The sequence below is a fragment of the Acanthochromis polyacanthus genome, chromosome 6 (genome assembly GCF_021347895.1).
Source record: "Acanthochromis polyacanthus isolate Apoly-LR-REF ecotype Palm Island chromosome 6, KAUST_Apoly_ChrSc, whole genome shotgun sequence".
NCBI classification, from domain to species: domain Eukaryota; kingdom Metazoa; phylum Chordata; class Actinopteri; family Pomacentridae; genus Acanthochromis; species Acanthochromis polyacanthus.
This window is the reverse complement of record NC_067118.1, coordinates 35298932-35371020: the sequence shown is the minus strand read 5'-3', so window position 1 is coordinate 35371020 and position 72089 is coordinate 35298932. Positions and strand designations below refer to the sequence as shown.

Here is a 72089-nt window from a genome sequence, read left to right as displayed (position 1 = left end):
GTACTAGCCATGACTGTACTGCTCTCAGGGGCAAAGAGAAGTGGTAAAGTGGTGACCCAGTGTGACTGCTATTATGACAGACTAAAGACTGACTACAGCCCTGATCTCTCCATCCAATACTGAAGCTTGTTAGAGGAACACTTGTCTATTCATTGAGTTTAAGTTAAATCCAGTAACTACTACTTTTCTGGCAGATTGTTTTTAAATGAAACCATTTCCCATATAAAAATTTTAACAGTGCAACCACCCCTCTCCATTCATCCAACCAAACGGCTCTGACCAACCACAAAAGGGTTAGGGCAATTTTGCAGCAACTCAATGATTTTGTATTATTATGAAAACTGTACAGACGGTTTAAAAAACATGAGAAGGTGTTATATATAAATAATCTGTTTGTCTTAACTAGGCATGTGTTCTCAGCAAAGACAGCAGCTTATGTTGTTTTACTTGTAATTATTTTAACAGTTAAAAAGTCATAATTTAAGCAAATGTTTCAGGTGTTAGGTTAGGTGTCAGGTGTCTTTACTGATTATACTGTATAATAGTAATCACCTAAAATAAAAATAAAAAAAGACAACAGCCAAAAAACGCCATTTGCTCTCATTTACTTGTTAATTGCTAAATTAACAACAAAACCCAGATACATTGTGGGACCCATGTATGAGTCCTGGCTCCAATACCATAGTCTACAAGTCTAATATGCACAGTTTTCAAATTACTTCATTCATAGCCTCTTCTCTTGCTCGTGCGGATTCTGCAAATGAAATCCAATCGGAGTTCCATAACTATCTTTACATTTGGACTAATACAATACCTAAGCTTTTAGTTTTTCATGGATTTAGATATTGTTCATTTTCCTTGTCCGGTAAATCTCCTGCATTACTGAGAGAAATCAAAAGGGTTGTCTATTATAAAAGCTTGTATAAAGAAGACAAAACTCAACCATGCAAGCCACAGAAAAGATTAGAATAGAGACATACATCAAAATGTACCCAGTGGCATCAGGACTTTTACGGATTGCTAAAACAACCATTTCTCTGTTGGCCCACTGCTGCAGGGCTGCGCATGACCGTTAGCTAATAGACAATATCTGTCAATTTATACTGGTAAAAGAACAGAAAGCCCTCAGCTATTTATCCAGCTTTGGATATCAAAAGACACACTAGTTAGCTAATGTTAGCTAAGGTTTAGCTAGCCAACATTAATGAGACGTTCAGCTTATGTCAAGATTCACTTTTGGTGTATCTGAAATTGTATTACAAGTCGCTTCCATGAAAAAAAAACTAAGCAAAAAAACACTAATATATTGTAACATTCATGATTACAGGCAAGATAGGAAATGTTTTGAAATACTAACATCAACCCTATCAATAGATCTTATATTAATATAGATTTTTTAAAAATATAAGCCTTTATTTTTTTATTTTTTTTTTTAGATGACATGATTTAATGTTTTCATGTAGTAACTGCTGTAGTGTGATGCTGCCACCACTTCTGTTAACCCCTTGCAGTGTTCAGAAGCCAGGGAACAAACACCACACTGCCTGCTGATGAAGCCATTCTAAACTGTACTCATTATATCTGTAAACTCATCTGTCATTTGCACATTTCTGTATCACTCTTGTATATTCTGTTGTTTTTTGTCAACATATTTTCTAGATTTTTATCTTCTTTTAACTTCATTTTATACTCTAATATTCTGTGTGGTCTTATTGTTTATCCATTATTGAATATCCATGCTGCTGTAACAGCTTCATTTCCCTCTGGGGATTCATAAAGTCATTCAAGTCTAAGTCACAGGCAAGTCACAGTACAAAGACATATATGGCATTTCATTTAGTTCATTAAAAACAATGAGGGACCATTCAGGAACGACTACTATTAAGAAATTTCCTCTGGAAAACGGGCAGTGACTTCTGTTCCAAGTGTTCATACTGAACTGGGCAAAAAGTCTTATGTTTACTCTGCACCTTTTGCATGGAATATGGTGCAGAAAGACTGGAAATTAACTGAGTTAATCTCACTGAGAGCTATCAAATTAAAACTGTGAGTTCTTGAGGCTGATTCCACAACATGCACTTGTTTTTCATAACTGGCTTATAAATTATTTTTTTACATTGTTTTTTGTTCGTGTTTTAATTTTTTTAACTATGTAATTTTATAACTAAGTTTTGTATTTGATGCTACTTATCTTGGGGATGATCACAACAGGATTTCTCCTGTTTAAATAAATAAATTAAATTGAAATTAAATGACCCCACAGCCCAAACACATTGCACTACAAATCATAAAATCAACACCACTGGATACTGTACAGCCTCTGGGCTCAATTAGCAACGGCACAGCAACCTGGAGGGGCTGGTCCAAACTGTAGGTGGGCCAAAACCATTTGGATTCCTAAAGGGGCGTGAACGTTCCCTGTAATTAATTAGGATTCATAAAATTTAGTGCTTTTGGTGGACTTTATATTCTTAAAAGTACAATTTAGACAATTGATAAAAGACAATAAATACAAGGAAATATTACACGCAGATTTGACATGAAGATAAGAGTCACTTAGGTGGGACCGGACACCCCCCTGTGAGGTCTGAACATGGGGAGTCCCGGCAGACCAGGAAGCGCCGGTTGAATGAAGTTTTTGTTTGACAAAAGCCAATTCCAGCGTCATATTTCACTTTTGACAGCACGAAGTGGTGTAAAGCTGCAACGTTAAACACTAATAATACAGGCCAGAGACACAAATTAATTTACGTTCCTGCGTTATCTAAAGGAAGTTTGAACCCTCCCCAGCTAACACAGACAGAGCTCACCAGTTGGACTGTCTTAACGTTTGCTACCAGCACCCCAAGGCACCCAGCCTGGCCTTCAATCCGTCTCAACTTGTGTCCTCATGATCAGTGATCATTTTATCCTCCCGAGAGGTCCTCCCTGCCTGCTCACACAAGTGACTATCATCAGTAATTCACCCAGGTAAGAACTCACCTCCTCCACAATCAACACAACACATAAATGGAGATTGTCCAATTTTTACACACCTAAGTATTTTATTAAAAAGAGCAATAACATTAAAAAGTCAGATTTTTTTTAAATACATGTAATGCTTGCTTTGACTACTGGGTCAATATGTAATTGAGTGACTTTTGAAGTCCATGGGCTGTATCTTGCATACATTTTTGTTAAAAGTAAAAAAAATAAAAGGTTTTATGTTCATTATGATCACGCTTTAGAAATTCCACAATTATTTATTATGGGAACAATCACTTATTCATAAAAAAAGACTGGATATCGCTCAAAAGAATTTAATAACAGCCACCTTCTAATTAGCTAAACAAAAACAGAATTAGCTTATTAAAATGTTTTGACAATCATGACAGATATTTCTTTTTTGCCAATATATCAAATTTTGTGTGAAAAATAACAAAATTGCATCTGTGTCCGAGAAATTACTTTCAAGTAAGTTACCCATTACAGAAACACCTCTCGAGGAAGTGTGTTTATTCCAGACCACATGACCTGCTCCACATGATGTCATTTCCTCCTGAAGAAAAAACTGGCAAGACTCCAAAGCTTTCTGAGTTATTTAATATAAAGTAGTGTGTGAGTCAAGTGGGGATTTTTCACATGTCAACAGGTTTACTACAACCTCTTTATAAATAACTTTCAATTACAATTTTACTCAATTGTATATATAATATTTTAGAAGAATCTTTCTCTAAAAATGTCATGTGGTGTTTGGTTATAGGCGGCCATGTTGATTTTAGGCCTGAAAACAGCAAAAATGTCAACTACGTTACAAAACGTCCCACAATTATACGTATATCGACCCAACTGCATAAGCATTTCTATTTCAAGATGAGACCTTACTTGAATCAACACCTCTGTTTCACTTTATTTCCGTTGCTGTTACTCGCCCTTCGTGGTTTATTGCTAAGTCAGTCATGGTGACCAAAGTTGTGAAAATTATTACAATAACAATGACAAAGATAAGCCAATTTACTGTCATAGCAACACAAAGAAAATGCAGTTTAAGTGAGATGTCTGATGTGTAATTGTGCAACATCTTGATTTTCGCTCTAGAAATATCGAATTCTCACAATTGTTCTTCACATTAGCCCAAGTATAACTAAGTAAAAATGCCAAGCAACAACAAACAAAAGACAGGCGTTTCGTTAACTCAGGTGGTTTTTTGTATTGTAGATAGATACATTGTGACAGTATTATTAACAAATGAAGTTATTTAGAAATGCACACACAGAATTGTATAGATCTGGCCTCCTTTGCGTATGTTGTCATTTTTAATATTGTTTTGTTATATATGTACATGTGATTTTATTATTTAGTGTCGATATTTTCTAACTTAGTGCTTGTTATTATGCACCATCCAGCGGAAGCTATTTATATTTTCGTCATGCCATGTATGATGACAATAAGGCTATTCTATTCTATTCTATTCTATTCTATTCTGTCAGGGTGGCCCCTCTGTGTCACACAAACTCCCTCCAAATAACTCCTATCGTGTCCTCCGCTGTCTTCTGTCATCCCAGCGACTCCCCATATCTCTCACTCAGTTGTGGAACTTTCCATCAAAGCATCTCGTTAATGATGGAGCACTCTCATGCAACTTTAAGAACTTGACAGGGATCTTCCACTGTGCAATTTTAACCTCTCGATCACCCAAACTCACGCTCGCTTAATTTTTTATTTATTTTTTTGAAGAAAAGTCCACGGTAGCGGAGTTGCCACTTTATTTCCACTTGATTGATAAAAACCGCAGTGAAGAAAAGGCATCCTGACTTGACTGGATAGTAGATGCTGTAGGTATGCACTAAGGAGGAGCAGAATCAAATCTTATTTTGGCCTGGATCTGCATTAATACAATGTGTAAATGTGTGAAAATGAGCATTTTTTGTGGTTGCGTATGTTAGTTTATATGTATGTGTGCCTTTGGGAACCCAAAAAGTGCTAAAAGAAGATAAAATGAATACTTCTAAAACAGTTTTGAGAATGGGAACTACAGGAATCCTTAAAAAAGGGAAGAATTTTTTTTTTTTACGTCTGTAAAGTGCAAAAGCATACATGCACTATAGATTTTTTGTTGTTGTCCTACATTGAAAACACACTATATAATTTGTAAATTCAGACATAAATCCGTGTAAAACACCTCGTTTGTTTATACACCAAATGCGGAAAGTAATCTGGAAGTATCTATTACTGAGTTTGGGTAATCCCTTGGATTACGTTACCAATTACAATTTTAACGAGCTATCTAGTGACTGTAATGGAACACAATTTTAGTCACTCATTCCAACCTTGCCAAGGATTCCGCTGGATGTGGTTAGAACTCCACACTGCCATGAGAAAATGGGACACACACACACACACACACACACACACACACACACACACACATTCTGCATGAATAAACAGAAGGATTAATATGAAAAGCTGTTTCACTCCTCGTTGATTTGATAGACGATATTTAGATTTAGGATTGTAGATGGTATGTGACTCTGAATCCATGTGAATGATGAGGCTCAACTGTGTTTCGAGTCAAAATACAGCAGCTGTTGCGAGCTTAGAAACCTGAACCATCATCGCAGACACAGATGCTACCTTGGATAGAAAGCCCTACAATTCTAGCATTTCATTTAGCAGCCGCTTTTATCTAAAGCGACGTACATCTGAGAGTAGATGCAACACAAGCGAGGATCTAGTCAGGAGAACACAACCTGTAGAAGTGCCATCTGTTCATCTGTGTTAGTAAACAGTGAGAATTAAATCTGCCTGGATAGTTTTCTACTGTTTTTGAAAATACGGCAACAGAAACTGTCTATTTTGATGACAATCACAAGAACAAGGCTTTCAAAAGGAAGTTGTTTCGATACATTTCAGCTGTTTTTTCTCTGAAAGTTTCTGTTGTGCTGTGTGTTTGTTATTTTTGCACACTTTGGATTGGATTGTGTTTCTTGTCTAGAATCTGGCTTAGATTTTACTATGGCTTCAGCTGCTCTTGCTTTTTTCCAAATGAGTCAGATCCATAGAGGTTTTTCTCACATGAGTCATGTTGACTTGTCATAGCAGGAAAAGCATTAAGGATGACATCAATCATTGCAATGCAGTAATTAATGTGGCTCACTTGTGGCTAAAATACAAATTTTTCATATGCTGTATAGAATTTTGATGCTGAAATTGTGCCCAAATATAACCATAAATATGCATAATCAACCTCTGAGAACACGACTTTAAAGAGATATACAGACACTATATTCTTCATGCTACTAAATTGCATCTACAGATTTTCCCTACATTGTAATGTTTTAATTGACTAATTTCCTCCTGTGGCATATTGCCTGATAAAGCAGAGGCCATAAAATGCCGTCGGGTGTGGTCAGTGCATCTGAATTCTGGGATTTTATTAGTTAAAATATGATATTAATTCTCATTTTTAAGATCACACAAATGCTATTTTTTGCACTGAAGTGCAATAGTCTGCTTTCCGGTCTTTGTGTGTGTGTGAACATGCAGAGTTACAGTATGTGTGTGCCACAGATCTGTTTCACTTGTAACCTGTTTCCGCACCTGCTTGTAACCTATCTATGTGGCTGACAGTCCATGACCAGAATCCAGGTAGCGTGTGAACTCCCAGCTCCCGTCTCCTCCCAAGTGTCATTCACCCCTCCTTTCTCTCTTTTCATTTGCAGCTCTGTTTTCACTGAGCATTGTCCTTGGATGTCCCTCGTTTGCCACAGCAAATAATGTGGGTCATACATCCATCCAATTCAGGCCCCTGTTTAAGATTTTCCTGAGTTCATTCAGTTGACGTGGTGGAAACGCTTATTGTATTACTGATAACACAACACTTGTGATGTGACACAGAATAAGATTCAGCTCCATAGTTTCCTGCTTGTTTTAATCTACATTGCTAATTAGACAAATCAGAAGTTGTATGACAGTTTGATTGTATGTCAGCAAACACTCTGTAATTATCTGACAAATTTTTATCTACTGCATGAACCAAGACGCTCCATCATTTCTGGTATTTTAGGAATGTAGTCACATTTACTGTTTCTGTGCTTAGATTTAAGCATGTTTATGTGTCTCATAGTTACATGCATAGTTTCATAGGAACTGCTTTCTAAAGTGTATTGATTGGACCACAGCCCTTTGCATTATTTTAAATATTGGATTTTTTAAATCGGTTTTCATGATTTGCATGACATATTGGAAATATGCATGTCATTTATAGACATGTTTTAATGGTAAAGTAGCAGCAAAACTTTCACAAAAATTCATCCAAAGAAAAACATTTGATTATTACTTGTACCATATAAATATGGACAACATGAACATGTATAATATGTCTTTACAATAAGAAGCTATTCTCGTCATCTTGTTGAGCTTTAACAGCCCACTGGGAACCTATCATGAATATGCATTAAATATTTTTAAACTGTTCATTCAAAGAAAGGGATTAAGCTCTTTTTTTTTTTTTACACCATGATTGCGTTATACATGGAGGAAGCAAAGGCTTATTTTGGGATCCCGTTGGTGACTGTGACATATTTTTAGATGATAAAAAAATAGAGAGCAGATGTCTCAGAGTTCATAGATGCACAACAGTTATTGCATCCATCTATGCAGCTGGGAGTAGCCTTTGTCAGTCTGAGATGAAGTGTTGAGGTGAGTCCAGAGAGAAGGGTATCAAATGAAGCTCGCTAGCATTAACAGATAGCAGACTACTCCATGTCAACCAGAGACTGGCATCCTGTTGGTGTTTGAAAGACTTCCAGTGATACAGAACCGCACATGCTTTGTTGATGTGACCTTTATCTGTGTGTGTGTGTGTGTGTGTGTGTGTGTATGGCACTACAGTGAAAGCAGAGACAGGTTAATGAAAGTAATGACGAAATCTTATATAACACGGGGGATTTTCTTACCTGAAGGGGAACACCGATGGAATACAAGAATGCTAACTCCTTCTCTCTGTCTTCCACTGTCTGTTTCTCACAAACGGGCACACACACACACACACACACACACACACACACACACACACACACACACACACACACACACACACACACACACACTCTTTCCTATTAACACACAAGTGCAAAAAAAACATGACAACACATTATTTAAAATCCCAGAATGTATTGCATCTACGTCACAGTAAATCATATACTGAAATGTTATCATACATATAAATACAGTGCAATGGTCTTGTTGGTGTAATGATCTCGGGCCTGCTGTAGCCATGACGATACCGGTTAACTTGTTGTACAGTTGACCAATGACTTTACAGATGAAGGACTGGCTATATCAAAAACTGACATCAACTGTCATCATAACTGACATTATCGCCATAAAGCTGATGGTCAAACTGACAGAAAAACACATACAGAAATGTAGTGGCAAAAAAAAAAAACGAGTAAAACTTTTGGAATTGTCTGCATTTCTGCATATGTTTAATAGGGTAAGATTTTCCTTTAAATCACTGCCATGAATGAACACAATCTAGTAACACACCAATTATTGTATTATTCTTGTCCATATAGCACATTCAGTGAACCACTACTAGTGATGTCAACAAAAGCTCGCTGGAGTCAGAAATTAGTCAGTCGGGCCTGAATTTACTTTGCAGCTGCTGATGTGAGTCATGCATAAAATACAAGGGATCTCAGTCGACTTAAGATCAATAATTGCCCACAGTGAGAAAAGCTGTAATTACATGGAGACAATTTAATATGGTGGCAACTCTCCCTAGAAGTGGGCACACAATTAAGATGACCTTAAAGGCAAAACACAGAATGGTCAAGCTCAGTGAAGTAAAAAGAAGGAATCATTCGAGCTTTTTATGATCTTTGTTGAAGAGGCTACAATACATAATTGCATGGAGCTTTGTGTCCTTTCTGGCAACACAAAATGTTTTTTGCCTGTTACTCTCAATGCAGCACTGTTTTGCTGAAAACATGTATCCATGTATATGGCATAAACAGGATGTTCCCCACCAACATTAAAACATGATCCCAAAGGCGAAGCATGGTGGAGGCAGCATCATGATTTAGGGATGATTTTATACCATCATCAAGAGAAAAAAATAATCTCATCTGTCTGTTAAAGTTGCTTACTTTCTCCAACATCACTGGCTATGTCCAATTAGCATTTTTAGCAAAGACATAAAACATCATAATTGTTTCTGTGTTACTAGTTTAAACACATTGTGTTTGTGTTCACTTGTCACTGAAATAAAGAACAGATCACACTTTATGACCACTTATTGCAGAAAAACAGGTAATTCCAAAGATTTTGCATGTTTTTCTTGCCACTGTATGGTGTTAAGTTGGTGCTAAACCAGAAATGCAGACGCTACACAAGTCTAAATCTATTTTTGAGATAATACGAAATTCCCAGATCTGGATTGACATGTCACTTACATCCCAAACTTTCTTCTATAATAGGAAAACACTTTATAAAAGAAACACTCATAGAACATACCACCAGTATGTTACACTGATACAGCATAATTTACAATTATTTGTGAAAATAAGACGGATCATGTTATATGTTCCCCTAATGTCCCATGGCCCTATAGCAGTTTCTTACCTAAGCAGTTATTTTTGGCTTCCTGCTTTCTTTCTCTTTTAGTTTCTCATTGTTTTTCCAAAATTAATGGATGTATTTCTATGCATTGACAAAAATGAAGATGCCTGATCTTCATTTACAACTTAATATTTTAAAAAACAAATTAATATTTTAAAAACACTGACTCAATTTGTACCTCATAAATAGATAGGATATCTTACAATTTCGATATTTTAAATTGGGTTTCAGGTCAGAATAAATGTGATATTTGGTCATTATTTTAGGGGAAAAAATGTCAGAATGGGGACAGAATGGTTACAAACTTTTCACCCAAGCTGAAATCTAAATACTGCGCATACATATATGATAAACATAGGTATCATAGAACGACTATATATGGCAAATTTTATAGTATTTTAACATGACATAAATTAAGGCACTCCATTATAATACATGATGTGGAGTCAGTTAGACTGTGGAGAATTCTTACCTGCACTACTTGTTGGAGAGAGTAAATAAATAAATAAATACAGGAGAATCATGATACATTTTAAAATACATAAATACAGCAAGGCTACAATCTAGACACTATGCACAGGTTACTCAAGACCCTTGAGGAAAATTTTTTCTAACAACCTTGGTCTTATTTCTTTTGAACTGGCCATCATTCCTATCAGTTTCCCAACAATTTTTCATAGTTACTACACCATCTACTGGGAATCACAGCACATACACTCAAAGCAATTTTTTAAAAGTTGAAATAAGACATTACAGGAATGGTCCAATATCAGTGTCAGCTTTAGTGTTCTCTTTATACTGCACACACACACACACACACACACACACACACACACACACACACACACACATGGTGGGTTGCACAACTTTCCACAACCTTATAACTCATCTTAAAATCTGATGAATTCATAGTTTTCCAGCAGCAGAAAACTCATTACTAATAACGGAACCATGGAGTATCTATGCTAGTAGCTATTCTAATCATCTAAAATTAAAATAGTGAAACTAGTGAGCAAAATGTCATAAACAATAGGATTAATGGCCAAGGAAATGAAAGTAAGACCGAAGTTATAATAAAAAACAACTCCAGCATACAATAAGTAAGTAGAACTGTGTGCAATATCACTTCATTGTCAGATGATTCAGATTTGTATTACCTATGAATATTTGCATGGTGTCTAAGCAGGCATGTAGATTATTTTCTCTTACAGTCAGCATACTTCAGAAAGACTATATTGTAAATTTGGGCTCCAAAGTAGAAACTCAATGCAACCAAAATAGCACAACCTGTGAGGACTGACACCAAACTGAGTACACCTGTGGTTCCCAATTAGCATAATATTATGAGAATGGTTATAAAATAACCAGAATTTTCTCAACTTTCGACCTGTGGGTTGTGTCTATTTATATATCTGGGAAAGGCAATGTAAAGGAATTGCCAGAGGAATTGAAAAGTCTGATTGTGAGACGACACAAAGATGGAAAAGAATACACTAAGAAGGCTGACTAACTTAAAATAAGTGTAGAATGAGCCTTAGTACCACTAAGTGGCCATCCTCCTAAAAATTAGGTAGCATGGACACCGCACTACTTGCACAATTTAGTTCTGAAAACCAGATGGGCAAGTAAGTGCTTCAGACTTGTAGGAGTTATCAAAGGCCTTCAGAGCTTTTTCTGACAGCTCAGACAGTGTACAAAACTGTTCATAATACAAACCTGCATGGACAGTGCCTCAAAAAAACACCCCTTGATTGCTGTTCAGTGCCAAACTACGAGACTAAAATTTGCTGAAGGTCATCAAAAGAAACCTCATTAATACTGGGAGCTCATTCTATGGTTAGATGATATCAAGACACTTTTGTTCGGCTCAGATAGGGTCCAGCATGTTTGGCGTAAACCTGGCCAGGACTACCACAGTGACTGCATAGTCCTGACAGTGAAGCACAAGGAATATTGTTGCATGATAACAATCCCAAACGAACTGCCAAAATCAAAACCTTTGTGCCAACACCATGCAACAAAAACTCCACGAAGAGAAGGTTTGTGTCTGTCTTCAAAAATAAAAGTGGACATTTGAAATGTTGGAAAACAGAAAGCTCTTAATCTTAGTTATGAAAGGTAAAATTTTGTTGCATTGAGTTTCTACTGAGGGGCTTGCATTTTTGATATAGTGAAATCTAAACAACTAGTTTTAAATTCAACATATGAGCAACTATGTTACTGTTAAACTTAGGAGTAATGCAGTTAGTGTAAGGTGATACAACTTTGAACTATTTGACAGTTAGATGATATTGCAGATATTGTTGCATACTGTACATGTTGCTGAAGTATGACAATGACATATTTTGCTCTGTCTACATGCAAATAAAATGCCTGATATAAAGTAAACTTCAAATATGATGATATAAATTCCTGAACATGCTAAATTCTTCCACTTATTCTTCCACAGCTTTAGTGTCTTTTTAAAAATATACACAAAAGAGGTAAATGTGGTCCAACTGGTTATTCATTATAAAACATATTTTTCAAAAGGTACAGTGAATATCTTGATCCCATTAGATCACTTGCTGAGTGAAATCATAACAATAAAATATTGTCCATAGTATTTTTCTGCTGCATTCCTGCTTTGTGGCAAAGTTTATCCTTCTAGTCCTTTGTCCTAACAGTGCTCTTTTACAGTTATTTTCCATTGTCAGTCTGCCAGATGCCATTGGCTTTATTGAGTGATAGATTGCTACCCTGTTTGGTACTTGTCTCAGCTTGCATGGCTTGCTCAACAGCATCTGCCAGGGGCAACTTGTCCTCTGCTTCTGTTTCTCTGTGGTAGAAGTAGTTGAAATTGGAAACGATGACCGGGACAGGCAACGCAATGGTCAGCACACCTGCAATGGCACACAAAGTGCCCACCACCTTCCCCGCCATGGTAATGGGACACATGTCCCCATAGCCTACAGTGGTCATGGTAACCACAGCCCACCAAAAGCCATCGGGTATGCTGACAAACTGTGTGTTAGGCTCGTCTACCTCAGCAAAGTAGATAGCACTGGAGAAGAGGATGACTCCGATGAAGAGGAAAAAGATGAGCAAACCAAGCTCACGCATGCTGGCCTTCAGAGTCTGTCCCAGGATCTGCAGCCCCTTGGAGTGTCGCGAGAGTTTGAAAATACGAAACACCCTGACCAGGCGGATAATACGCAGAATGGCCAAAGACATGTTCTGTCCTGAGCTCTCCTCAGGGGTTGTGACCAGTTCTGTAACCACAGTAACAAAATAGGGGATGATGGATATAATGTCAATTATGTTCATGAGGTTGTTGAAAAACTCCTTTTTGCTAGGACAGACCACAAATCGTACACAAAGCTCAAAGAAGAACCAAGCGATGCAGGCAGTCTCAATGAAGAAGAAAGGATCAGAGAAAGTTGTGGGCTTTCCACTAGGTGGCATCACAGAAGTGTAGCCTCTAGTTTGATTCAATGGTTGTGCTGCAGTGGGCACAATTGAATCAGTGTCATCTCTGAATTCTGGCAGCGTTTCCATGCAGAAAATAATGATGGATATAACAATGACAAAGACAGATACCAGTGCTACACCTCGTGCTGCATTGGAGCTCTCTGGGTACTCAAACAGCAGCCAGAATTGCTTATACACATCATTGTTAGGGAGAGGAATCTCAACATCTTTTATGAATCCTTCCTCTTCTCTGAACTGCTCCATGGCCTCGCTTCCAAGCTCATAAAAAATAATTTCATCTGCAAACACATCAAGGGGAACATTTGCAGGTCGTCTGACCTTACCCCCTGACTGGTAGTAATACAAGATCCCATCAAAGCTTGGTCGGTTCCGATCAAAAAAGTATTCATTTCTCATTGGATCAAAGTAGTCCATCCTCTTGAAAGGGTCTCCCAGAAGTGTCTCAGGAAATTGGTCCAGTGTTTTGAGTTGTGTCTCAAAACGAAGACCTGCGATGTTGATGATGACTTTCTGGTCTCCATCATCCAGCCCCCGTTTGTCTACAAAGAGATCTTCACAGCACTCCTTAGCGAGCCGGTTGAAGATGGTCTCACTCTCTTTAGTGCCCTCACTGTTCAGCAGCAATTGCCAGTTAGAGATTATACTGGCACAGCTACCGTGCAGTTGTCTGCTTGGAGACAGCATCGTTGGGGACTGGGGTACTCGTAATGTCTCTGTGTGGGGAATAGGTGAAGATGATGTGGATTCCCACATACGGGAGGGCACAGGGCTGTACTGAGAGGGTGTGGAGGCTAGTTGAGGGGCTCGCAGAAGGTAGCTGCTGCCTGGGCTGTTGTGCTCTGGGGTTATGTCCACAGTGAGAGCTGTGGTCTCATCTGCATAGGTGTCCACCTCGTCCTCAAGGCTGCCATTAATGTCATCCAGACTCTCGAAGTCTACCAGTGCCACCTCCATGACTGTGGTTCAGCCAGTGCAAAGCCTCGGGACACCAGAATAAGACGGAGGGCTCAGCCAGCAGAATCAGCAGCAGTGTACTAGAACATGAAGTTTTCGGCAAACTCACAGCATGCACTGAAAGCCTCCACTACTGTTTTCCCCCTCCGATACCTGAAGAGTTAGAGCCAGAAAGATAAAGAGAGTCATTAATTTTCTGTTAATAGTTCAGAACTTCCTCTATTTATTAACAGTCATTGAGTCACAAGAATATTACATCAGAATGAACATATTCTGTCGTGGTTGCTTGTTTTTTAAATACCCATTACTTTGGACACAAGCAATGAGAGGGAAGACAGGGGAGGGAATATGCAAAACAGTTAAAAGATAAAATGAAGAGGAGATTATAACAGTACTGAAAGATGTGGGGTTTTTTCAAAGGAAAAACAAAGTAAAGTTAATGCAACTTCTTTCCACAGTCTGGTATTGTGGAGGCACTGCAATGAGTCATGTAACTGTGAAATAGGAAAACAGCAGACATAAAATACAACACAAATAGAGTGTTTTGATGCAAGTGCAGCAAGGATTTATTTGTTGCATGTTTAGATATCTCTAATCAGTAAAGCCACTTTGACATAAACAACAGACTCCTTCAACTCCTAAGCCATTGCACATGCACAGTACCACAGTAATTAATATACTTAGATACAACACATGCACTCATATTTGTATTTCTTCACACATAAACATAATCACAAACATAACACCCGCTCAAGGGAAGCGGAATCAAGGTGCACACCCTGTAATGACCCCAACACAGGTAGTAGGAGGCTAAAATAGTGCAGGGTAACTGGGACTGTGCATACATTAGTGCATAATTAACTGGCTGTGCAGTGATAGCATGGACCAAGCTTCTTTTAAATACCAAGGATCACATTTAAACTGCCCTGAGTCACATTATTGCTACTAGACGTGAGACTGAGCATCTTATCTGATCATTTTTCCCCATAGAATTAAAGTTACCTGACCTTGTGTGACTTTTTAACAGCACAGAGATCACATAAAATCGTAAGCTGATCTGTAAGAAGTGCATGTGTTCGAGCGTGTTGGTCTGAATGTGTATTGCTCTGTGTGTTCGTGTGCTCATACTGTACGTGTGTGTGTGTGTGTGTGTGTGACCGAGTGCTGACGCCTGCAGATGTTTAATTAAAGACTCTAGAGATGAGTCACCACCTAAAACTAGTGCCAGTGATATCAATCCTGCTGGGAGAGAGCGAGAGAGTGTGAGAGAGAGAGAGCGAACAAGAAGCATGACATGACAATTGCTGGGATGACGGATGTGGGTGGAAGGACTGGGTGGTATGAGGTCAGCACTGCAAAAGAAGGAAAGTGACAATACGACAGAAAGGGAGTTGATAGGTGGGTGGATGGATGGACAAGATGATGAGAGAGGACCCCTAATGAGGGAATAAGGAGAAGAAGTTGTCAAGAGGAGAAGAAACATGACGACGAAGGAATGAAAGAAAAAAGACTGTGACAGACTGTACAGGTGGAAGGTTCATTCCAAACTGAAAAAGGCACTTAATGGGAACAAGGTGAAAACAGAATAAACAAGACTAAACAAGCTTTCAAGTGGGATTACAAAACCTGCACAAAGGCTAAAAGTTAAAGAAATAAGGTCATGCCTAAGTAAGACAATGAATGAAATCAAAGTTTGGCTGCTCTCCTTTCCCCCCCTCACTTTCCCATGTTCCTAAAATAAAATAGAATTCACACACCAGAATCCACTGTCCAGACATTTGCACCTCGATCAATAGCTGGAAATCAGTGACACTGTTCTACCTAATCGACTCCTAATGCTTTTCCGATAATTCAATGTGCTATCAATTGTAATGTTGCTTATTGCAACAGAAAGAACTACCAACTCTTTAAAGGTTTGCCTCTGAAAGTAATGGAATGACATGACTTCTCTGACCCTCCACGAAGACAAATGCTTTCAAAAACAGATGGAGAAGGAAGTGCTGATGCAGGTATTTGCTTTTAATTACAGTCATGCCCAAGTTGTGTTACAAGCGACAGGCTTATATTGCCATTCTGCTTACTCTTAAAACAAAGTGAAATGTTGCTCAAGACATATTAAATGTGTCTCTGCCCTAATAATGCCATTTCAAAAGCTGCAATATCAAATTTGCTCCCTGGACTCTTTATGTTAAGGGAAAAAACAGCATAAACCTCCCAAACAGGCTATCAGACAGAATAATAAACAAGCCACACACACCTTACCTTACGCTGAACAAGGTTTTCAGACTATGTGTGTGTAATATGCTGCAACAAGGATAATTAGAAAAAGGCCCTCCACAACTTCTGCCACTGCTGCAGCTTTCTGCTACCTTCTCATTTGGGATTACAATGACCTATCTATCACGGACTACACTGGGTAACCTTATGCTGGAAACTAGAGCTGTGGCAAAGGCCACATGCGCAAACAAGCGTGCACACACACAAACACATGCAAACATGCACACGGGCCACTAAACAACAACGCAAAACAGTGGGGAGCAGTCTACTCCTACAGATGGTTAATTCTTTAGACGTGTGTGTGTGTGTGTGTGTGTGTGTGTGTGTGTGTGTGTGTGTGTGTGTGTGTGTGTGTGTGTGTGTGTGTGTGTTCTTGTACTTGCTACATTGTGAGGACCATTTTCTGCATTTAACTATCAAAGTGAGGACATTTTTACAAAGTGAGGACATTTTGGCCGGTCCTCACTTTGAAACAGCCATGTTTGAGGGTGAAGACTTGTTTTTAGAGAACAGGTATGAATTGAGGTTTGGTTAGGGTTAGGGTAAGGATTAAGTTTAGGCAATCAGTTGTGATAGTTAAGGTTAGGGTAAGACTCTAGGAAATGCATTACGCTTATGGATGTCCTCACTAAAATAGAAGTACAAACGTGTGTGTGTGTGTGTGTGTGTGTGTGTGTGTGTGTGACTGTCTAGCCAAGTGTGTCATAAGGTGTCTCTCTGTGACTTAAGTTGGGTACTCAATGTCTTCTAGACTGGAACGGTGTGATTAGATCCTCAGATTTCTCCATGCTTGACTTACTTACCCGACAAACGCAGACACGCACACATCCAGTTCGTATCCATATCTGACTTATTTACAGTATCACGATCAATAATTGATATTTAACAACTCCAATAACATGGTTAACACAGCGGGGTGGAAGGTCTGATGGGAGAGCGACATCGCCACAGATTTCTACCTTTCATTTTAAACTCTTTCTTTAACTGTAAGCCCTATCTGAGCTGCACACCTTAAGAATATCAATCTATAATAACTTTCAGACGACATTACTGTCTGACATGTTCCATCACTGAAGCAGAAAAAGTGGAACATTTACCCTCTTTAGGCGCCCCCAGACGTTTGTTAGCAACCAAAGAGATTAGAGATGATCTTATGTCAGATTCCACAAAGCGACACTCGGACACACTCGCCATTCCTCCCTGTCTGCACGCCGTAAAACATATTTGCACACATTGGTCTGTAAGGAAGCCACCACTCTATTTTTACAATTCCAAAAGTATGTGTGAACAGCTACCGTGGAGAGACTTGTCAACACTGTTTAATCAGCATTTGTTGTACTGTTTCCAATAGTATTTGTGTAATTGTGAGATAGAATAAGGCTTGCTTTACGATCTTGCATCTGACCCCAGCAAGAATATAAATTTGACTTTTTAATATCACCTAAATAGAATGCTACACCAAAAATTTAAAGAAATAAAAAATAACAGCCAAACTTTCAGAAACTTGCCATTATATTGCATTTAAATTCTGTTTCACTGCTGACTGTGTGTGTCTGTGCGTCAGAGATGGCAGCAATTACTTGTAAATTCTAAAACAAAAAAGTGGAAATAGCAATTATACAATAAAATATTAGTTTGGGGTTTTCTAGCAGCTAAAACTCCTGCACATTTTGCAACTGTTTGTCAATTGCAGGATACAAATGAACAAAAATATTCTTTTTGATTTGTTGCACACCCAGAAAATAAAGTGGAATGATGTTCATAAACCAAAGCACAAACCTTTCTGACTAATGAAATTGAAACTGATATAATATTACCATCTATATTCTGAAATTTAAGAAAGCTCTTTCCACTTATTTGCTAAAATCTGCTCTGTAATTACAGTGGCTTTCCACGTTAGAGGTGGAGGAAAGTTTGGACACTCTTTCTCATTCAAATGAATGACAAAGAGTGTCCAAACTTTTGACTGGTAGTGTATGTGCCAATGTTACAGAGCAGTGTGGACACAATGCAGTGTGACCTTCACTTGTGGCAGGACAGTGTAAAACAGAGGTGTCATATGGGGCCCATGCCAACCCATGGGGATGTAACTATTCTTGCCCTGCTATTAATACACAGGGAGTTATAGTGAGAAAAACCCATGAGATAACAACTCTTGCTACATGTGAAGCTCTAAGGCTCACAAACACAGCCTCGCACTGCACACAGCAGAGAGGGGAAAAAAACAATCTGGGACAATATAGGGATCTGCATCAGAAATATGGTAATGCATGCTGAACTGAGCTGTACATTTTAGTAATCTTTCCCCTCTGAGTTTATCATGTGTGTAAACACGGACAGATGTTCAGGCAGATCGAGCTTAAATGCAAGCCAATCCTTTGCTGGCTGGTTGGCAAGAAATACATGTATATATCCGATATTTCACTTAGAGAGCAAAATATTTAGTTGCATAACTTTCAGTGATTATTAACCTTTTCTGCTTTAATGCAATAGATGAGACGCTCTATTAGCCACCTTATACTGCTTTTACTGTCTTAACAGTGACTTTGGACCTTTTTAAACCATTAAAAGGTTAAAAGCAGAGGTCAACCTAAAGACAAAAGCTATTTATTACACTCTATATGTTTCTCTGACTCTTAGCTCTGACCTCAGCTAATCTGTTTCTATTGTTTTTGTTGCGTGTTTTTTTCCCTTGTATTCTTGTTCTCAATAGTAGTACTCAGGTGTGTATAAATTTCAGGTGATATTTAGCTTGCATCTGATGAGGAAATATTCCTTAGAGAAATAAAACTCTACACTGATGCAAGTTAAGGGGTCAAATTTTTTACTGTTGGTTCAAATGATGATGAAAAGAAAGTTACAGAAAGAACCAAGTGGGTTTTTTCATGATCAAATTAAAGAAAAAGTAATTTAAATAATTCAAAACAATGGGACAAAACCCCACTTTGGTCCATGGAAGTCATCAGGATTCAATTTACAGCTGAGCATGGCTATGCAGGCTCATGCAAGTGTGTAGGAATTATGGTAACCTTTTAATTCAGCATAGTGGATTACATTATAAGATATTCTAACTTTCAGATGTATAAGTGCTGCATAATTGACCTTGTATATCGGACTCCTTGTTGTGCTCCTGTAATGCCGTGTTGGTGGGTTTCTCAGGCTGTGTGAGGCCGTTGGTGGGTCGGTAGAGCTGGTATTTTTGGATCACTGTTTTGACCCTATTAAGCAGATTAATGCAGGCTGGGCAGCTCAGTGCTATAAGCCGAGGGATCTCTTCCGTCAGATCAACACAGATACTCGTGAGTCATAACAGATACGCACACAAACACAACAGACACAGATGTGCGCACAGAGTCACATATTTCAGTCTTTCAGCATTTCTAGATCCATCAGGCAGAATATACAGATGGAACGTGCAAAATTTTCATGTTTGTCATCTCACAGCTAGTATTTCCTCAGAATCTGGAAGCTAAAGTTTATTTATGGCACAGAGAACGTCGTGTTAGCAATGCACTCCAAAGTCACAGTCAGATCTGCAATGGAACATTTATATATATATATATATATATAAAGCTAAAAGTCAGTGCAGCAAATTCGGAGATATTGACCTTTTTTCTCCACGCCTTCCTCCTGCTTATCAAAATTCGACACCTACATTACCCACAATACAAACTGATCCCTGATGCTTAAGTTGGAGATCCAAGATTTTTTAATATAGCCTCAACCTGCTATCCTCAAGCAAAGATGAAATTCAGGCAACAAAGGTTTGCTAACCTCACTTTCTTTGCAATGGCACACCCACAAATGTTTTTTTTGTTTGTTTGTTTTCAAACTTGTGGTCTCCAGCTCCAATTGAAACCAATTTTTGCGAAACTCTTTCTGGAACCACACAAGACTTTACCAAAGGACTCTTCAACCTATAAACAGATTTATTTGTCAAATTGGTTGAGTTCCTTTCTACAGTTAAATAGACCACATTACAGGACGTTCATGGCTCAAAAATTAAGCAACAATGATTAGTTCATCAATGCAGTTTTTTGGCCTCCAGAACGCTAACTGCAGTCCATTTTCATGCAAAGTCCACCAACGTGTCCTGATTCCAACTTCTCAAATGTAAGGATTTGTCCCTTCTCTCATATCGCAAAGTAAACTGAATATATTTGAGTTTTGCACAGTTGGGCTGTGGGAAACTACAGTTTGCATTTTTTTAAATATATATTTTATGCCATTTAATAACCAAAACAATCAATTTATTGTGTGAATAACTGACATATAAATAAATATTGATTATTATCACATAACTCTGAAGGTCTACCTCACGTTTGATATTAAGTTTCCTTTCCTTAGTTTGTGCTGTGCTCTGTAAGTGTTACACTGCTTTGTGCAGTCACACAAAGTATTTGAGCGTAAAACTGATAATTCAGAAGTTGTTTATAAACATAATTCACACAAGACAAAGATATTTTTCAGTTACCCATTTTAAATCCTATTTTTTTACACAAAAGAAAACATTTTAAATCTCACACAAGCATCATAGTACATGTGAGAAGATAAATTCATGAAAACAATCACCGTCAAACACACATTCTGCTCACAGTGAGTGATTTCTATTAAGTACAAACAAGGCTTTTAAAAAAAAAACTCAGACAGTCACACAGATGGCAATTGAGAATGAATGTGTAATTACAAAACATCTATTTATCCAAATAACAGATTTTAAAAAATACCCTTAACCCTCTCTCTTGAGCTTTTAAATCACTTACCGAAATGTGAATTACAAATCTCTATTTGGTAATGCAGTTCTCATAACTCCAGCCAAATGCTGCCTCTCATTAATTGAGTTAAAAATAGATTCAAAGTGGACTCTCAGTGTTCGGCGTGTGACTATACTGTAAGTACTGTATCAGTGCGAGCATGTTTTGTGTGTGTGTGTTGTGAAAGCTTCAGTATACTTTGGCTTTATTGCTTGCTTTCTTTTTAGGATTTCTGATGACCAAACTGCAAATGCATCCTTAACTTGTGGGTCATTCCAAGAGAAGAGCGAGTAAAGGTGAGCACACACAATCAGAGGCATAAAAATATCAAGATTTATATGAAACCATTTAGTGTAGAAAAACCATGCCCAGCAAGGCAGGAAGCTGCAAATAAACCTATCATAAAGAAGCCAAAAGCATCAATTTCCTTTATGAATGATGACTGTTAGCGTACTGTTGTTTTTGCAACCTACCTCTGTTATTTATATTTACATATTTTATACCTTTTTTAGGACTTTTACCACATCACTATTATATATTATTCCACAGTTTCATTTTTATCTTTATTACTAAAGTAGAAATTTCATTATCACTTTCAATGTTGTAGTGTGACCCAGGTCAGTATATAAGAAGATGGACTAAAGAAGATTATTGCCAGAGAAACTGTAGCTTCAGCTCAGCCCTGCACACTGTGACCAGAGTGATTTAAACATCCGGAATTAAGAGAGTGATTGATTTACCTACTTACCAATCCATTATGTTGGATGACACACATGCATCACGTTAAATTAAAGACAGCTAATATGGCATGTTATGACCAACTGTTAGGAAACATCTAAATGTTATCTATACCCATGTAACCCATCCCTAGTTCATATGTGCGTCTGGAGCAGATTGGTCGTTTACGTGCAGCCTCCACGAGGCATTCATAAGATGTAAGCTGCTGATGCTGACATGGGTGTGTCTGCAGGCTCCAGGCTAAGTCCCAGTGCACAGCAGCTGGGACCAAAATCCTCCCCTGGCCATTTGACAAGACACACACACGCACACACACACACACACATTTACTCACAACAACAGCAAAGTACTGCCAAAATCACTTCCTAATAAATTAAACACTTCCTGTGGCGCATAACAGCACGTAGTAGGCAAAGCGTCTCTAGAAGCAATTATTACTGTCATTCCCTCAATAATTTAAGTGATTAAAAAGTCAAAGAGAGATCATGTGAGTCTGTGTTTTAAAGATCCAAAACTTGAAGCAAATTTTGGGTGTATTACCAGAATACTGCAGATTTCCTCTTCCTGCCTTTCAAACACTATGCAGAAGTTTGCATAAATGTCTACTACTGCTGACTGAACTATAGCGCTCTGCACAGAAACGCACATTGTTTCTTAATACATGTAAACATGGACAAACAGTAAATACTGCATGTCGGTGTCTGGGTGAAAAAACAAAAGGAATCAGCCAAGTCGACCCTTGTTGCTTTGACAGCACATCCTCAATTACTGGCACGGCGGTTGCCAAAAAGGCTGATGTGCCAGCTTGGGTCTGTTTGTTACACACCACCATACACTTGCAGAAATCCATCCAGAGACCAGCCAAAGCAGAGTCTGACATGGTGCAACACCATCTTCACGATAGTGTCAAATTTAGTCATGCGCGAAAGAAAACAACAACCATTAAGAAATCTTATTTGAAAGTCTTGCTTTTGTTTTTCTCCAAGACTATGACTTTTGTGCCATTCGACTACATTAATTGGAATTTGTCTGTATCCCCGACGTTAAAAACAATGGACAACTCTAAACCACATGAATTGTCCTGTAAAGTCCTCTGTGCGACACGTGTCACCCCTGCTTTACCTCACAAATTTCCTCTCCAGTGTTCAGTGTTTCTCACTGTCACGCTCTTGACATTCTTGTTCAAATCTTCATGACTATTTCCTACCGTGCAACAGCCATAGCTTATCTATTCCCTGCCCTAAAGCATCTAAAAAGTGAAATACTACCATTTTGTGTTACCTAAAAAGTAATAAAATCCACGCACCCTTAAAACCTCCCACAGCCATCTCCCACCCAGGTCACCCACCTCCTCCATCCGCTGGCATTCTTCCTCCACAGTGGGGATTAAGCCTGTCTCATTTACAGAAATATTGCGTTATTTTTTAGAAGCTTTTTTATGCCAGATCCAGACGGACGGGGGGGGAGAAAAAAAACTACGCCATCTGCTCTGACTCTCTATTACATACCACTAATCTCAGGTGGCGCACAGACAAGTAGCACATATGCACACACTGGAACACACACACACACACACACACACACACACACACACACACACACACACACACACACACACACACACACACACACAGAAATGCCAAAATGCACTGTGCATATTGAGTGAATCTCCACATCCGCTAATAAAATCACCATATGACGCATACTGTACCATTTTTTGACCTTTTAAGACTTCTCTATCAGCAAGAATAGCAGCTAAAATGGTCAATTATGGCTTTTGGCTGGTGGTAGTCACAATTTATTTATGCTGTCATAAAACTCATGACTCCAGGTGAAACTTAGAGGCAAAAAAATGTTTGTAAAAGAGCATGTGGGGAGATGTGTGATACCCTGCATGAGGAAGGGAATGCAAACAGGAAACAGAACAGTGCATAAAATGGAATTATTCAAGTGAGAGGTGTCTATATTTGGCACATTGTGGCAAGCATGGGAATAGTTACACAGTGGCCATGGGGTACTTGTGAATGAAGCTCCTCTGTTTCAAAGATAAATGTCACAGCTGGATGCAACAGATTTGTTTTTAGTCAAACAGCCATGGAGTTATGTGAGTTGCATGCAGATTTAAGACACTGTCTCTATTGTAAATACACGCATCCTTCCCCTGCTGCTCTTTCTGTGGTTTCTTCCTTGTCTTCTGTTCCTTATCCGAATCGATGGACTACAGATACCGAGCATCGTGTGCTGTGCAGATTTAGGTTTTTATGCAACTTGGCTCTAAATTAGAAAATCCGAAACGTCCACCCTGCTGTGATTTTCATGCCGTTCCAGCGACAGGAGACGCGCCGCTCATGCGTAAAAAAATGTGCAAGAACTAGTTGGAATTCCATTTTTTTTAAAAAGAAAAAAGACACCGTCATCGCCTCCAGTAACCTGTAGAACGTGTAGTAACAGTCTGTTGAGAGAGAAGGTGAAGTCGCCTACCTTCAGTGCCGTGACGATCCCGCAAACTTTGAAGCGCTGATGGTGAAGGAAGTTTGGTGCTCCGGGCCGTGCCGGAGGCATGGTTAGTGCGCACTGGATCGACTGACCATGGCCCGCTTCCTGTCACCCCCTGCTTGACCGCACCGACAGCAGGCACGGCCGAAGTGTCCCGGCCAATCACCCGGGGGCCAGATGTGAGAGTGACATAACAACAGCATGATTACGCTTAATTTGGCCAATTCCCTAACCTTTGTTTAAAAAAAAAAATCCCTGTTTTTCTTCGTCCTCCAACCAAAGCTGTCTCTTTATCTGGAGGGGAGGAGAGGCAGACAGAAAGATGGAGGGAGAGTGAGGGGTGGAGAGAGAGGGGGGATTAACAAGGTTGTGCCCTAACCTCATCCAGTCTGCTTTATGCGCTCTTGGCTGCACGATCATAACTTTCTAATTTTAATTTCTGATCATAGTGCCAAAGAAAGGAGCATTTCTATTTATTTCTGTCATAACAAATTGTGCCAAAATGATAGATTTCTGGGAATTAGCATTGTTCTCCTGTCATTGAATTCATATTGTGCTTTTTTTAAAATATGAAAAATAGTGAAGCAGAAACAGAGATGACCTCCTTTTGGTCAATATGTTCTTCACTGTTTGTTCTTTCTTGTAATACAGGCTGCATATTCTGTTAAGTTTAAGACAATTTAGACATCTTGAGAAGCCCTGAGAGTTTTAAATGTCTCCAGAGAATTGTCGGAGCTTCAGTAGAAATCAGCTGGACTTCTCTTGTGGGTTCTTGAGGATGTTTCACCTCTCATCCAAGAGGCTTTTTCAGTTCTAACTGTTGGGGAGTTCAACACCATACAAGCATCACTACTTGGTAAACATGGGCTGCCATCTGTCTGCGTAGATCACAAACTACCTCACCAGGAGACCACAGTGTATGCAATTATGTGATGGTGTGACAGATCTGATGTGTAGCACGTTGGCTGTCTCCTCTCTCACCTCGGTAACAGCAGCCAGCTTCACACATTCTCTGATGATGCCGCCGTTGTTGGTTGTATCGCACAGAATGATGGAGAACTGACTCCAAAGTTAACAAGACCGAGTGGCGACAGTCTTGCGTACGACAGCCCATACGCACCTGAAATGATTATATAGTGTATACAATCACTTTCAGACAGTATGTGCAATAAGCTTAGAATTTGCGTAGTAATGTAGAAGATATATTTATCTGTCTGTATCTTTATAATGGACATGGCTTATGGTGACATTTCAGTGACAGAAAGATAATGACACATAAGTAGATGTAGGAGTTGGTTGATCATTTTCAAGGTATAACAAACTGAAGATAAAATGACTGCACAAGAATGTTGTGAATGAGTGTAAAGAGTTGTGTTTGTGAAGCAGAAATACAAAGTAGTAGATCAAACTTCCTGGTGGAGACCTATAAAGAAGAGAGGCTAGAAAGAGGTTAGTGTTCAAGAGCTGAGGCTAAAATTAAACAGGGATTCTTCATGTCTTTCCCTTCTCTTCCCATTTGCTTGTGAATTAGAAAGCAAACCAATCACTCAAGCAACAGGCTTAGAAGGAGGGTCAGTTCAGGGTCAACTGACTTGTACTCGAAGTATCAAAACACAGCCTCTATTGTCATTATGAGACTCTGCATTCTGCACTTTTTGTAGCAAACATCTGGCCAAGTCCAGATTATTTTAAGATGGACTTGTAAGATATAAATCTTTCCTTCATTGCTATGTTGCCCTGCATTTCTTCTGCTTCCCCTTTGTTTTTGACAGCTCTGTGTGCACCACTTGTTGCCTGTTGCATATTCATCCAAGTACCCAGAGTGCATTTTATATGAGTAGTGCAGGTCAAAATGATACTCCCTGTGGTTGAATTAGATTAGTTTACTGCAGTGCCTCCTGTAATGTTATTCTCACTGTTTAGATGGATGGGTCTGGCACAGACGCTTCCACAGGCTGACCCTTGGACCTGCTCACAGTCTCCAGTGGAGGACAAGAAGCCATCATCTGGCTCCTGGCTGTCTGGGTAGAGAGTCACATGCACAGTATGGATTGGTTTCCCTCTGCTGGCTGCTAGTAGGACTGCTTCTCAGCGCACACACTCATGTAAGTGTAAAGTGGCCAGATTTATCTCTAAATGCAACCAGTTTAAAGTCAGTTTTGGACTGTCGGTTTGTCGGATGCACCATTTCCAATAAAAAAAAAAAGTTTGATTGTGATGTATACCCTTTAATTTCCCAGAGGAATATCCCTTTATACTCATCTAAAAGATAAATCCTATCCATCTCCCTGTGGGGACACTACGTCATAGGTCTCTGCATTTTAGATGGACATAGATTTTCAGACTGCAGCGCACAGCCACAGACCGGTTACATAACATATTTAGCAAGAAATCAAATCTAAAAGGAGGAGAGCATGTTCCATACTTATCTTTCTGTTGTTTCTACCACTCAATAAGCTTAAATATTTTTTAATCTATTTTTAATATTATATATAGTGGATTTTCAACTGCTGAAGGAACTCTTGGTATATTTAGGCTCATTCTGTGATTTAAATGTCGTCCTTTTTTAAAGATAAGACATACTCTACAACATGTGACACACTGTTTTCTCACTGACATCCAAGTCTGCTTGTTTCTGACTGTTTATGTGTCTTTCAATCATCTTAGTTCATATTTATGAGCAGAGCCATCCTCTTCCAGAAAGCCAGGGGTACTTGTCTCAACAGGCCTAGTCTCCTACTCTTCTCTCTCTCACTCACACTTCTTTGTTTTTGTCAGATTTAAAAGCTGTTACTACAAAAAAAATTCTGCCTTCCCATTGGAGCTACAAAAATAGGTCAAAGAAAGTAGGGGTATTTAACTACTGAGACAGTGCTGGAGAGAAAAAGGTATGAAGGCGAAGAGACGGGAGATCTTTGGTGCTTTATGTCAGCTAGGTTCGCTAATACTGTTATTTCTTATCGGGGGAATCCTGACCCCAGTACTTAGTGATATCTCTGTTAATTTCCATCCTTGAATGATGGGGTTTCTATCCTTGTCTTCCCCACTTAGAGCTGATTAGAGACTAACAATGAAGCAGGTGAAAAGTCTGGCTTAGTCTCTCACCATATCAGATTTTTTTTTTTGTCTTGTGTAAGAAGCTATAATTCTGAATGTGAATAAAATAAAGAGGTATATTTTAATGGGCTGGAACAAATCAGACCAGCCAGATGGAGGGAGCAAATGAACAATTGAGTTGAAGGTACAAATGCTAATGAAAAATAACCAGTGATTGCTAATGCTTTCCAATCAGCATCCTGTTACGTAATCCACCTCTGAGGCACACTTGATCAATACACTGAGAGGTATGAAGAACAAAGAGATCGGAACAGAATGAAAGTGTGTGTCCGTGTGTCCGTGTGTGTGTCCAGCAGAAGTGTGATCTCACATTTGCAAATCTGTTTCCACATTGTGCTTGTGCGAAAACACAGGTCCGGACAGAAAATAAGTCGCACAGTATAGCAAACTTGTGGTTGAACTTGTAAAAGCACACCTGCAGGAAGACGTACCAAACCAAAAGGGACCACAGATGAGGGAGTAACAGGAGACCAGGGAGGGATTGTAGAGCATGTGAGCTTATGAATTATTTAAGCGGGTGGGATATTTTAAGCCCCTCACTTCATGTCTGTGAGCAATGAGTGGGTGGAGGTAGTGAGAGGAGGAGAGGAGGTGGATATCATTTGCCTTTTTTGCTCACTGTGACAACTGTTACTGTACTTTGCAACACTTACAGACACACAAACCCTGCTTATCCACATGGCCACGTAGAAAGAACTATAAAAAGAATCCTTAATGCCAATCAACACATTTTAACGTCAGAGGAGAATATTTCTCTGTCCTCTTGTGAATGAGTTTATTGCAGCTTTTGGGAGTTCGGATTTTTTTAGGGAGTGGTTTTTGACGGTCTTAATTTCTGTTGCATAACTGCTGGCTTTAAATCACAGAAAAGCAAGAAAAGCAGAACTGAAACTACACTGAAAGCAAAGCAAGAAATGTGTGGCAAGTTATTTTTAGAGGCCGACGTTCCTCACAGAAACATAAAAGTTGAGGAATATATACTTTTTTTTATCAGCATTTAGTGTAGTTTCCCACAAACATTTCAACATGAAACCATCTTCTGGATTTAATTTGTAAAGTAATATAAATTAGAAAGAGTTTTTTGGCTGATTTTATTGATTTTCTTTGTTGACAACTTCATAAACACAGTATCTAATTTGCACAATTCTCCAGTGTTGCACAGATAAGCAGCATATTTGATCCCAGTTAAGTGTGTGTAGATGTTGCCATGTCTCCTTATGGACACTAGAGGGCAGGAAGGATAATAGGAATGAATGACTGAGGACTAATGCTCCATTGTCTCTCCATCAAGCCAATAGAAATCCACATAGTGCTAATTAAAGTAGATTCCTGCAGTCAGTTCAAATGCCTCAAAACTAGTCTTAAGTGGAAAAGTCTTGATGTCCATCTCCTTACTTTGATCCAATTTCACTGCCTGCAGAGAATGGGTCAGTTTTACCTCTTCAGATCATCCATGAAAGCAGACGGACTTCCAGATATCATGCTGTTTGTCTACAGTTCTACAGTTTCATTTAGCAAAGCAACATAGACTTTAGAGTGGATTCAACACAAGCAAGGATCTAGTCATGAGAAAACAACATGGATAAGTGCTATAAAACAAGTTCAAGAGTTATAATAGGACCATGGTGCCTACAGGCGCACCACGGTCCTATCATTAGACATCATAGGATTTTTTTCTTTTCTTTCTTTTTTTGCTGTCTGTCAAGTGCAAAGGTGCTCAGTGAAGAGATGGGTTTTTAGTCTTTTCTTAAAGACTGAGAGAGACTCTGCAGATCGAATAGAGTTTGGCAACTCGTTCCACCGCCGGGGAACCACAGAAGAGAACAGTCTAGCGATCGACCGGCCCTGTTGTGGTGGTTGTATCAAGTGTGTTCTGCTGGCCGAGCATAGTGAGTTCAGTAGTCAGTTCTAATACACAGAGTTACTGGTGAAGCTTTTTCATAAAAATAAGTGCTCCAAGTATTAAGAAAGGTTTTGTCTGCAGTCACTAAGTCTATGTACTGCAGACAAAGCTGGTTGCCTGGTGATATCCAGCAGTGCTAATGCTAAAATGATGCACCGTGAGTGTATTCCTTCACTCCTTTATTGCACAGTTAAGAATTCTTTGGATATTTAGTTTTCTCAAGGTCACTGCAGTGCCTGGTGTGCTAGATTATGTAGTTTAGCTTGTTATACTGCTCACGGTTTGCTTGTTGGCTCGTGTTTGTTTTACTTCCAGGTGGCTCATTTTGTTGGTGGCAGATTTAGTGCAGTAAAGGCTGAACATATTAATGGCAGTAGTTTCAATTTCTGTTCACATGCAGGACATGCCTCCTTCTTCATATACGTTATATATGGATGTAGTTATCAAATTGCACTACTGCAAGTCAGCTGCAGAAATTAGATGAAGGTGAAGAATACCAAACCAGAATTCTATACACATTATCTGTTAAAGCAGTCTTGATATTACATGCTATTTTTACGCATTTTTGTGTTGCATCTTTAAATAATATTAGATTGTCACTGATATTAAATTGTGACTATCACAACTCGTAAAATTAATTCACTAAAACTGCTATATTGTAGTATAAAAGTAAAATTATACAATGATAGATAAAACATGAGAGGTATCAATATAAACACGTTATCAGATAATATTGAAAAAGGCGCATTGTTGTGCTAGACTGTAAGCAAAGATATATGATGAAGAGCAGCCAACAGAATGTAGGCCGAAATCATAAATCAGTTAATCTCATTAAACACATTGACAGGCTGACGCTCCCATGTGGCATTCTTTATTTCTCATATGTCCACCTTTTCGTCTCTCAAAGTCTATCCATTTTCTCCCCCCATCGCCTCGATTATTCACTCTCCATCTCAGCCACACACCAGCCCTGCACCTGATCATTTAGCAACTTCTGTTCCCTATTCTGTAAAAATATTCTTAATTTGGCCCGTTGTCCTTGGATCCAGTGAAAGAAATAGTGATCCAACAGAAAAATTTTGGTATCCCATGATCATAAAGTGCACAATTTACATATCCTGCTTCCTGTTTGACTATGAATCATGAGCTATAGACCTATGAATAAAAAGGCGACCTACTGCTGTTAATATAGGGGGCCTTCCACTGTTAGGACAGGAGTAATGAAAAAAGGGCTCCCCTCCTCCACAGACACACACATATGAAATTACATGCGTGCACACAGTATGTACACAGGTTCCCCCTATGGAACTGTGTGTGCTATAAAGAAAGTTCAGGTTGACAGGCTATTAAGTGGGCTGTGTATTGGGTTATAAATCAACCCATACCGCAATGGGTGAATGTTCCCAGCATGGGAGGTATTCACTTGGCTTATTGGGTATTGCCTCATACAACATCAGTCCACTTGTGTTGATGAAAATGGTAGGCTATAGGATTGAAACCAGGCGATAAAATTTATAGGTAATAGAGTATACGCATTTTATTATTTTATTGTGGCCACTGAATGGAATGTAAATGGAGCTACCTGAAAGCATCACTTAAGACAAGAGCAAAAACCTCATGTGTTTTAAGACACAATAAAACATGGACGTGTGGTATAACTGAAGCTTGGTTGTCTGTCGGTCTGGCTTAAAGTAAACTTGAGAAAAATGTTGGAATTGGCAGCTAATCAAACAACAATCAATACCTATCAGTTATCTGGAAGGCTACCGGGCTGCTGTCCTTAGCTGACATACTGGAACCAAGTCAACTGAGACATCCAGAGGGAGCATTAGACTCCTCCTAATATATGTCTGGCAGGAGAATGAGATCACCCATTACATTACTTTGGTGCTTAGAGCTGCTCGAGAGGGAGAGAGATGAACACGAGAGAAAATGTGTGGGAAATGAAATGTGAGAGGGGCAAATGATAGAAAGAGGAAAGCGAGAAATAACTCGAGCAGCAGTTAAAGGAGCAGAAGGGTAAAGCAACACGAGGAGAGACAGCCCAGCTACGAGGGGAAGTGTTCGACTCGACTACATGGCAGTGATACAAAGAAGTGTTTGTACTTGTCCTACTCTGTGCTGAACCAGAAGTCAAGAGGCTTTTGCTCTCCTCCCTCTTCCCTACTCTCCCTGCCTCACTTCCCTCCTTTCTGGTTTTATAAATAGGCCACTTTGCCTTGTCAGTAATCCATAGAGAGCATAAGATTCACTTAAGGGGAATAGCAGGACACAAAACCATTTAGGAGGTGAGGGTTGATAGTCCATTCAAATATACGTTCTGTAATGGACATGAGAGCAGCCGCACCAGTAGTGCTTTTGCCACTGTATAATAAACTTTTTGTTTCCTCTCTTACAGCTTTACTCTTTTTTGCTTTGAAAAATGCAATGTGTTGCATACATTTCCTTGGGGCACTTTGATACAGGTCATGAAGAATCATTGATTTTTGTTCTTGTTCTTCTGTTCATATAAATTCTGAGTTGTGAAATACATCACATCTGGTTTTGGCTTGCATGACAATTTAAGCATCATTCTCAAACAAGATCCAAATCCACATGCAAAAAAACATAGCAGTAGCTTGAGGTTATCATAAAGATGTTATCATTTATAATACTTTTATTAATTTACAATTATATAATAATATTCTCTACTGATCACTTTGTATTCATTTAAAGTCCATGTAAAGGGCATGACAAGTATTCAGATCCATTTTTACTTTGTGTTTAACAATGTACAGTTTGCATCTTGGTTCAATCTTTTCCATACAATGGCAGAAAACAAACAGTTGTTTAACAGATAGCTGAGCATTGACCACCATAACAGCAATACAGTCAAGGGACTGAGGATTATCTGAGTTTCATCCACATATATATGTGAATGGCAGAAAGTTGAAGAAGGCAGATAAAGTAGATTAAGTGGAGATGGTGTCTGGGGGTAAACATGTATTAAGACAGATATGACAGAATAATACAGAATCTATTCGACTAAGGCCTGCATGTGTTTTTTTAGGCAAACCTCAGTCCCTGTACTGTGTGAGGCTCAAAGATGAGCAAAATGCTGACATTCAAATAGAAAAACATGGTGAAAAAAACAAACAGATCAGTTTTAAACTGTCTGATGACACAAACAAGGTTGTCATAGAAATGTTTTATATATATATTTCTTAATATACTTCCATATATTGTCCCTGGAGCATACCAAAGCTGAGAGAATACCCTTATTATACAACTTTAGTTTCATGAATTCAGCAAGCATACATCTTGATTCCCTACTACACAGGAATCTATACATGGCAGAAGCTTGTTTTAAAGCTGAAGCTTTAGGCATTTTAAGACATCATTAAAGCAGCTGTAAGTCTTTGATACATTTACATGGCTACAGGTGTGTAAACCCACCAGCAGCAGGTTTAAGTCCATTGTGACCTTCAAGTCTGATAAAGCCACAGGTGGACATGTGTCTTGACAGCAGACATGTCCGTAAAGGTTCCTGTTCACAGGCAGTGTGTGTACACGGGCCATATATGTTCAAATGCCCGGCGGTGTATAAATGTCCTGTCGTTTATGTTGTGAAGTACAGAGATGATGTGACTTCCTTGGTCAGATCCTGATGTGCAGCCCTGTTGGCTTCTCCAAGAGAGTGCTTTTTATCTTGACAGAGTGTCACTTCAATTGTGTGCTTGGTAACAAGAGCAGAGAAGACAGCAGTTCAGGTCAAGCTTAAAGTGGCATAGGTGGTCAAGAACAGTTTAGAGAAATACAAGTACACATCAGAGCAAAAAGCACAGAAGGGTGTGGGAAGTGTTATCTTACTTTCATTATCCCATTTTCCTTCCCTACATTTCCTCTCCTTCCTTGTATTTCCTCTCTTCCATCCCATGTAACAGGCCACGGCTGAGGCTGCACTTTATCTCAAAAGTCAACACATGCTCATAGATCTAATCTGTAGCGAGTGTAGTAGCACATTACTTTCAGTTTTGTTCCTCAATATACTATGTGCATATGTTGAATATATACTGTACAGTAGACAGACTGTAAACAACGTGCCTAGATGGGATAGAGTGCACTCACTGAGCACCATTGTCATCCTGATCTGGATTCAAGAAAAGCAGTGTTTTCCAAAACTCCTACCGCATAGTCTCTAAAAGCTACGCCCTCAGCCTGCGTGCATCTAAAAGCTCTCAGTTTCTCTCACGATCCCACACTCTTTCTCTCTCACACACTCATGCACAGACGACACTGCACACACAGTGTGATGGAGCTATATATCAGAGGTTGGGGCACTCAGACAGTTCCTTGGAGCATTATGATACACTTGGTCGAGCAAAAACTCTGACTGACCAACTATGAATCTCTGGTGCATCCATTGGACTGGCGGCAGATCGTAGCTGTTGTGCTTTGATTATGTGACACAGTTACTTAGGTTGTGACTGCAAAAGACTGTAAAGTCTATAGAAGTGAAGGTAGTGGGATGTTAGTTAATATTTATTAACTGTGGGTCTTAGGCATAAGAATCCCTGATCTGGAATCCAGAGTATAAATTTGAAGTCTCACCTCACCATGCTGTGTTTTCTACACCTCTCAAACTTAACCTGTTTCCTCTCATGTTGAAGCTGATGTTACTCCCTTAATCTACATAACACTAGAGATAACAAATTGCCTCGTGAACACATAAGTATTTTACATGGATTGCGATGCAAGCACTAATCTTCTAGAGACATAGGAACATATTTAAGTCAGTTTGCTGTTTGAATATTATTCATACTAATGCATGCTACAATGACTACTTTACAGGACATGCAGCTCTACAAAAGCAGAATAGCATTTTTTGATAAAAAGGACACATAAGCTACGTCCTCTATTATATCGTCACAATGGACCACTGGAATGATTGCTGAAATTGCATGGATACAAAATAAGACAAACAGAACTACTAAGACAAATAAACTGTCTTTTCCAACTCGAGATGCAGTGTGCCAGGTGGCAGCACGCAGCAAAAAAAAAAAAATGGGAACACATTTTTGTTTGTTTTTAGTTTGTTGCAGAGGCAGACAAAGTTGACTAATTCTGATGTATTTGTTAAGGCGAGAAATCAAGAGGAATGTAGGCATGAAAGGCTAAAATGATGTGGCAGTGGTTTCGGTCTGATTAGTCACGTTTACCAGTAATGCTAATTGCTAATGGGCTTCTAGGTACCACAAGTAAACTTAAAGTAAACTTTGAGGCTGACTTTGCTCCATATCAGATAACCAGCAAGACTCAGTACAAAACTGGCACTGCTGGTATGACAATCGATGGACCTTAAAGGTCTCTCTTATTTAATATTTTAGCGCTTTACTTGCAAATCTGTGATTTTAAGCCTTTGGGGTAACTACCATAAATCCTTAATTAATTAAACATCAGACGAGTTAACTTTGTTGCCTTAATTCCAAAACTGTGTTGACATTAACTTCAGACAACTCACTAAAATGTAATCCATTTGCCCCTTAATCTCATTTTATCTACTCCTACAAACATGGAATGCTATGAAGTCAAGAACAGCAACATCTTTGCTGGGCAGTGGAGTCAAACTGAACACTTTACACTGTACGTCTGTGACAGCGGCAGCCAGAGACACACTTGAAAGTACAGTTAAGAGGATGAACAAATAGGCACTCACTCCAAACACTACAACGAAAATATTCTGTCTCTCACTCCACATTAGGCATGAAAAATATAAAAATATTGGTGAGAAGCCCACATTCATCATGTATTAATCATATTACTAAAAAAAAACCATACATAATTACAAATCAAATGAACACACATCAAAAACTAACAAGATATTCCATTTAGAGAGATATTTCTGTTGTTAACCTGTTAGTCTGCATTGGTTACAGACAATAAAAAGGCAGAGTCTTGGCAAGTGTCTACACATTACATACATACTGTAAATCCACTTGAGCTTCATCAAGAAGAAACGGCAGGAAAAGAACTTGGTGTGCTACTGTGGTCCAGAATTACAGCACAGTCTTCAATCTGTTGGTCCCTACAGAGGCCACTAACTTGCAGACAGGATCTAGTGAGAGCCAAAGGATGAATGGTAGTGCATTTTCTTTGATAGAGAAAGCAAAATAAAATAAATAAAAAAATAAATCAAAATTGACCATTTGGTCATAAAGATATTCCTATAATTCTCTCTTATTCTCTGTGTTGCTCAGTTCAGTGCTGCCCTGATACAACAGCTGTGATCTCAGCAATATGTCTTCCTCTGAGTCAGGACCTTGGCAGTTAGAGCAGCAGATTTTAGTTGTTCTTGAATGCTGATAATATGGCTTGTGTTAATCACAAGGTAGTAGGTTAAGTTACATGTAAAAAGGAAAAAGGGTGTCTGATGTAAGTTATTGTTTCACTTATTTTCTCTAGAGCAGTTTGAGCACAAAAGTTTAAACTAGTGGTCCCTTTATGTTGGTAGTATTAATTATTAGAGGTTAAGCTACTATTTGGCTACTGTTGCAAGCAGGACAACTATTGTCACATAGGTAAGACTAATGCCATGCAGACACTAACAATGTCCTAAATAAGATGGGTGGCAGTATTCTGATATGCACTGATAGGTCCATATGATGTAGAAGAACATGGGTTGTTCTCTGTTGACCCTTTCTCCATGTTAACCTCAGTCTTCTGCTTGGTCTACTTCCGTACTGGTCCCCTATGTTGGGCAGTACTGGGAGTCACACCTCCATATTCCTGCTACAACCTCTGTAGATCCTGGCAAATGCTACCCGCATACAACAGCTCACATTATACATCTGTACGCATCTTAGTGATGTTTACATAGTTGGTGTTGGACAAGGTGCAGTTTCCTGTTTTCCTGCTCTCTGGTCTGAAGTCCTCGGTGCTATGGTTCACAGCCTCCTGGATCTCCACATAGTCAGATTTGCTGAGAGTTGATCCACTGCCGCTTCGACCTTCTTTCTTCAGATCATCAGCTGAGCTGGCTTTAGGCACACTTGGAATGTTCAGATACTGTGCCTGTTCCTCACCCTCTGTTTCTCTGTGGTAGAAGTAGTTGAAGTTAGACACAATGACAGGTACAGGCAGGGCGATAGTCAGCACACCGGCAATTGCACAGAGAGACCCCACGATCTTCCCTCCAATCGTTGTTGGGACCATGTCTCCATAGCCTACAGTGGTCATGGAAACCACTGCCCACCAAAAGGCCTCGGGGATGCTGTTGAACTGGGAGTGTTCTTCATCTGCTTCCGCGAAGTAGACTGCACTAGAGAAGAGGATAACGCCGATAAACAGGAAGAAGATGAGGAGGCCCAGCTCACGCATGCTGGCTTTTAGCGTCTGTCCTAATATCTGGAGACCTTTAGAGTGACGAGACAGTTTGAAGATACGAAACACCCTCACCAGACGAATTACACGGAGAATAGCCAAAGACATAGCTTGCTGGCCTCCCATGCTGTCCTCTGGGCGCTCCGCTAGCTCTGTGCCCAGGGTGATGAAGTAAGGAATGATTGCCACAATATCAATGATGTTCATGATGTTGCCAAAAAATCCAGCTTTGCTTGGACAGGCAAAGAATCTAACAAGAAACTCAAAAGAGAACCAGATGATGCAGAGGGTCTCTACGATGAAGAAAGGATCTGTAAAATATGGTGAGCTGTAATCGGTAGAGGTGCTGTTGGACCCGTACTCGAATAGAAAATGATTCATCATTTCTGCATCATCATTTCGGAAAACTGGCATTGTCTCCAGACAGAAGCTGACAATCGAGATGAGAATCACCATGACGGAGATGATGGCAATGATGCGAGCTGGTCCTGAGCTCTCTGGGTACTCGAACAGAAGCCACACTTGCCTCTGAAACTCATTCTCTGGCAGAGGCCTCTCTTCTTCCTTTATGAAACCTTCATCCTCCCTGAAGATTTCCATAGCCTCCTCACCAAGTTCATAAAACCGGATCTCCTCAGAAAATATGTCTAGGGTCACGTTAACAGGCCGGCGTAGTCTCCCTCCAGACTGGTAGTAATATAGAATTGCATCAAAACTTGGCCGATTCCGGTCAAAGAAATACTCATTCCGGAGAGGATCAAAATACCTCATCCTTTTTTTTGGATCACCTAGTAGCGTCTCTGGAAACTGGGAGAGTGTCTTTAGCTGCGTCTCAAAACGCAACCCTGAAATGTTGATGACCACCCTCTCGCAGCACTCGTGATCCGGCTCTGGGTCGTACTGGTCGTGAGGCTGGCCTGGATGTGCTGCCGCTTCGTCGGCAGGGTCGCTGGTAGCAACCGTCATGATGGAACAAGATGGGACCTGCAGCTTTCAGACAAGGTGGGGCCACGCTGGGCCTTGAGGAAGATAAAGGCTTCACACACTCGTGGGTTCAGGCACTGGCAGGAAAACCTAGAGGACGGGACAGAAAGCAGAGGAAGACTGACATATTAACATGATTACTGCATGTTTCATGTTTTGCATGTGATCAGCAAGGAAACCTTTACTCTCAAACTGAGTGATAAATGGAGATTTTAAGTATGTAGTTCTAATCCATTGATTTCACTAAACCTAACATCTTTCTTCACACTCAAATTGTCAGGATTTCCCAGAAATACATTGCTATTTCCACACCTCCGTGCAAACAGAGAAGAGCAAAGAAGATGAAAATAACAAGCAAGGGGGGGAGAACCATTTGAGCACATTGGCTCCATTGTGTCTGTGTATTAGGTTATGAGTTCTCCCTCATATGAGCACGATGCAGGATCAATATGCTAGCCAGTAATACTGTATCCACTCTCACCGGGCTGCAATTACAACCGACAAATCTGATTATATGCTGAGTGCTCCATACAATCTCTGAGATAAATTTGCTCTTTCTGTATGTGCAGTGTGACCAACATTCCCTCCTAAAGCTGAGAGGAAAAAAAAACTTCATCAAGTCACTGATCAAATTAATCGATTATCATCACACTATATTTAGGGGGTTGACATTACCCCCTGCTGAACTGTTTGAAACTCTAAAGGCCACTCCACCATGCACTAAGCCTGTTTCAGGTCACAGATGTGATTGCAAAAGGAAAAGTTGCGAATTAAAATCAGAATCTCCTACCTATTTGCACTTGTCAGGCTCTTTCACAGTTTGTCCTCTGGGCTCTATAGAAGTGTCCGGTCCAAAGTCAGCCCACCCTCTCAGGTCCTTTCTGTCAAATCATGTATCACCAGAAGCTCCGGCTCTGCAGCAAAGCGGCAGTGGGGATGGGAGAAAGGGACAAGGTGTGAGGATGCAGGAGTTACCTCCCTCGCCCTCAGTAAACCAGCAGACAGCTACATGTTGTCATGCAGCCACTCTACAGGTTGAAAGCTGGTCGGAGGAGGCGACAGTAGGAGGAAAAGTGAAAAGCAAACATGCTGACACCAGCAAAAAAGAAAGAGGGGAAAAAAAAGACACCCTCCCTCCTCAAAACAATCATGCCGTCGCCAGCAGCAACAACAAACAGCAAAACAACAACAAAAAGGCGATCCTCCAGCCTGGTATCTGCAGAGACGCACGGAGGGAAGGGATGGTTGCGGGAGGCGCTGCTGGCACTGTTTCTACCAGGGAGCACCCATGCTTCAGCAGATTTCATCTAGGGCGAAATCACCTGTTTGATCCCCAAACCACTTTGTTTGTTTTTTAGTTGTTAATTTTTATCTCAAAGATTCACAATTTAGTCATGCATCTGTGCGCAAATTCCACCATCCAGTTTTATTTGTTTCTGAATATGAAGACACCAGTGACGCGCATTAGTAAGAATCAGAGGCTTATGTTCACTGCCCATAACGCAGTCCTCTTTTGAAAGGTTACGAAGAAGAAAAAAACAGTACAGTGTTTCATAAATTTGCAGCCAACTTCATGCACTGAGATATTCAAACATGTTGTAGTTGATTGACAAGCGCGAGTTAGTTTTGGAGAGGCAGGTGCCAGACATGCTCAAGCCATTTGCAGCCCTTAATATCCCGTGTGGATCACGGGCAGCCACAGCAGACTCCATGCACTAAAGCAAAGCAGCACAGCATCATTCTGTCAGGCTACAGCATCATAGTGGCATGCAGGAATTCACCGCGATTCTCTCGTTACGCATGTATGTGTTTTTTTTATCCAGTTTGTCTCCTCTTAAAAGGTGCCTTGAGGTCGTTCGTCCGCGCCTTCACATTATCTCCAATCCTTCCCTATTTATTGGACTAATCTGTCCGGCGGCTGTGTCATCTCATCACGACTAACTGTTGTCGAGCTGCCGGCTCTTCCCGTGACTCTCATATTTCACCATATTTCACCTTAGTTGAGGTGCGTGGGCTGCAGTTGGGCATTGCAGCGCATACTAAGAGCTCCGTGCGCGCCTCGCCCCATCCCTCTGCGCTCCCCCCTTTTCCCGACACTCCTGTCCTCGCTGTTTCACATTAAAGAGGAAGCGTCGCCCACTACCAGAGGAAAGCGTTTTTAAACCAAACACGAGGATAAATAAATAAATGGATTCACGAGAAACCCAATAAAACAGCATTTAGAAACAGAAGCAGATAAAAATAGATGAAATTGCTGTAAAGGGCATGGCTTGCGCTGTGCCACAACTTGACAGCACGCATGCCCATAACGTGAATTCAATCTGGGTCAATGTCACACTGAATATAAACAAAATCTTTTATAGACATATGTTTTCTTTTGGTCTGCAGGAATGTGTAGGGAAATTCTGACAAATACAGCTGGGAAATGAAGAAATGAAGGAACCAGCAGCTACAAAACCTGTGCACATCTGTTTCAAGAGAACACCAGAACCCCAGGTCCAGATGCCTGAGCCATCCTCCTGACCCCATGAGTCACTTTAATCAAAATCCTCCTCCATATTCTCATTTGAGTGCTTGACTGGGCTTGTAGAGTCTTGGATGGCTGCCGCTGTGCACGTGTTGTCACAATTTACGTCTCTGCACAAATATAGAGTATGCTCAAACATTAGGGTAGAAGATTTGAACTGTGTGAAGGAAAATGTGTGAGCAGCCCAATGAGGTCATTCAGAGGCAGGCACCAGAGTTGTTGATTTTGCTTTGATCATTTACAGAGCTGCATGCTACATCACCATCCTGCAATTACTGTCCAGACCTATTACACACACATAGAAAACACACTCTCACACACAGAGGACTCATGCTAAAAGCTCTTAATGCACTCGCAAACTAGATGAAACTCATACCATTCCAACAATTACGATACAGCGAAATTAACTGGCGCACTTTAGTTTTCCTCCAGTCAGTCTTCCCTGGCCTTCTTTCCTCCACAGCTTTGAAAGTGGGCCAGGTGGAAACCCAGATCTGTCTCCAGGCAGAGAGCAAGAACTGCATATAAGAGAGAAAAAGAGAGACTCCACAGCTCTCAGGGGAATACATAGGGGAATACTACATGTCCTTCCCCATGTGTTCTCCTTGCTCTGCCATTCTCTACGCCGCCCAAGGACAGGTTCAGCACAATATGCAATCCTTCTCCAATCAAAGTGTCAAAAATACCGATTAAGATGATGACATAGGGCCACAGGGACTGCAGCGGTAACTCACTCTGTGCCGAGCTGATAACCAGCTCGCCGCTCTGGCTGAAGGTCTCTATGAGGAGCTATCGACACTTATACATAAGTAGACTGATTGATGGCTAGGAACTCTTAAGTCCTCGTCATCTGTGAATGTAAATGAAGAGGGCCCATTTCTAAATGCCGGGCAGTTGAGAGCACGGCCAGCCAATATCCAGTGCCGGGTGTCAGGAGTGGAATGATTCATCATCCACCACATTCACAGCCATTATATATAGCACAGTTTTACTCGTGGTAGGGGAAAGAGGGCACTTAGGTTAGACTATGGGATATGAAATCGAGTTTGTCGAGACTGAAAAAGGGGTGAATCCAGGCCTCTGACTGCAATGTTTTATTCAGTTCTTGCAACTATTTAGCATTTCCTTTGTGAACACATTGACAGTGATTCATGTTACAGTTCAGCACTTTGAACCATGAATGCTATTTTAATCTGAAACAAAAACATTTTATTTAGTTATGCGAAATCCTATCACCAATCAGCAGTAAGTAATAAACGGTGAATATGCTTTTCTTGCCTGTGCCATCAGTTACCACTCTCAGATCTTCTTGCAGAAAAAATTATTTTGCTTTAGAATATAGGCCTCAACATGGCATAACGCTATACAGTTTGTACTTTTTTTAAGTGACGATCCAGTATACGTTATACCAAGTAAAAATACAAAGGAACAATATGTAACATTAGGGAACAAGGAGGTAACAGACATAACTTGGTCTGTTATCATGGGTTTCAGTGTATAGCTTAACTACACTTCATGATTAATCAAATTTATCCAATCTAAATATGTTAAGCAGTCTATAATAAGAAGTTATGAACTTTTATTTCACTGGCATCCAGTTCTCAAACAACACACAGTAACACTGACGATAATTAGAAACAAAACATTTATCAACTGTTGCTACAAAAAAAAAAGACAGCAATAGACATTGAGTTAATGACTGCAGGTAAGCAAACTGAATAATTAACTGTGATCATTATGGAAGCAGTTAGAAAAGCAATGATCTATTTAGAATCACTTTGGAATTGAAAAACCAGTGAGATCTTCTGAATTAAGTTGTTTAGCACAAAGAAAGTGGTACTTGCATAGTTTTTGAAGTCGCTGCTGGACCAGTGTTGGATGTCAGGAGAAGCAGAAGGGTGTGTCAGTGGAGATCTGCTGGATGAGGCTGGTTCAGAGCCGTGGAGACAGGATGGCACTTTTGCAGAGTTGCATCAAAAAAGTGTGCTGAAGTAAAAATACCAAGAGTCAAAGCTCGTGTTTATAGAGAAAAAGAAGGGGTTGAGCCATATCATTGAAAAAGCCCCATCAAAGACCTTGTTTCTGAAGGTAAAGCAATTGTACTTAAAGTCAATGCCTAGTCACAGAAGGAGAAAGCTTCAGCTGCCTCCCAGTGGCTTTCTTTTATACAGAAAGTTTTGGAGCAAAGTTCAAGTTGGCATCTACCCAATCAGGAATGTGTTCACATCTAGGGTGGTCTTCAGCTTCACTGTTTATGACAGGCCAGAGGGCAAATGCTTTTAGAACTGACATTCCATTGAAATCTTCAACATATAGATGTGATTGTTAAAAGCCGATCATAATGACAGATCTGAAATCCGTATTTGAGATCAAGGATATCTCACTTCCTGAGATTATACTGAATAGTGTAATTGTTACACATAGTAGCAAACTTCTATTAAAAATGGAATACAAGCATATGTACATTCATCATTAAGAAAAATAAGCTTCCATTCTCTTCACTGCTGGCTCTGATGACCTGGTGTCAAGGACGGGGTTAATTGTTTCTGGGTAATCCCTTGGTGTTGTTGGAATTTAATTTTGTTGCATAGTCTGCTGTTCCATAGAAAGCTATTTTATTAGTAGCAAAAGAAGTCAGAAGGTCAAAGTAAGGAGTAAAGTGGGTGAAAATATTTAAAAATATCTAAAGCATTAATAAAAATTACAAACCAGCAAAAATTAGAACAGTGACACTGGACGGTTTACAGGTAGACACTACATGCTGAATGAATTAAATAGAAATGTCTGTCTTTAAGGTATTAGCCAAAAATACAAAATTTGTTAAAACGGATACACTGGTTGTTAATGAACTATTTTTCTTCTCGTAGCAATAACTCAGTCAGATTTCAACAGACTTCATGTAAAATAAGACCAGAGTCTTCTTATAAGTTATAGCCTAAGAATCATCACATCCATGTGTTTGTAGCAAATAGAAATGGCTAACAGGTGATGTATATACTTGTTATGCTGACAATTTGCCAAAATGTAAACAAATGTAGAATAAGAAAAAAATCTAAATTTAAAATTCTGGCAGAGTAGGTATGTTTAGGAGTGACTGACTGTTTCTTGACCGTCACCTTGGCTGACTTTGCAAACCCCTGATCATAAACAATATACAATATATATATATATATATATATATATACATATATCGCATATGTAGTATAAATACAGTAGTAATTGTTTTAAACAGTCACATTGTATCCTGAATGTTGACAGCCCGAACCCCTTTGCCATTTTAGATGGTCTGTTCTGCAGTTAGTGGGGTCTCCAGTTTCCCCTCACTTTCAGGAGATGTGAACAAAATGGGTCCTTTGACTGTTCTGTGTTTTTCCAAGTAGACCGGATGGACCCTCATAGCCTCGGAATTTTAATCAACTATTGACCCCACATGACTGCATCACCCATGTCACAGCTTTTTTCACTATTCGGAATATGTCTTTGTTTCTGACATTTGTTATCCTTGTACCAGTCAGTACAGATGCTCCAGTTTAGCCGAGTACCCAAATGTCTTGACAGAATGCCTGAGTTGTTTGAGTTTTATGTTATTTATAGAGTGAATGATGAAGTACAGTGCCTATAAAAACTGCTCACCCCCCTTGAAATTGAAAATGTTTCCCTTTTATTACATTTCAACATTGAATCCTGGTCCATATAATTTGTCTTTTTTGACATGGAATTTACAAAGAAGACTCTTTCTTGTTAAAATGAAAACAGTTCTAGAAAGCAATGTCTAATAAATAAAATTATACCATATGAAATATAGGATTGCCTTAGAATTCCTCCCATTCAAGTCAGTATTTAGTTAATGTGCCTTGCCCATAATCACAGCATTATGCCTGTGTGGGTAGATCTCAATCAGCGTTACACACATACACACTGCATTCATCTTCACAAAACTGCTCAAGCTCTGTCAGGTTAAAGGTGAACTGTTAACCAACAGCCCCTTTCAAGTCCAGCCATAAAGTCTTAGTTGAAAAGAGGATTGAGCTCTTGGCCATTCCAGAAAATTCCAGAAAATTCTGTTGCCGACTGCTTTAGGTTGTCCTCCAGTATTTCACTGTATTTTACTGCATTGATTTTACTCTCTACCATTACAAGGCCTCCAGTTACTGCTGCTGAGAAGCAGCCCACATCATGATGCTGCCACCACCATGCTTCACTGTAGGAATGGTGTCAAGTTTGGACTCATCACACCAAAGAACGTTCAAAGACTCCCATGTGACTTCTGAGGAACTGTAGTTGAGGTTTGATATGAGCTTACTTCAACCGCAACTGTCTCTTTGCCACTCCCATAAATACTTGACTGGTGAAGAACAGACAACAGTTGTTGTTTGCACATTCTCTCCCATCTCACCTGCTGAAGCCTGCAACTCCTTCAGAGGAGTCATAAATGTCTTGGTGGCCTCCCTCACTACTTTCTTGCACAGTGTCTGAGAGGATGGCCGTCTGTAGGGGAACTCTCTGCATGAACCATATTCCTTCTTCTTCTTCTTGAGCATTTGACTTTACTCCAAGGGATATTCAGAGACTTAGAGATTTTCTTCTGTGCATCCCCTGGCTTGTGATTCCCAGTAACTTTTTCTCAGAGTTGCTTTGAGTGTTCCTTTGTCTTTATGGCATAGTTACAGCCAGGAGTGCTGACTCACCAGTGACTGGACCTTCCAGGTATGTGTGTCTTTATACTACTACTTGACACATTCACTGCATTCAAATGATCTACGTTTCATCAACTATGTGACTTCTTGCACCAGTTGGCTGCACCCGTGTTGAATTAGATGAATCGCTTTGAAGAGGGTGAAAACTTCTTTAATCTTACATTTTACATTTTATGTTTTTCATTAATGGACATGAAACGTCCTTTCCCAAAAAACTGCTGAATTGAATTAATCAATCAAAATTTATTTATACAGCACTTTACAACAACATAAAAGAAGACCAAACTGCTTTCCAGCAGCATGATAGAACAAAACAATACGATTTGGTTATCACAAAACCGTAAAACTATCAAAAAAATATAGAAAACATAAAACCATAAAAGCCATAAAAACCATAAAACCATGAAAAGATAAAACCAAAATGCAGCACAGATGAATCGCCAACATTTAAATGAAGCATTTTGGGCAACATGAGAATAAGACAGTCCTAGGAGTGAACTTAAAAAGCGACAAGTCAGAGATAAGTCAAAGATCAAGTGGGAGTGACCATGATTCAGTCTTGACCAGTGATACAAAGGAAAACCTTCCACGGGCATAATGACTTTTAATAGGCTCTGTGTAAGTAAGAACTAAGGAATATAAAAACATTATTTCAATTTACTTGTGATTTACTCTGAGAGAAAAAAAAATCTCTATTTTACCGCATCACAGAGAAAAGAGATAAGTTGAGCTATATTGTGAGCTGATCGAGATATTTGTATATCAGTGTATGAGTCAGCAGACCTGCACACCTCAATTCTCCACCCTTTCCTATGTAGCAAAACGTGTAAATGAGAGAGAGGGAGGCAGAGAGCGAGGAAGCGACAGAGGAGCGAAGGAGAAAGAGGGTGTTGATCCAACTTATGACAGCAGACTGCAGGGGAGGAGCTTTGTCCTGGATGACCTCTGCTGGTGCTGCAGCAGGTGATCACTTACTTACCAGCTACAGCACACCCACAGACAGCAAAAAGCTACTGTGTTGGTATATGCATGAACACAGCATTAGAATAATGTTTCACATGTTGAAAAACACATTTAGATAAAGGTATACTGACGACCTATTTCTTTGTAAGTCCATCTTAATTTAGCAAACCTAAGTATACCTGTATGTATGCATAAAATCTACAGTCACACTTACTTCAATATTTACTTCTTATTAAACTCTACACAATTTCAATGGATAATAGAGACACACAACCATATACACACATAGTGTTCACATGCTCACATGACACTGTCTTGCTCTGTTACACAACTTGGCTGCCTTGCTGTTTTCACACTAACAGTCCTTAAGGATTGAATGGCAGATCCACATGTCATTATAACATTTGAATACAGGAAAATCCTCCTTCTACTCCTAATTCAATACAGGATGTAGGCATCACCGTAACACTTTGCATCAGGTATTCTCCTCCAAGCAGTTCCATTGCCTCATTAGCTTGTTTTGACCCTGAATCACACTTTTCTCCTCATTTTCTCCTCCGACTTCTCCCTCTTCCTCTCCATGCCTCCCTCTGGGTTCCTTCTATATTTGGAGACTGACCTTGTAAGTTCTACCTGCCTGTTGAAAGCAGCCAGGCTCATCACGATCACTGCTTTCATGATGAGATACGTCCTTACCTTCAGCGTAGATTACTCCATTATTGATTCTGTTTGCAGTTTCGCTTTCTGTTGCTTTCTCAACCTTAGAAAACAAGGGAAAAATCAATGGCCTGACTGATCCGGAGGTGTGGCTTAGCCTAGAGAGGAGTATGTAAATGAAAATCAATTTTGTACAATACATATGGCTGAATATGTATGCTATATGCAAAGATCACCCTTGCAGTGAGGCTTGGCAGCCTGACTTTGAAATGTCCACTGAACGTGCTTGGCCACAAAGGAAATCTCCCCCCAGGAAATGTTTCTTTCTGGCACTGCAGGCAGCAGTTAAGTGCTGTCTGTTCGGTCAAACGGACCATTAATGTATACAAACCACAGTCAGCCACAAGCATCAGCCAACAATCTGTCTGTTGTGTCTGTGAGTCTTCTGCGATTTGTGGAAACAGTGTCACAGACAGCATCCACAACACCTCTCCCCAGAGAAATGAAACTGAGGGAGCATGAGAGGAAAGAATTAAAAATCAAATGGGTGAAAATATGTCAGGAAAACCAGATGTTTGTGTCAGAGCAGAGAAAACAAGGAGCAAGGAGAGCAACATAGTGAGCAGGAAATGCAGTTAGAGGTGTGCGGAAAATGAAAATGAAAGGGAGGGAGGGAACAATAGAGGTTGAGAGAGTAGCAGATAAAGGTCACAGTGACAGAGTGATGAGTCATCCAGTATATCACAGCAGCATCCCTCTCTCTCTGTTCCACTATCACCCTCTCCACCATCTGTCTGTTTGTTTTGACAGCAAAAACTGAGATGGCTGGCAACAGATCATCCCTTCCAACAGCTGGGAAAAAAAAAATCGAATGTGTCTTAACATCTGGGTTTGAATATGCTAGTATTTGTTTTAATTTTGCATTGTCGTGTTTGTGGTGGCTTGCGCGTGTGTTTGAGCGTTTTTGAGAGCACATCTCTGAGATAGTTAGATTCTTCTTGTGCATATAGAGCAAATGTCTGGATCGGAAAGTCTGCCTCGTCTGCTGCGCCTGTGGGGCGAAACTGGTACTGATCAGCCAATCAACATCCAGAAATAATCTGATTTTTGTGGAAGCACTAGCAACAGCATCATCGTCCTTAGCAACCACTCTTCCCTGCCCTGCCAATGGTGTGGCTCTGCTGATGCACATGGAAATACCACACAAGTGAAAGTCGCAAAAAGACAAAATGAGCCATGTGCACTGTAGGTGGCAAGTGTGAAGACGGAGAAAAGTTTTGTCTTATTTTAGGTCATGTTATGTAAGCCAGGACAATTTGAAAGTCATTAGTCAGTTTATTTTTAAAGGTCTTGACATGATTTATGAAATCGCGTCAAGTTAAATCAGCATTACCTTGACACCCTCTATCATTACATCATTACAGCTGTAACTGCTAGTTCTGCTTCTTCAAAAAAAAAAGGACATTCACAGTGTTGATTCATTTTAGTTTTAAAATAATGTATCTTGGTGATCTAGAAGAATTGTACAAAATGTTATAAATGCCTATTGGAAGCGTTGTTAGTGCAGAAAGGCACTGACCAGGAAATGGCTGAAGTTAGACAAATTAAGAATAAATCACTGGACTGACTAGTGGTAATCTATATTATTTTATATTGAGAGAATAACAGTCAAACAAAGAAATCTAATTAAAGTATTTGAAGGAAAATGGCTGAAATTTCTTATTGATGTATTACCAGAACAGCCTGATTTTTGTTATTATTATTGTTATTGTTATTATTATTATTGCTTTTGTTTGTATGTGTTCAACACTCATGGGTCCAAGTACACCCAGCACTGACCTCAACATTGATGTGACACTATATTGATAAAATCTGTGCACAAATAGACATATCAAGGCCTGCCAAAGTTCTCGAAAACAGCCTTTGTTGTTCCTGCTGCAGTAGGTGTCTCCAAGATGGCAGTTTGCCATGATAAGAAACACACGCACAGCCCCGCAAGGTAAAAACATTACCGCCTTTGTTATGGCAGCTGCCAAAAATCTATCAGATGAGAAGGTGGAAACAATGTGTGAAGGTGCTGCTTGTAGTGATGACAAAAAATCTGCTTCGCTGAGCTTCTTAGTGAGTTTTAGCTCATTGCGTAGCTGTCTGACATTAAGTGTTCTGTTCTACAGTCTTATAATGCAGTTTTTTGGTCACAGCAGGCAAGTGTGTTCAGGAGAGTGCCTAAAAACCCCGCTATGTTCTACCTGCTCACCACCAAATGGTAAATAGACATGGTATTTCTCTTAGGGGATGCCCGTCGCGTGTTGTTTTATTTGAGAATGAAGACAAACAGCTTCTCCCTCCTTCAGCTGTTTATTCTGCAATGATGAAGAAGCTCACAGTCAGGAAGCTGTTACTCTGCAGCCAACTTTCCCAGAGTGAGCGCTGGATGGAGTGTACAGATACTTATTATAGTATTTGAGAGGAGTTCTTACGGTTCTGATTGGTTGTGATTAGTTTTGGGAGCTAGAAGAAGAGCTAGACTTAGCTCTCCCTTTGTTGGTGCACAGACATGTTCATATCCCGGAGAGTCCCAACCTGAAAGAGAGCTCCTCCCTGTCCCGATTACGTTGCATACGCTGTTGGTCCTGACGTGAAATCTACCTCGCCATGTCTGACTCATATGTGTGGTTAACTAGAACTACTTACTTGGAATTTTTGTGCTCCTCTCCCTGATTATCATTCACGTATTCCGTGATCATTTATCTGTGTCTTTGTGTGGGTGGAAGATGCATGTTTTTTCTCAAGGTGGTTATTTATCTGTGTCTGTGTGTGGGTGTAAGCTGCTTGTTCTTTCTCATGACTTCGGTTAACCTTCATGTTTCCAACCCTTCAGAGCCTGGGGCTGCTGCTTGAATCCTTTCTTCATAAGTTTAGGTCAGGACAATTCAATAAAATAGCACAGTAGGAATTGTGTATGTGTGTGTGTATTGGCATAATCATAAGCTAGCGTCTCTTCTGTAAAAATAAGACACATCTCTTAACAAGTAAAAATAAAATCCTCCTCATGCTCGAGACCCAAAATGGAGCTAAAAGAGAGTGAAAATTATGTTTACAATTGCCAGATGGCTAGTAAGACAACGTCTAATCGTAATGTTGATTTATGATTTCTTGATATGTAGTTAGACAGCTGTTTATATTTCATTTAAAAAAGTGACGATGAATCTCCTTTGCCTGCAGGTGACCAAAAAATTTGTTGTTTGCAGGTTTAGTGATTCCATCATCTTTGATGTTGGAACGCCCTTTTGTTGGTCTTGTAATGGTTTCATTTTATTTGCGATCTGATGTTGGCTCATAGTGTTGGCAATTTGTTAACTCAACTTAGACTTGTTGTCTAATAATGAGACACAATCTGCCTTTTGGACAATGCACTGATCTTCTGCCAGAGACACAAACACACACTCACACAGTATACAACACACACATACAGTATACAATGCTCATAACCGCACAGACTCACGCTGCCAAGCCGTGTACGCATTAATGCTGCAACAGATGACTCTAATCTCTCCAGTGAACCTGTAGACTGCTGGAACTGCCATTCTCTTCATCTCAGCAGCAACCCTCCCTTGTTACTATGGAGATGTCCTACTGTTGTGCCGCGGCTCGTGATGAGCTTTGATGACATCATAGGTATTTTAGTGAACTCAAATGCAATATTAAACAGATTTATTAGAGAATACCAGACAAACAGCCACAAATATATTACATGAGAGCTGTATCCATGTTTGTGTTGCACTGGTAAACACGGGAAGCCCTGCTTTTTCAATATCTGTTGCAAAAGAGTGCTTTGATACTCTTGGCCACACATTATTCGGGAGAGATGGCAGAGTTATTAGTGAGCTGGCAAGCTTACCAAAGCAATAAAGCACACTTGCTCATACACAGCGTGACAGTATGATTGCTGTAAACCTCTGGTAGAATGTTAATATTTACTTCTTCGGCACAGAGATGATATGAAGTTTTCCACTGTGCTCGGACACCATTGAGTTCTCTTAAACTGTGCAGTTCAGGGAGCACCCAAATGTGCAACAAGCAACAGGAGAACATATTCTCATAGAATACCATGTTAGAATCTCTTTTCCAAACTACATATAAATCCCTGGTGCTTGTGATGTTGAACTTCTAATGTCTGTCAGACAGAATACTGTCTTTTTTTTGGTGTTTTCCTTCTGTTTCATTGCTGTTTATAGTTGCAGTATTCCCTCATAAAGGGACTGGCCTGGTCATCCTGTTACAGAATGGGTGTCTTTATCTGTCTTCTGTTGTGCAGTGTGTTTTTCTGCACTCAAATGGCTGTGCGACAGAGACTGCTATTTACGACAAGAATACAGTCACTGTGTGAAGCTGTGAATTGAAGAACGCATACATAGCAGTGGCATTTCCTGTATGTCAGGAGCATTTAATAGCCATTTATGTCCAGATGAACTCAGGAAATGAGTGACTTTGAAAGAATTGTTTACCGTGCACACAATTGAATTTCTAAGTTGCAAAAATGTAATAGCATGTTTTTAAAAAATCTGACTTCTATGCTGGTACATCAAGCGTCTTGTACTGAAGATATTGAAGTAAGAGAGACAAACACTGCTCTTAGACAGGAGGTTTATGATTGTCTCTTTTTATATTAAAACTAGAGAGTATATTTCATAGAACTGAAATATACTGTATCTACGCAAAAAAAGATCTGAAACTAGACCTCGATATTCTTCCAGACATAAATCACTACCATTCTCTTGATAATTAGGTGTAAACAAACTGCAGCTCCTCTCAAATAAAGACAGTACACCTCATAATCTCTTTTTATGGGTCATGTTTAAGACGGCACAGAATAACACAGAACAAATACTGGCATACACAGCCTTCCCCTGACAACATTCTACCATCCCACAAAAACACCAGAGCACTCTGGGACAGCAGAGAGCCACCCACAGGCGTGTGTATACATATATGTGCATGTTTGTGTGTCTGTTTGCGTGTACGTGAATGCCTTTGTGTTGTTCTCCATGGATACGTCGAGGGAATAGCAGCAACCAGCACACGTACATTATGTGTGTTTCACGTATTAGCAATACAGCACACAGAGCTTACAAAGGCATATGGCTAACAGTCTTTGATTTGGATCACAGTTTCATATCAGTAAATCACGGATGGCCTCAGTTTTTGCCACTTTTGACTTGCACTTGTTTACCAGCTTTTGTCCATGATGAATATCACTTCCCAGAAACATGAGCACAGAATGTAGAAATCCTTGTAAATTCCAGGAATGTGAAATGTGCTTTGCAAGAATGCTGGCTGTTTCCTGAACTGTCCTTTTTGAATTTCATACAGAAAGCAGTGTGAAGAAATGCCAGAGTTCTTAACAGAGTTCCAGCTGAATACTGTCGCTGTCTGAATCGTTTTGATCCTGTGATGGCTCCATTCACAGTGTAACTCCAGAACAAAAGCAGTTATTCAACTGCGGCTACAAAACTGTATGAGGAATATCTTTTGAGTCAGTTGCAATTGTATTTTGTTGCATTTTTGTGGTCCACTGGACGGGGAGAACTGCTAGGCACCACTTGTTTGTCCAGGTTTGAGGGCACCAGTTGAGAGCAAGAGAGCATGGGAAGAAGAATTGATCCAGCAGGATTTCTGCCTCAATTTCTGACTTTGGCCCATCTGGCCCAACAGGAAGACCAGAGTCACCGCGACCCTAAAGGGGAAAAGAGGGCCACAGCAGGTTAATGGCTAATCTATACAGCTTGGAAATGAAAATTAATTAGTGTTAATCTTAATTAAAGGTCATGCCATCATTACTCTACTAATAAAATGTAGCCTGTTTACCTAAATGGGAGGCAGTCTACTTGGGGTGTTTGGGGGTTCCAGGAGGTCTGAGAAGAAAAATGGAACAACTTGCACCTAAGAAAAAGAGGAAAAGGAGGAGAGGAGAAGGGAGGCAAGAAAAAAAACCCAGAATTGTTAAGAGACACAGCATGTCCATCACACAGTTCAATGGTCTTATCAACAAAACAAGGCTGCTCTTCTCCTCCCTGGTGTCTCATTACCAGTCATGCGGAAATCTAACTGTAAATACTGTCAGTTCAGAAGGAGAGCAGAGGAACAGGCAACATTGTGACAAGAGAGACTGTAACAAGACAGTGAACATTTCCAAATCTATCCCCACTCACTGATGCCTTTCCTATTAAACTGTCTATTAGTGAAGCTGTTGTGCCACTTAACCGCTGGCTTATTGCAAGTTATCCTGCATAAGAGCATCAGCTCAATTATCTACAGTGTGGCAAACGTAAAGAAGAGAGCAGCGGAGGTTAAGGAGATGGAATTAGCATGCCACAGAAACAAATGTAAAACTCAAGTGATCTGTGAGGATTCACATTAGCAAAGGGGGGCAGAATGTGAATGGAAAAGATGATTGCACCAGTGGTGCATGATGTCTGTGTTTTTGCCTCGAACAATCCATCCTGCCCGCGCCCGGGAGAATAGCTTCCAGACTGACCAATCTAGTTAGATGATAAACAAGTAGCTCCCATCTCCTCCATAATATATCTCACTTACTGATCAATAGGCCAGTGTTTCTCATCACTGGAGGTTTTATGCGACCTGACAAACGTGCAGGCCGTTTAACTCATGACCAATATGAGTGTATTCACAGGAAAAATATAAGGTCTGGTCAGGGGTCAAACTGGATTGGAATAATCAATGAAGGTCTGTTAGACCTCCCACTGTGCCTTTAGGGCACGCCACCGAATGAGACTGCCCTAATTATCGCCCAGCCCTGACTGGATGGTTGTAGATATTATTAGTTCATATACTGCTCACATATGGTCACAAGCACATGTTCGAATACACATACAGCCACACTGAATAGATTCAGAACAGGGATAGATTCCACATCCTGCCTTTTGATTTGTTCCTCTTCCTGTCTGCAGTCTGTTTCAGTTAGAGTAACCACAGCCAGTGAGGACAATGGACATAAATCTTGACATAAATCTGGGGAAACAGCACTGCAGCAGTTTCATAGACAGGAATGTGCTATTCAAATAAAGCAAGAGCATTTTGAAATAGCTTTTCAACCCAGTGCATACATGAATATAATCAAATAATGTCAACATACGCATTGTGATTTACTACAGCAATTATTCTACTTGTATTAGAATACAGAATTCATTCAGTTATACCGCTGACAAAAAATCTGCTAATTTTTTTAAATTTATTTTTTTCTTTGCCGTTGCTGTCTGATACCTCATTGTTATTTGACCTTAGTGTCTCCCTGATGTCAGTGTTGAGACAGAGGTAACAAAGCAGGCATGAGCCACCTGCTCTGTAAGCAGGAAAGGATGGCCACCAGAGAGCAGCACTCAGACAAGCTGGGTGGGCATGCTGTTGGTGCTCCTATTCATTTCATTGACAAAGTCAGCTGAAGGTGAAATATAACCTGGGTACACTGCAGGAGCATCACGCCCATTATACATAATAGGAAACCCTACACACTCAGGTTGATGGAGGTCGTAGCATATGCATACCTGCACCTTTTTAGTCATCATTAGATTGTCAAAATATAAACAAAGAGCTGCATCCTCCCTACAATATGCTGTAATGTAAATAGATGCAATAATGGAAACAAACTGTTTTGACCTGAACCTGGGAGGGAAACTTGTCAGATTTTTGCAGATTGAACCAACCTGCCCTGAATTGACAGTTCTGCAAAATGTGTAAATCTACAAACGGTGAAAACATGATTAAGGGCAAAAGGATCATTCAGAAGAAGGCAGAGGGCATGACAGTGCTCAGAACTTACCAGTTTTGTCTGTGGGAGAACAGCAGCCTCTGCTGAGCGCCCACAGTAGCGCACTCAGGACAGCCAGACAATGTGCTCCCAGTCCATTCATAATTCCACACGTGCTGTCTCTCCTCTTTCTGAGTTGTGCCTGGGGCTTTTTAGTGGTGGGAGTTCATTGTGACAATTAATAAGCAGACCTCCTTGCTCCAATTTGTGTTCGTGCCAATGTTGAAGTCGCCGGCTGAGCTTGCTGATTTGCTATAGGGGCGCCGGGCATGTTTGGACTTTTACGCACGCAAAATTAGAGACTGGGGACGAGATATTTTCGATGAGAATCTTCAATATAGCTTCCAAGCCATCTGGGAGGTTACTGTGGAAACAAGGGTGCCATGGCAACGGTGACTGGGGGTTACCGAGGAAACGACCGTCGCCATGGAGACTGCATCACAGCGGGCTATATTTGAGGCATCCAAAGAGAAAGACGCTCCATCTTTGATCGCTGTTTGCGTGCGCCATGGAGCTCTGTGTTGCACCGATCGCGAGACACTGACAGTCGGCTGGCCCCTGTGTTTACATGGCAGGCATGTGTGCATTAAACAGCCCACCAGGACAGTCCATATCGAGGAATTGTAGGACAATAGCATTTGAACTAGACTTTAACGCACGATAAAGGCATAGCACAAAACGGTCTAATTGAGATAATATATGCTGAACTGTGTTTTTCAGACATTACATGTGTTTGAACACACACACATATTTAAATGATTCTGAATATTATACAGAGGCTATGACTGACGGATCACGACTCATAACGCATGTTAATACAATGTGAGTCCTTCAAGTAGCATACACTTGTACTCATCTTTCACAGTTATAAAGCTTCTATTTCTACCTGCTGTGATAATATACTGGCTATTGCACGACGCACAACAGGTCAATCCCCTCACTCAGAGAAGAATAGTAGGCCTAATACTTTAAGGAGCTCTTTCTCTCCATGCAAGCGCGAATGGAACCATACAGAATTATGACTTCATATCACTGAAATGAGTAAAAATAAATCCTGATTTCTTTGAATGGAGCACAAAGCAGCCTCTCTGAAAAAGACAGGGTTTGCTCTCTTTCCTTCTCCCTCTCTGTCTTTCTTTTTTCCCTTCTTTCTTCATCTGATCCACCGCTGCATCCACACGCTGGTGCGCAACGGCAGAACCAGCTGCGTGTTGACACATCACCGCTTCTTGCGTTCAGGGTCATGACTCTTAAAAACGAACTGGCTACACGTCGGTGAAAATCTTTTTGTTTATGTTCACGCAATTCTGCGAGTTGTTCTGGGCGGTGGTGGGGAAGTTGGGCTGCTGCTTGAACGCGCTGTTTATGCCGTGCTCCTCGATCACCATGTACTCGCTCTTGCTGAGTGAGGAAGAGGAGCGCGTCTTCCTCAGCTCCTCCGTGTCCGCCAGAGGCTGACAGCTGCCCACGTGCAGGTACTGTGCCTGCTCCTCGCCCTCCGTCTCTCGGTGGTAGAAGTAGTTGAAATTGGAGACGATGACAGGCACGGGCAGGGCGATGGTCAGCACACCGGCGATTGCGCACAGAGACCCCACAATCTTCCCCCCGATCGTCACGGGATGCATGTCCCCGTAGCCCACTGTAGTCATGGTGACAACAGCCCACCAGAATGCGTCCGGGATGCTGTTAAAACCGGAATCTGGGTCGTCTGCCTCGGCAAAGTACACAGCACTGGAGAAGAGGATGACACCGATGAACAAAAAGAAGATGAGCAGGCCCAGTTCGCGCATGCTGGCTTTTAAAGTCTGTCCTAAAATCTGAAGCCCCTTGGAGTGACGCGAGAGTTTGAAGATGCGAAACACCCGGACGAGCCTAATTACGCGCAGAATTGCTAATGACATGGCCTGCTGTCCGTTCCCCTGCCTCTCTGCCAGCTCGGTGCCCAGGGTGATGAAATAAGGGATGATGGCCACGATGTCGATGATGTTCATGATGTTTTTGGAGAACGTGGCTTTGCTCGGGCACGCGAAGAAGCGCACCAGCAGCTCGAAGGAGAACCAGATGATACACAACGTCTCCACCACAAAGAACGGGTCTGAAAAGGGGCTGATGAAATATGGGAGTGTGCCATTTATCCCAGGCGCGATGGTGGTTGGATCCCTGTTCTCGTCCCTAAACTCCGGCAGTGTCTCTAAGCAGAAGATGACAATGGAGATGAGAATGACCAGGACAGACACTATTGCTATTCCCCGGGCGGGACCGGAGCTCTCTGGGTATTCAAAAAGCAGCCACACCTGTCTTTGAAATTCATTCTCTGGCAACGGCCGCTCCTCCTCCTTTATGAAGCCCTCATCCTCCCTGAACTTCTCCATAGCCTCCTCACCCAGCTCATAGAAGCGTATCTCCTCAGAGAAGATGTCAATGGGCACGTTTACGGGTCTTCTGATGCGCCCGCCAGACTGGTAGTAATACAGAATGGCATCAAAGCTGGGTCGGTTCCGATCGAAAAAGTACTCGTTCCTGAGAGGATCAAAGTACCTCATCCTCTTCTTGGGGTCCCCAAGCAGCGTCTCTGGGAACTGTGACAGAGTCTTGAGCTGCGTCTCGAAGCGTAACCCTGAGATGTTGATGACCACCCTCTCGCAGCATTCGTGATCCGGTTCGTATCGGTCCAGAGAGTGGTGGCCCGGGAGAGCCGCCGACTCCTCCAGCATGTTGTCACACGCCACGACCGTCATCACGTCGGCCTCTGTCTCGGTGTATCCGTGGTTCACCAGGTTGTCGCCCCGGGTTTTGGTTGCGCTCGGCGGGGGTGATTGTAGGAGGCTGAGGTGGTCGTCCATGCGCGGTTGAAGACGCATACAGGGGCGGCCGCCTCGCCCCCTCCGCGTACCCCGGTCAACCACAGCCGCCGCCACAGCCTCGTCTCCTCCACGTCTCTCGCACTCTCTTCCTTTTGCTTCACTTTCACTCCCTACTGTTGCTGTTCCCGCCCACGGGGGGACGATCTGGGTTTATAAACAGGCCCTCCACCCGCCCACGGCGCACCAGCGCTGGGTACCTTTCACCGTCCTCCGCCAATCGCAGGACACACCGATGTACCGGAGAAGCAACAGACGGGCGTCATTCAACACCATCGGCTGGGCGTGCCCGCCTCCTTCTGCCCCTCTCCCTGTCTTGTAGACACGCGCACACACTTACTTTCCGAGCCCAAACAGTCTCCTTTTAAAACAAGGTCATTGCGCACAGACAGGGCATATTCTCTTCATTATTTCTTAATAGATGCGCCACCAATACGCGTGTCCTTTGGTGACATCTTTTGTTCATTCAACAACTGGGCGTGCCATTGTAAAATTAAAAGCATTCGGAGATGGAAGAATGCACCTCATCCCTTATCTATTTAAAATTACGCACAAAGAAATGAGGGTTACCGTTTGACTTCTCATCTGAAATCTGGAGTCTAATTGACGTCTGCGTCCCAAAGTGGCCAAGTGGTACATGTTCAAGTGAAGAGGAGCAAACAGGGAGGGGAGGGGAAAGAGCAAAGAGAGGAGGAAGATCAGACAGGTCGAAGTGAGAGAAAGAAATATGTGGTTCAGTCATAGAAGCATGAAAAAGAACTATATGGTATACACACATTTTTAAAAAAGAGTGAAGAAATACTAATGATGACAGCATCAAGAGACACCCCCACACACTCCTGTCATTGGCATCCTGACTTCACAAGGGTTAATATGGTGAATGTCAAAAGGGCAACTATGCAGCAGCAGCGTCAACCCTCTGACAGATTTGATCAGATATAATCACACAAAAAGACTGAGAGAGTAATCCTCCCTTTCTCATCTGAAACGTGACCAGTTTTTACCCTGACAGATTATCAGCCCCACTGTGCTCACCAGTCATGTTCAGCCTACTTTACGTCTTGAATGTTAAGATATTCAGCCATAGAATTCAGCACATTTGGAGCCGACAAGTGACCTCACATCTGATCATCATAATGCATGAAAAAGCAAGAAAATGGCAAGTATTTGATTGTAGTAGTATTATACCAAGTGTGACAATGATACCGCATGAGCAGATATTGTATTGCAGATTGCTAGAATTATTTTTTTAGTTAATGCATTAAACGCAGAATCTTTTCTTCCCCAGTTACTGCTCCAGTTGTCTGCTCTTATTCTTCCATGAGCTCAGTGGCTAAATCTTACTGTCCAGTGACATTAGTTGCAGGAATCTTCTGAAGTGACGCCTCTTGAAGGGTTGCTGTCCGAGGTGCTGAAATGGCTCAAACTTGACCATTTGTCAAGATTTTTATATACATTTTCTTCATAAATATTTCTGAGGTGGAATTCAATTGCTGGCAGAAACGCCTCCTCTGGTTAAGTGACCCTGAATAGGCTTACAATAATACAGTCACTATGCTAACACCTGGTGACACAGACATATGAGAAAGCTTCTATAGCCACTTGTTGCCATCTGAAGCCTGTTGCTATTTGACTAAAAAAACAGTGTAGCTGCTTTCTGACAGTTTCTTTTCATTAAAGCTGAAGAGTAGGGAAAGAAAGATGCCTTTCTGGCTTAATTTATTAGCAATAACTCAATTCTATTTTTATGTTTGGGAGCACGATTGACCCAGGGGTTAATGTGCCAACCTTAACCAACCCTGATTGTCCCATAACCCAATCCAGCTGGAGAAACTTGTTGCATGTTTTTCTCTATTTCTGTCCTCCCTTGTTTGCTGTCATGATATTTTTTGAGGGGTCTGAAATTCCAACGATGCGTGAGGGTTTTGGGTTACTAAATATGCCATAACTAAAATAATCCCCCTGCTGCAAAAGTTTCAAAACCATTTTCTGGCCTTCATTGTTCTGTGCTTGTCAGAATATACTTTTTTTTTTTTTTTTTTTTTTTACTGTTGTCGTGGAAAATTGCTGTAAGTGTTGAGCTTAGTCAAAACACTTTGCAGGGTTTTTGGCAGATTTACTATTGCATATAATATGGAAAATAACAGCTCATCCAGATTCTCAACGGAGAAATACAAATGTAGCAGCTTTTATAGTGAACAGACAGTCAGGAATTAGGTTTTATTTGACATTAAACATTGTAAGTTTAACCCTGTGTTTTTTCTTTATAACAAAGAGAAAAAGTCCCCATTTCCTAAGACAAAAAAACCTTTTAGGGTGTGTAAATGTATTTTCTAAAGTGCCTTTTGACCTCTCAGGCAAACTTTGCATAAACATGCTGAGCTACATGAAAGTCATTTTATTACCATGACAACCTTCCCCAACAATGAAGATGCATGAACATAAAATGAACAAGGTAATAAATGATAAAATAAGAGCTCACACTTAATCTTGTTTTTACACTATTCACTTTTGAACAAAGACAAAGCAGAAATTCAAAAGATGAAAATGATGTTGATTTACCATACAGCCAGCTTTCTTGTTTACTCAGAGTCAGGTCAGAGGTGTGTAAGCAAAGGCTGGGGATTGGAGAAGATCTTTCTCTATCCTAATAATTAAAACACTGTCTCAATTTTTGAACCACTTTTTGCCCAAAGCTGAGCACATTGTGCTGGTTCTCACTTCTTTAAAGAGCTGCTCAGTGTTTAGGGATACATGTAAAAATGGAAGTTCCTCAAGCCGATCACTGCCAACGCCAAACACATCCCAGTGTGTGTGGGTGTGGGTGGGTGGTGGTGCACATGCGAGCTGAGAATAAAACGAAAGGGAAGCATAAAAGCATGAAAGCTGACTAGTTTCTAAGCTGAATCTGCTCAACAAAGAGAACGCCAAACACAAAGAGTATCATTAAACATTTCCTGTGTCTCTTTAAGTCTGCCCCTCTGATGTCTTTAAACAGTTGGAAGTGTTTACACTCTGTAGTTTTACCTTCATGCTCCGTACATCACAGTGGAACATGCTCTCAAACAACAAATCAACAAGTGGATGGAAACAAAACACCAGAGGGAGGAAAAAGACCTCGAGCTAATTGTGAGCGATGACTGTTTGCTGTTCATGAACATCTGCTTCCTCCAGATTAAATTAAATGTGCAGCGAATGGCTGGGTAAATCTGAGAAGTCTCTCATCAACATGGGCAATCTGTGGCAACACTCATTCTGACACATTAAAATCCACATTCACAAGCTCAGCACACAGAAACTTGTACTTTAGTGCACTGCATTTTTGGGATAACATTTATTTACATGCATTTCCATTGCTTTTTTCCCCAGCAGTCTTAGCCTACATTTAATCAGATGCGTAACATGACAAACAAATATTGTAGACCATCCATTTGAGGCAAAGGAGAAATGAGTCCTCAGAGAGAGTGGAAGAATGAAAGTTTGTTAAAAACTTAGCAACCCAAAAAATGTAATATTTCCAGTAACTGACCCTCAAAGTATTTAAATATCTAAACCCGTTGCTCATAATACACATTGAAATGTCTTATTCCTGTAAACAACCAGTGACAGGGGTGTTGTGTATTTCACTCTTACATCATGTTGTTATTCTTCTTATTTATACTTAGACACTACTTACTTTCCAGATTACGTTTTTCAAACAAAACACTTTATTAATGTGGAAAATATCATGCACTGCTACAGATTATGCTACCAAACAGATCCTCAACTAGATTTTCAGAAGTAAAAATAGCTATACTCTATTTAATACTTTAAGTGCATGCCTTTGAATGTATTTTTACACTTTTACTTCAGTGAGATTATGGCTGCATTAATGCTTGCATTTTTGCATCATAACCAAACTATTCTCACTTAAATTAAAAGTCTGACAGCAGAAGTGAGGTTTTTCAACCCTGTACTGGAAGCACAGCCCTCTAAATGCAAAAAATAATGAGCACTTTAATAGAAGCAATACAAGGCGAGAGAAGTGAAATTAAGAAAATGATTGCAGTGAAAGATCCCCACTCTGATGCATGATAAATGTCAAATTCCTGACAGTGACTGTAAGTGTTGTGACTCTGACAGATTCAGTATAGACCCTGTTTTCTTATTCAGGCCACATTGAAGCTGTCTTGTATAAAAAAGGGCCAGTCAGTCCAGAGGGAAAAAGCTCAGGGACAGCCAAAGGGCCTTCTAATGTGGTTTCCACTCTCCGTGTTAAATATAGGACCACCCCAACTCCCTTATTAACCTACGAAATTAGGCTACCTTGCACTTGAATACTTTCGAACTGGAATGCGGCTGACTGAAAGACATTGAAACAGGCCCAAAGAGCATGTGAGGAGGGGGAAGTGGGTCATTTTATAGGGAGATCAGCTCCTTTGGCTGAGGTTGTGGACATCTGGTTACACTTGAAAAATTGGGCTGGTTTGGATCTTCTGCAGCCTCCTTTCACAGACACACATATGCAGCTCCTGGGAAAAAAATGGTAAAGTTAATATCCTAACGAAAAGCAAAATAGGAGTTTTGGCAACCTGTTCACAATTCTACTGGTTAACATTTATGAGTGGTTGCAGTCTCTGACCTCACAAGTAGACTATACATGGATTAGTTTTCTCCAACCATGTCCTCAGGTATTGTTACCTTTAGTCTAATTACTCTTGCTGGAATGGAACATTTATTCTGCACACTGTTGGTCTTTTTTTTTTTCTTTCCTTGTAAGCAAAATCACTGTCCCAGCATCTGTTTACAACCAGTCACCTCAAACGGGGATTCCTCTTTAAACTGGACCAGTTCATGCTTCTTTGTTGTTATCATTATTCCTATGCTTCGAGGTTGTTTGGGGATGTTGTGGAGACATCCTACTAGAACTGTTTGCTCACATCTCATTTGAGCAAAGGAGACATTTTAAGTTGCTTTCTGTTTATAATCCCCAGGAAAGGCCTTAGGCAGAGTCTGGAGAACTAGTATCAATGACAGAGTCATGCTATGCAGGATTTGCATACAAAATATACGAGGAACTAATCTTTTTAGCATTTCTGCAGCAGTTTTTATTTCGTTTCTTCTTATCTTGAATCAGAGATAAACATTTGCATGGCACTATTCTTAATTACGGCCAACTTAATTCAATGACGTGCTATTCTGGGATGCAGTTGCAGCCATATCCACATGCCTTTTGTTATTACCCCTGATGTAACTCAATAATTCCACCAGCAATGTATATAATTAATTAGAAGCAGATTGTGAGCCCTCTACTTTTACAAGCATTGTCTTCCTGTTACTCAGCCACCGGCGCGTCCTCACCAATCCCATATCCTCCTCCTCATCCGCAGGCACATAAACAGTAGAGGCACACAGGGGTGCTGTACACTAAATATTTACAAATGAAGAGAAGGCCCATATGGACAAAGCACCTGTGTGTGGACTAATTAATTAACTGCTGGTATTAGCATAACTATAGATATCGGTGTGGGGCTGCAGCTGCACAGGACAGAGAGGGACGGAGGATCAGGGCCCATCTTGTAAAACAAAGACTGACCGGGCAGGAGCTGCATCAGGTCCTGCTGTAACCCCAGCAACCAAGAGAGAGATGTGGGAGAAAAGGGTGAGGGGGGGAGGGAGGAGCACGGCAGAAGCTCTGCTGTTTGTGGCAATTTGGCATTGCTTGGACCTGATGATCATCTCTGTGTTCTGATTGACACATGGTCACACAGACGCAGAAGAAAACACATCTACCAACGGGGACCAGACTTTGCGTGGCTGTGCTTTCTCGCTCTGTGTAGACTGACTTTGCCACTTGAAGGCATCTGCTTTTCTGTCTGAATTAAATCCGGTTGGTGTTTCTCGCAGAGTTCCAGCATGACTGGAGTGTCATAAATATGAAGATGTAGCGGCAGGCGATATGTATGCATAATAGATTCACTCCCAGCAGAGAATATCAGCTGCAACAGCGAGAGAGAGGGGCTTCCCTGCTTCACACACCAACCATCAGTTCCATTTAGACACAGAATGAGGACAGAAACAGGGGAAAAAAAACTTTTCATTTGCAGTGGAAAATCCTGGAAGGCCGAGGCTGATGGAGCTGAGGACTCTAATGCGTTATCCATATTGAAGCTCTGGAGACCACGCAGGACTTTGATGAATTATAAAGCCTTGTAATTATCTATTAATTAGACTGTTTGTCTTTGTCTTCTGCCCTAGTTAGACCCTGCTAAGAAACCAAATTTTTCTTAGACTCTAGCATCAGAATGAATAAAACGTACAAGCACGAGAGCAGCCGCGGAATAATTGCATTACATGACAATTACTTCATGTGTTAATCCATAAAATAGAAACCAGTGTGCGACTTCCTTCCCATGACGACAGTATTGGTAAAGAGTCTCGGGATTTGAAACGAAGAAATGTGAGAGCCTCATCACATTCCCATCCTCTCTTTGCCCCCACCTCCCTCCTCCTCTACAGGTTGACATTGCACACGCTTTCATTTCGCACATCTGACATGACTTTCAAGCCTGCTCTTCAGTTTTTTGACCTCAAAATGTTATCTGTCATCTGTCCAACTTTTAGCATTTTATTCGTCTATTTGGAGACAAAGAACATTCTTTTATCTCTGCTGTATGTCTACATGTCTTCATTTTCTACAGGTAGAAAGGCAGAACAGTTCCCCTGTATAATACCTTCCTGCAATCTGTTGTTTGAATTTATGTTCTTATGCATATCTATTTGACAAAGCCAGATCAGTTACCTTTATTATTATAACCATATTGAATGTTTGTACTTGGCTGCACAGGTGGTTGGTGGTTAGCATCGTTGCCTTGCATCTAGAAGATCCCCGGTTCACGTCTCGGCCTGGGCCTGGGATCTTTCTGCACGGAGTTTACATGTTTCCAAAGACATGCTGAGGTTAATTGGTGATTCTAAATTGTCTGTAGCTGTGAATGTGAGTGTGTTGTTTGTCTCTATATGTGTAGTCTTGTGCAGGGTGTCTACTGCCTCCGCCCTGAGTCAGCTAGCCCCCCATGACCCTAATGAGGATTAGGAGGTGTATAGATAATGGATAGATGAATGGTCTTGCTGTTTCAAGGTCGTTGTTTATGCATTTCCTGTCATTGGGGAGGGGATATTTTTCCAACTGGATCGCTTTTGTGCCCATCTGTGTTTACAGTTTACCTCTGTTTGACTTATTCCTCAATGTGCTATCCTATTGCCTGTCTCCATTTCCACCAAAGCTCTGCTCTGGAAAGCCACAGTGTCCCCAGTTGGTCTACATGGTTGTTGACTGTGCATCCGCAAAAGCCAGGTGTCCTACACATTACAGATTAAACTTCGTCCTTCCAGTGAATCCATTTTTGACACCATTTCATTAAACATTGCTTGAAAATAGTATGGTTGTTGATATTGTCCTGACAAGCAGGTTATATGGTAAAGGCGCTAGATTTTACACAGCACTACATCCACTGTTTTCAGACAGAGTAAAAGAAAGTTTAAAAAAGCATCCAATTTTGGACATGCTCTACCTTCATTTTCTTGGCGAAATGAGCAACACAAAACCATTTGGTGAGCAACACTGAGTCTACATTCCACTTACGGAAAGCTAGATTCACCACAGCAGCTAATATACTAACAGAACTTTGACAGTTTCCTTAAATTGTGTCATGTGATTTTTACATGATGATGACAGAAAATGGAATGCACTGCAACCATACTGGGAAGCTGCATCATGCACTATTAAGTACAGCTGGACTAAAGAATTTAGTATGCACAGATGTTGCAGGTGAAAATAGTGGTTGGTAAAAATAAATAAAAGGTGAAAGTGTTAAAATTGTATGTATTGCATGTAGCACTGAGGACTGCTTCACTACTTCAACAGCCTCTAGCAGTTTCAATAATGCTTATGTCAATGGCTGTGTAGTACTTTAAGCTAAAGACTATTCTTGCTAAAGTGCTCAGTATAGCACGGGTAACACAGTGTTGTTAATAAGGCATGATTCATTTTATCATAGGTACCATTTTTTAGTGTGTTAGCTTGAAATTTTTATTTTGCTGATTAGCCCTGAAGCCAAAGTACAGCTGAGGCTGAAGGGGATGTCATTAATTCTGCAGGTATCTGGTCCTAAATCAAATTAAATTTTTACCAAACGTGACTCATCCAAGTTATTACAATTCTTTTCGAAGGCTTCAGGAATCTCTGTAACACATTCCATGCTGTTGGACAAAAGAGGCAGGCTGACAGATAGACATACATCAACAGCACGGCTACAAAACCCCACATTCAGGGCCGCCACTGTGCCAGACTAAGCCGTGAATTTTTCCATTCATATCTAATCTTTTTTTGTGCAATAACGACTTCCATATACGAATTACTAAACACAAAGACTGTAATATAAATGCTGAATGGAGAATTTTATGGAAGCTTCCACTGTAAGCGCCCATCAGCCCCATTTCCATATTTCTCTTCTATGACTCTCTCCCACTGTGTGTTTGACGGGAAAGGAAAGCTTTTTGAGCCCCAGGATGTGTGTGTGCGTGCGTGCGTGTGTGTGTGTGTGTGTGTGTGTGTGTGTGTGTGTGTGGGGCGAGTGCTTCAGTGATGGTGTCATGAGAGGTCGAATACCTTTTCAAAGCGAGCCAGAACTCCACAGAGGCAGAGGTAATAAGTCATTAGCTGACACACACCATGGCTGGAGCTCCTTGGTGGCCTCTCTGGCCTCTGTGCACGTTCCTTCTCAGGCAGTACATCCTCGCTAAGTGGGTCAGCTTGTCTTTGCCAATAGCAACACTACAAACAAGAACTTTTTGGCTTTTATATTCACCTCCTTGACTTTTTGACACCACTGTACATTAATCTTGTGTCATCTATTTTTACTGCCATCATCAACTCCTGAATTATCACACACACCAAATATGCATGCATGTGAGTGTGTGTGGAGGGTGTTTAACTAATTCAGTAAGTAAATGTTGTTTTAGTGTTGTGAATGCGATGTCGCACAACGTTGTTGCCATACCAGCTCAGCAGTTTTTTTAAAAATAATAATTTACTTTCATGAACACATCACTCACACAGCTAGTTAGTTCTTTGTCCCCTCGGGATTCACTGTCATCTAAATAGTTGGAGAAGGATTTTTTTGTTGTTGATCATAATCTTATCAGGTCTTAAAAACATGTTTGACCATTGACTTTAACTTTATTCCCATCAGTGAGTGAGTTTTGAAAAGTGTCTACACAGGCAAATGATGAGTCACTAAGCAAGCATTTTTGCTAGCTGTGAAAAACCTGATATTCATTACTTCACTCATTAAACGTGTTTCCTCTTGTATCTGGGCCCATGTTGAATTTCAAGCAAGCTGAAAGGCCACAAGTTAAGAGAAGGAAAACTTTGACTGAAAAAAAATTAAACTGAGGTATTTTTTAATAATCGCTTGCCTTTATTTGTCACAAATACATTACAGCACTGTGAAACGATGCTTTTCGCTTATCCCAACTGGGATCAGGGCGCAGGTTCAGCTATAGCACAGCACCTCTGGAGCAGGAAGGGTTAAGGGCCTTGCTCAAGGGCCCGACAGTGGCAAGGGTTTGAACCCACCTTCTGATCAATAGTCCAGAGACTTAACCATTGGGCCGCCAGAATAAAAACCTTTTATGTCAGCCTGTAGTATTTGGTCGCTAATATAATCTCTCTGGCCCATTTGGGCAATTAAAATGTACAATTCATGCATTCACAGTGATTCAAAAGATGTTAAAATGATTGTAATCTGTACTGTTACAAATCATATTTGTTTGAATTTGGTTGACAGGCTGTTCTGCTTATCCTCTACTACACAATCAGGTCTGCCAATTCTTCCCTGTTGATATCATCTTTATGCTTAATGTTTCCTACAGAAAAACAACAACAACAAAAATAACTCATTTGTTGCTTGGTAAAATTTTGAACCTCAGCTCTCCATATCTTGAATCCTGCAGTTTTTGCCCTGAAAACCTGCAAGGATTATACCCACTGGGTCTTGAAATAGAAAGCAGCAAGGACTCCCTCCTGCTGGCAGGTGCTCGCAAGGCGGAAATGGTCCTGTTTTCTGCAATAAGAAAATAACTTGGTAGGATTCAGAGAGATGATTTTTCCAGCTTGGAAAGTGCATCACTGTTTGAGTCAGTATCACCAATGAAAGTCTGAGATGTGTCTCCTGCTTCTCTGCAGTCACATCTAGCTGCACTCATAGAAGAAGCCTTGGGTTAGATAGTAGCATTTGTTCTCATGACTGAAGTGTACATCAAAGTTTGAAAAGTAAAACAATAGTAAACTTATCTCATTTCCGGCGGCACCTTCTGAATGAAGCATAGGAATGCATTCAGAAATACTGCTATGAGTCATTTTAAATTTAGTTTAAATTTGTCTTTTGTTCAGTAATGGAATTCTGTTTCGTAATTAGCACACCGTCATATCAGAGAGGATGTGCTTGATTAAAAAGAAAGTTGCCTTTCAACTGCTGCTGATTAACATGCATGTCAGGATTAATTCAGGAGCCACTTCAAATACAGCTCCACTCCTGAGCTATCAGTGCATGGACTCAATGTATGTGTGGTCACATGCACACACTAACACACTGAACACGAGCAGCCATGTCGCTGCAGTTCCTGTTTACGTGTCTGCATGTTGTCCAAAGGTGTTGTCTTCTCCACAGCTCCTTTTCTCCTCTTGTCCACCACTCACTCATTCATGAGACTCATCTTCTTTCCATCTGTCTTTATTCCCATCGCTGGCCTCTCTGAAAGGTGTTGCCTTGATAAATTATTCAGTTTTGGCATTTAGAAATCTCTGCCCTTGTGAACAGAGAACACACACATTTAAATGTGTGCCTCATATAAACCCTGCCCTCAGCATGTGCAGCATCCTCTTCCCACTGCTTATGTTTTTAAAATTAGCAGTCCCACAGAGACCGGCGGTGCGCTGGTGTTTCTAGATGAGAGACATGCTGGATCTTTTAAAACAGAATTGCAAAAAAGGCTTTGCGGACTCAGACGATTGAGCTCAAACAGGTGGAACCTGTTACACCGTAGTAACGTGTGGACCCAAATGCAGCACACAGACTCAGGGAAAGGTTGAAAAGGTTTACTAAAAACCTAAAGAGGAGCAAAAGCAGCAATAAATGAAGGTCACGAGGAGGAATGAAACTTGGGACGGAGAGTGAACAGGCACTTGCAGGTGAGGGTGAGCAAAGAAGAGGATAGATGAGGCTGGGAAAAGAGCGGAACTCATAATGAGAATAACAGGCAGGCAGATGGCAGTTTAGAAAGCTGGCTGGCCAACAAGGGAGAATCTCAAGCACAGGGAGACACACGGTTAGTTCAGCAAAATCACAAAGAACAAAGCTCAGAATGAGACAGTTGGCCTAAGAGCGTAGCTACCGGGTGACAGAACAATTTGGCAAGGACTGGGAGGAAAGCCGAGTTGACATACTGCAGGAGGCGATGAGGAAATGAAGAACAGGTGCATCAGCCACAGGTCGCTCAGTAGCACGAGGGAGAAGTCGTGCTCGGGGAAAATATATACACGTGGACACACAGAGAGAACACAGAGACAGACAGGGAACCATACTAGACATGAGGGAAATGGAAATAAACAAGCACAAGGAGGAACACACTGGAATCATGATGAGAGCCACGACAGAACCACAACAAATGGAGGATTCCCTTCTTGTTTTTAGCAACGCAAGGCTAATTTATTCGGCGCACATTTGTATAGAGTGGAAGTTATGACAATCTGTACAGATCAACCATCGTTTAGGTAAAACTAAGCATCACAGTCAGGCTCATTTCAAAATATTAGGCTTGTGGCACAACAAGACAGGCCTTTGAAAAAAGCACATTGAAACGGAAAAGAAAATCTGTCAGCTTACAGAATTTATTCTATCTAAGTGTTCTTTTCAAACATCAACAAATTACGTGACAGAAGGAAGCAAAGTCTTTTTTTAGTCTGTCACAAAAGCACACCTGACAGACTAAATGCACTGTGTAATACCTTGGAAATTAAACCTGAATAGAGTCTCATATTTCAGATTGACACTCCGCTCACATTGTTGTCACGCAGCTAGAGTTTTACTGCTTTCTAATATCCACTGTTTCCCAACAAATCAACAGATTGCCAACCTGTTTTTTTTTTCTCCAAAAGCCAAAAACAAAAATCCCTTTTCTAAGATAAAACAATTTTTTAATTTTCTTGTCACTGCTCTTTTTTTTTAAACTCTCTTTGTCATTCGGTACATTGTGTGCCTGTGATTCTGCGCTCGTTAATTAGACGCACAAGCTTTCCGTTCCCTGTTGTGAGAGAGCACAATGTGATGAAAGAACTAACCCAATTTCTCACAGCTTTCCATAAAAGGCTTCTGATATGATTATCTCAAGCACCCACATACACACATGTATGCATGCATGAACGCACACACCAGAAGTTCAGTGATTTATTCCCTCTTTATGTGTGGAAAGATGCACAAAATCTGGACCCCGGCAATACTAATGACAAGACTCGGTAACTCGAAACAATCGCGAGTTGAATGCCGCCATTAAAAATAGAAAAACTTTCGAAACAGTTTAAGAACCTACTGTAAGATAATGAGTCCACGCACTATTTTAGTAAGTGGCGTCATTCGCAGATTACAAAGTCAGTACATCTGTGCTTTTCACTCACCTCTGGTGGACCCGAGGCTGCTGTCCTGGGACTCGGTGCTATTTCTGTTTAGAGGAAGAGAAGAGAAGAGAAGAGAAGAGAAGAGAAGAGAAGAGAAGAGAAGAGAAGAGAAGAGAAGAGAAGAGAAGAGAAGAGAAGAGAAGAGAAGAGAAGAGAAGAGAAGAGAAGAGAAGAGAAGAGAAGAGAAGATGCTCAAAGTATAAAGCTATTGTCCGTGTATAGAGTTTTTTGTTCCGTCTTTCCCTTCAGAACAGGGCAAAGGGCTAATAGCACTGAGACTATGGAAGGCCTGAGCAACTGAAGGAATCAGAGCAAATAAAAACTGCCCCACAAAGACCTACAGAAACACACATAGACATTCATACTGTAGATACACATCCTCGCTCACCACAAACCTCCCCAGCTACCCACTTTGACAGATGACTTCCTCGGGCATCTAGGGGATGTGAGACAGTGTGAATTGAATTTCAGGGGGAAAAAAAGAAACATAGACGCACACACTAATGCACAGAAGTGCGCAATCATGCACACAGCCCATAAACAGAATGACATTGGCACACTTAAATCTCAATTACATTGCCGCGATGGTGCCCTCAATCTCTATAAGACCCAGCGTCACTTTGTCCTCTATTGTCCCTTTTCATCCTTCCTCCATTTTTCACCCTTTGTCTCCTTCATCTTTCAATTTACCTGCCACTCCACCAATTCCACATTTGTTTCCGACGTGTCGTGCTTGCATGCAAATCTACGTGTGCTCATTTGAATGTGCATGATTTTGCACATCCGTAAGAGTGTTGATCCTGAGGGAAGATCAGCATTGAAATATTAAAAAATAAAATAAAATAAATCAAAACTGTGCAACAGAGGAGCTGAAGCTGCAGGAGCCATGATTGTTGTTCTTGGGGAAGTAATTTCAGACACATGGCAGAACAGAGATCTAAGAGTTGCTGCCGTCTGACCTCATTTACATAACTACGCCATGGCTAAAGGGCTCCAATGATGAACACATGGGTTATAGGTGGGGGATGTATATCAGGGAGAAAGACCCCACCAGGTTTAAAGTGAAATTCATATGAGGAACAATGGGTGCACAATGGTTGGGGTAAAAAAAAAGTAGTTTTTAAAAAAAAAAGAAAAAAAGCCTGGTTGAATCTACAGATTAACAGTCTGTATGTGCTGTATATCTAAAAAGTGCAACATTTTGTATTTATTGTTTTGTGGGTTTTTTTGGTTAAATATTCTTTTTTAATTAAATACACATACATGTAGAGTTTTTGCTGTGAAATTGTTGAAATATGCTCGGATATCTGACAAGTGTGCCAAAATATGTAGATTATTATTTTTAAAATTTGTTGCACAAAGAAAATAATTAAAAGAAAACATATACTTGAGAAGGCTACAACTTTTTAAATCCCTTAATTGGCCACAGAAACAGTCTGTTCGCATTAATTTTAAAAATACATAGAAGGAGCTTTTATACAAGGCAGCATATACTGTAGTGTTCTTTTTGAATCATGTCTCTGGTCTCATCACAGCTTTAAGAACTGTTGTTTAGTATAAGAGTAAAACCATCAGCCCACTGTTGCACTGAGAGGAAACCAAAGCTTTAAAGATGCGAGCCAGAAAACCAGCGACAGCCCAGAATGAGCTAGAGGGCAGCAGAAAATACTAAGGGAACAGCTGGGTGGTAATGATGGTGGTCCATGATGCATTTAGATCACTTATTAAAAGGAAAGTTTTAACACCTCCCTGTGAAAATATACCACTGCAAGTGAAAATGTGGCCTTCAGAGCCTCACTTTAGCTATGGTATGCAAGTACTATCAGCAAAAGTTACTTTAGTGGTCAAAACTGGTCATTGTGAGGTATGTTTCCTGTTAGTTTTTGGTGTTATATGTAATGATTTGAATTAATATTACTGCTGCAATAATGTGCACATTTCAATTTACTGCTGTAGATGTTTATTTCCAAACCAATTCTATCTACTTTTACACTGTTGGACTGTTTTATATACAGGCAAGCATCATATTCTATGAGATCTGCCCGGTGAGAATTCAAAAATCTCAGCTTTTTATGAGCACAGTAGTAATCCTTCATTTTATGATTAACATTCAAAATCCTAAAATTGGAAATATGTGGTTTTCACTGGATAGGAAAAATTGTAATCTGAAGAGTGAGTAATGCTG

General features: G+C 40.5%; 3 protein-coding genes across 3 annotated transcripts; all 3 read right to left on the bottom strand.

The window, feature by feature from the left end:
• Positions 1-8140: 8140 nt before the first annotated feature.
• kcna10a (potassium voltage-gated channel, shaker-related subfamily, member 10a) lies at positions 8141-24664 on the bottom strand. The gene is made up of 2 exons (XM_051949046.1): positions 24279-24664; positions 8141-14181 (listed from the first exon to the last, which is right to left on the bottom strand). Exon 2 carries the CDS (start codon positions 14026-14028, stop codon positions 12283-12285), a length of 1746 nt encoding a protein of 581 aa, XP_051805006.1. The 5' UTR covers positions 14029-14181; positions 24279-24664; the 3' UTR covers positions 8141-12282.
• A 7267-nt stretch (positions 24665-31931) lies between these two features.
• Positions 31932-39882, bottom strand: kcna2b (potassium voltage-gated channel, shaker-related subfamily, member 2b). Its single transcript, XM_022191796.2, has 3 exons — positions 39438-39882; positions 38447-38570; positions 31932-37746 (listed from the first exon to the last, which is right to left on the bottom strand). Exon 3 carries the CDS (start codon positions 37636-37638, stop codon positions 36133-36135), a length of 1506 nt encoding a protein of 501 aa, XP_022047488.1. The 5' UTR covers positions 37639-37746; positions 38447-38570; positions 39438-39882; the 3' UTR covers positions 31932-36132.
• Positions 39883-51338: 11456 nt separating this feature from the next.
• On the bottom strand, positions 51339-57582 carry LOC110949643 (potassium voltage-gated channel subfamily A member 3). The gene is made up of 3 exons (XM_022191797.2): positions 54341-57582; positions 52369-52443; positions 51339-52237 (listed from the first exon to the last, which is right to left on the bottom strand). Exon 1 carries the CDS (start codon positions 57187-57189, stop codon positions 55594-55596), a length of 1596 nt encoding a protein of 531 aa, XP_022047489.1. The 5' UTR covers positions 57190-57582; the 3' UTR covers positions 51339-52237; positions 52369-52443; positions 54341-55593.
• Positions 57583-72089: the final 14507 nt, after the last annotated feature.

What these genes read in the sequence shown, in the direction of transcription:
- kcna10a (XM_051949046.1), bottom strand. Translation starts at nt 14,028, where the DNA reads ATGGAGGTGGCACTGGTAGACTTCGAGAGTCTGGATGACATTAATGGC.
- kcna2b (XM_022191796.2), bottom strand. Translation starts at nt 37,638, where the DNA reads ATGACGGTTGCTACCAGCGACCCTGCCGACGAAGCGGCAGCACATCCA.
- LOC110949643 (XM_022191797.2), bottom strand. Translation starts at nt 57,189, where the DNA reads ATGCGTCTTCAACCGCGCATGGACGACCACCTCAGCCTCCTACAATCA.